Source organism: Salmo salar, chromosome ssa20, assembly GCF_905237065.1.
Source record: "Salmo salar chromosome ssa20, Ssal_v3.1, whole genome shotgun sequence".
Classification (NCBI taxonomy): Eukaryota; Metazoa; Chordata; class Actinopteri; order Salmoniformes; family Salmonidae; genus Salmo; species Salmo salar.
Window position 1 is genome coordinate 69,203,476 of NC_059461.1, and position 72,089 is coordinate 69,275,564.

At 44.6% G+C, this 72,089-nt stretch overlaps 1 protein-coding gene across 3 annotated transcripts; it reads right to left on the reverse strand.

Moving 5' to 3' along the window:
- Positions 1-11,162: 11,162 nt before the first annotated feature.
- Positions 11,163-58,852, reverse strand: LOC106581098 (protein C-ets-1). 3 transcript variants are annotated; one of them, XM_014162824.2, is made up of 10 exons: positions 58,731-58,852; positions 57,350-57,444; positions 53,859-54,015; positions 25,996-26,115; positions 25,116-25,316; positions 24,470-24,547; positions 23,433-23,678; positions 21,760-22,020; positions 14,983-15,101; positions 11,163-14,533 (listed from the first exon to the last, which is right to left on the reverse strand). In XM_014162824.2, exons 2-10 carry the CDS (start codon positions 57,416-57,418, stop codon positions 14,318-14,320), a joined length of 1,467 nt encoding a protein of 488 aa, XP_014018299.1. In that variant the 5' UTR covers positions 57,419-57,444; positions 58,731-58,852; the 3' UTR covers positions 11,163-14,317. The 3 variants fall into 3 exon arrangements, with proteins under 3 accessions (XP_014018299.1, XP_045559818.1, XP_014018300.1); XM_045703862.1 differs by having other exon boundaries at positions 53,847-54,015; XM_014162825.2 differs by lacking the exons at positions 53,859-54,015; positions 57,350-57,444; positions 58,731-58,852 and adding an exon at positions 42,938-43,399.
- Positions 58,853-72,089: the final 13,237 nt, after the last annotated feature.

The window sequence follows — 72,089 nt, forward strand, 5'->3', positions numbered from 1 at the left end:
TGTTTACACAACCAATGTACCACGTTGGTGTAGGTCAGGGTGGGTTTTCAAATTATATGAGATTTAGTAATGAGATGCAGATGTGTGTCTGTAAATTTATTTGTATGCAAGAGACTTTTGTTTACAGTTGCATTCATTTTTCTTGAAGCTTCTTACGGTCCAAAAATACTTGAGAATAGCGTTGGGTTGCAGGTCCCAGAGAGTGGTGTTGTTTTAGTTCAAACGCGGTGACAGCACAGCGCTCTGGGTTGTGGTGCGCTGCAGAGATGTCTTCTGGGGTGTTGTCATGCTGCGATGTGTGCCTGATAAAGGTGGTTTCCTGCCACTGCTCCACTTAGCTGGGAGAGATAGTGAAAAGTGCAATCACAGCTGAAAGCGAATGTCCAGTGTGTGTGTGCACCCACATGTGTATGTTAATTTTTGTTAACTAAGTCAGTTAAGAACAAATTCTTATTTACAGTGATGGCCTACCCCGCCCAAATCCGGACGACAATGGGCCAATTGTGCACCGCCCTATGGGACTCTCTAGCACGGCTGGTTGTGACACAGCCTGGAATCGAACCAGGGTCTGTCGTGACGCCTCTTGCACTGAGATGCAGTGTCTTAGACCGCTGCGCCACCTGGGAGACAGGCACCTGTGTGTGTGTGTGTGTGTGTGTGTGTGTGTGTGTGTGTGCATGCATGTATGTATGTGTGCTTGTGCGCGTGCGCGTGCGCGTGCGCGTGCGAGTGCGAGTGTGTGTGTGTGTGTCTGATCAGCGGAGCACATCCTCTGGCCATTGCAGGGAAGGAGTGGTGATTTGAATAGCCCCTATTGGCAGCTCTACAACACACTAATAGCTGCCAGGTTAATTTAACCCAAAAAACAGACCTTTTCTCTCTCCTCCCTTATCTACTTTGGGGGGGGGGGGTTCAAGCTAGAGTATCACTCTTTTGTTGCACATCTGTCCTTTGGCAGTGTTTTGCTAGTGCAGTGTCTAAGTTTGGAAAGTTGGTGTATTTGTAGTCTGCAGAGTATAGAATTGCATGTATTCATCAGCATGAACATTTCAGGAGGAGTTTGTTCTTGTCCATGCAAGCCGCTGTAACAAGAGAAAACTTCTCTCACTAGTCTGTATGCTGCAGTCAGTGACTGTCCTGTTGTAAATCAGTCTCCATGTCACCTAAAACTTCTCACACCCCTGCTGCAATGGTTGGCTCTCCCCTTCCCTGCCTCTCTCCTCTGCACTGGGGCTGGAGGCTGGAGCATGGGCCAAGTCCCCAACCACACATCTGCCTTTGGGCTGATCCGAGACTTCTTGCTGTGCTGCAGGGGGAGGATGTGAGAACGGTGGGCCCTGGCCATTCCCAGCCGACAGCCACGGCCCAGGAGATTGCCATAGAGCGAGTCCGCCTTGCCTCGCCTCGCTCAACCCTGTGATGTGGGAATGGGAATTGCCTGGGAGGGAGGGAGGGAGGTTGTTGTCCCACTGAGTGGACTGAGGCACCCAGCCCGGCCCGGACAGTTAAAGATAGTTAGCTCTGTGTGTGTTTCCTCTTCTGTTGTTTCGCCTTGCCTCATAGACCGAACAACAGTGCCACACAAGTGGTCGGGACTGGAGCCTCCATGGCCAAGTGGCTCCAGGGGTTATGACCTCTTTCTGACTTCATTTAGGAGCAGTGTGTAAACATGTTTGCATTGTTGCAGAAAATGGTCACTCCAGGGTTAATAATTAATGTTATTCCCCCTTGTGTTCCTCAGTTCTTTTTCTAGCTTACTACACGTTCTGCCCTTTGTCCTTTTTCAACTCGTTGCTGTAGTTTCTCTTTATTCAGCTATCACCTCTCTTGTTCTTACTACAAACAACTGTCAGAATTATTACAAGTATCGAAACCACTTACATTGTTTTATGACTCAGATCCAGCTACCTCAAGAGACTGTTAGTGTGTGTTATGTATTACACAACCACTATCATAACTGAAGAGACTACAGCGTGGTTTTGTGAGTAATCTCTAGTCTAGCCCCACCATGTTACACTGATAAGGAGCAGGAGTGTCTGCTCTGGCTCAGACCTGAGAACCAGACCCCCTCCTCCCCTCTTCCCCTCCCAACACATCTCTGCTAGACGCCACACCCCCAAAGAGAACACTGGGGGCAACCTAAGGGCCAAACTTAGACCAGCAACCTTCATCTGAGCTTAGTGAGGGGTTTCAACATCCCTGTTCAGTCTATAGTGCACGTCCATGCTATGAGAATCAAGGGGACTCCCTCCTTCGCCTACATCCTTTGTCATGAAGCTGTCATTCCTAGAAGCATACCAGTTCCTGCTGGAAAATAACCGCTTTTGGGCAGTCACACACACTCACAAACACACACACACAGACACACACACTCACAAACACATACACACACAGACACACACACAGACACATACACACACACAGACACACACACTCACAAACACATACACAAACACACAGACACACACACAGACACACAGACATAATACACAGATCCACACACATATACACAGACACACACTCACAAACACATACACACAGACACACACACACACACACACACACACACACACACACAACACATACACACACACACACAGACACACACACAGACACATACACACACACACACAGACACACACACTCACAAACACATACACACACACAGACACACACACACACACACACACACACACACACACACACACACACACACACACACACACACACACACACACACACACACACACACACACACACAGACACACATACAGACACAGACACACATACAGACACATACACACACACAGACACACACACTCACAAACACATACACACACAGACACACACACACAGACACACACACTCACAAACACACACACACACACACAGACACACACACAGACACATACACTCACACACAGACACACACACAGACACATACACACACACACAGACACACACACACACACACAGACACACACACAGGCACATACACACACACAGACACACACACATATACACAGACACACACACACACATATACACAGACACACATGCAGTCACACAAAGTTATGGGAAGTTCTTCCAACACTAACTCAATGTCCATATGTCACTGGGATCCTTGTGTGGGAAAGTGGGTGACCTGAGGTGAGTTTGTCTGCTATGCAGTGTGTGAAAAACTGCTTTCCTTCCTCCCCCTCACGTTCCCTCACTATTGATTGTATGTGTTACATTGTATTTTCTCTCTTGTCTTTTAAAGTTTCATTGACTCAGTGGGGTGGTACCCAGCTGGCACAGACAGACCCTAACTGTGGTTTACAGTAGGCCTTAGTCACTTGGAGGGCCATGTTTATATTGCTGCCTGAGTCTGGGCAACACATGCTTGGGAAGCAGGCCCAGGGAACTTTTTCTCACTCTTTTTTCCACTTTCTCTCTCTGGCTTTCATGAGATACACGCAATGTAGGCCTAAGGGCCTTGGGGGTGTATGGGAGGGGGTCTGGCAGGGGATGCTAGGTCATAGGAGGGAGTTTGGACAGTGTCATCTTGGACAGTGTCATCTTGGACAGTGTCATCTTGGACAGTATCATCTTGGACAGTGTCTTGTGATGTCACACTCTCTGAAACTGTGAGAGAAGGCTGATGTGTCTACTTAGTCATACAGAAAGATTGTGTGGAAAAATACTACTGGCAACATGGCGTAGTTGATTGCATGATTTCAGCTTCCATGGAGAGAAGCAGTGGTACTTACCAAACTATATTCTAGGTATTGTACACGGTGGGTGTGTGGAATGTTGCCATCCACTGAAAATAACCAGGGGAGATTATGATTTTGTAGTGTGATCGTGGACAAGGAAAAATATGCCACTGACTAACTTTAGAGCGACTTCAGGAATGACTTCAAAATACCTCTGTTTCCAAATATAGACAGTGTTACCCTTTGAACTACAGTGAAAAGAGAACATGTTTCTAGGTTCTTGCCAAACTGAAACTTTATCTAGCCATAATCACCTGTCTATCAACTCCTTCAGATGTTTCCATATTACATCAGTAAGGTTGTGACATTTTAAATACAGAAAACGAATAAATGAAAGCGTAAGGGTGACTATGATTTCTGACCTTTAGGACCTCTTGATAGTTCCCTTGAAGAACATTGTATTTCCATTAGCAACTGCAGCACCAAAGAGCATTGATGTGCAACTCCACCTGTGACCAACTTCTGCCAGTTGAGGGCTCATAGATATCCGTTGAGATGCCTACTCATGGGCAGAAAGCCACTCAAACCCCTCAAGTCCCATTGGCCTTCTCCCCTGGCGCCCTAGCTGCCCTGACCACTGGCAAAGCCACCGGCCAGCAGACCAATCAATTCAGGAATGTTTTTTTGTGTATGTTTTTGCTCGCCTAGTTTATGGCTGAAGGCAGACGGGAGATATTTTACTGTATTATTGCAATAAAATGAGTTCATTCATGTTGTGTGAGTTCATTCATGTTGTGTGAGTTCATTCATGTTGTGTATGTCTTTGTTCACACAAACTCTAAACACTCTTGTCCTTTCTCACAAAGCTTTAACCTCTAAGATGCCAAAAGTTGTCACAGATTACTTTACTCAATGTGGCCATTGGAAGAGATAGGGAGGGTTGAATTCCTCCTGAGGACAGTATCTGCTGTAACTCTCTAGTGTTTTCAGTCAAAGTAAGACTTTGTGAACATTTAGCATTTTTTTCTGTTAAACTGCTTACAGTTTAAAGTGTCACCCAGTTTGGACTGAAGTCTTTTAGCTTCAGATGAGGAACCATTTTTTTGGCAGCTGTAGAGGTGTATTATAAATTGACAACATAATTCATCAGCCTTAAAAATATAGAAAAATACTCAGGGCTCTATTAAATCCCTATTGCTGAAGCGATTGAGCCAACATATGCATCATTTACCGTGAATGCTGTTTTTGCCAATGAGGGAGCATTGCCTTTAAAATGTAATTGGACTTTAGCGCAGCATTTCCACGATATGGATTGAATAGGGCCCTTACTGTGAAGCGAGAAAAGAAGCAGGTCACCAATTCCCCATGAGTCACTAAGGAATGTGGGATAGCAGGTGCTGAATATCACTTTCGTTTATTTTTCCCCTCTTCTGCTTAGTTAGCACAGGCTGCAGTCACACACATTCATCCATGTTTGTTCTGTGTCCATGTTTTTATTTTTGGTTATTGCAGTGCTTGCATTCTGGCATCCTGGTCAGCCACCTCTGAGAGGCTGGTGGACGGTGAGAGTAGGCTGGTGAGAAACCACCGTAACCAGAGACCATAGACCAAACACGACCTGGCTGTCTACTGCCTCCCAGCTCTGCTCTCTGCCAAGCGAAGGAGACCCCAATTCCCTCAGTCAGAGGTAACCTAAGGGACACTCAACTCTTCTACTTTCACAAGTGCCTGTGCAGCAAATACAGGAAAGAAGACGGTCAATTAAAATACTCGTAATGTTTTATTTGCATTCAGTTCAGGTTGGATCAATGCGATTGACCAGAAAATGTCTTAGGCAAAAGATACAACCTAAAAACCCGGTCTGTAGTTTTACCCTAGCTCCCTCTTGACAGAGATAGTAGATTTAATGCCAGTCCAGGCTAGGCCCGAGATTACCCAGGAAGAGCAGTCAGCACTACTGGGCACTAAATCACAACAGCTTCAGCAGGAGCTTCAGCAGGAGCAGGCCAGAGAGCCAATGAAGTTAAGGGTCAAAGGTCAATGGGAAGGAAGCTCAAGCGCAGTCTGCATCTACTTCTGAGGTTACTCTCTGGCACTCACTAGAAAACAATGACATGTGTTTGTGCCTTAGAGCTAATATGTTTGTTGTACCCTTTATCAGTGGCTGTTCAGCAAATGATGGTAGTGTGTGGTTCACTTCTGGCATCAGAGCTACAGTGTTCGTTGTCCTTGATTTATTGATGTTTACGACATCCATTGTGTTTGCACTGCACAGTACAGGTTGAACAGTACATGTTAGTGGGAGTTGGAAAAATCCTTAACCTTTCTCTCACTAACATTTCTCTCCAAAAACTTGTTTCCCATGTTTAGCCTTGAAGCCACAGAGTGGTTATCTGGCAGAAATAATACAGTAAGACAGCCCCCTTAGCGTGTGTGTTTTTGTTCGCCTACAGTGATTCGCCATGCTTATTTCTGAATATGTATGGAAAGTACCTGCTATGATAAGCAGGGTTTTCACTGTTTATTGATTTGATCTGCATGGTTGAAAGTCATGCAAGAAGAGCTACAACTGACTACACATTAGGCTGAAATAGTTTCATTAAGGTGGAGGAGCTGGGGGTTGAAAGTAAAGGGGGAAAGACAAGCTACATATGAAGAGAAAAGAAAGCGAGTAGAAGCCAAGGGGCTTTGGTGAAGAGGGTTGACCCTATCCCTGATTTCTCGGGGGGGTGCGTGTGTGTTTGCATGTTCACTTTAGCTCATTTAAGATATTCACATCTGATCCACTCTCTCTTTAACTACCCACAACTCTCACATCCACAATGGAAAACAGCTTAACTCTCAAGCCAGTTATATTTCTAACCAAGGACATTAGAGAATAATATTGTTTTGATTTATTGTAATAATGACTTTATAACATTTAATGAAATCAACTTAATTTGAGGACAGACTCAATGTCCCTCAGACAAAGCTTAACCCTTCCCTTATTTGTTGAAGGTTGTTTGAAAGGTTTCATACTCCTTATGAATGTAATGCAAGGAGATGTTACAAGCGAGAAGTAAATAGAAAGGGAGGGGGAATGGAGGTTCCTTAGCGGAGAAAGAGAGGACTATGGGCCTTTGAGGGGTGGGCGGCAGTGGCAGGAGTTGGGGGGTGGCCTGCATGGGACTGGTATGTGTGCGTGAAAGCCAGACGGGGAGGGGGGGACGGGGACGGGGGAGAAGAGGGCCTGCTCGCTGACTGTGATTGGAAACAGATGTTGGCGAGAGCCAGGGCAGAAAATAATTTTTGGGGGAAAATTCTCAGGCCTTCTCTTTCTGGGCCCTGGCTCCAGAAGCCAATCACAGCACGGCACATGCTGGTCTGAGGGGCGTTCAAAACCGACTGATTGGCCAAGGACTCTAACGTGGGTGCGCTGAGCAGATGTCCTGGGAAAGTTGCTGAATCCCAGCCGACCCGCAGTAAAAGAGAAGAGAAAAAAATGTGGTCCTACAACTGGACAGTGACCAAAACCTGTTGTAATCCAGCTGCACACACACAAACACGCGAGTACTCTGACACACACACACACAATCCACTTGTACAAAGAGAGGAACACATGCATGGAATCACATTCTTATTTCCAACTGAAACGCTTCCTATAGACCTCTAAATATAGACCTATAAATATCAAATTCAGTGTCCCTATTCAAGTTAAGTAATACATTGGCCTCTTAAGAACCAAAATTGAAAATTACCTTTATTCAGGAAAATAAATTATGGCGTATTGGCCCTTTGTTATTGTCGTCTGGAGTAGACATTTTCTAATGAATGCAGGAGAGTGGCTCAACACCTTCACGACCACCCCTTCACCCCACCAACCCTCCTTACTCTCCCCTTAACCGGGAAAGACCACTCCACTCCTCAGACACACATCTCCTTCACCTCCTCACAAAGAAGCCCCCCCTCATTGTGGCCCTGTATCTGACAGGTGCTGTAGTGCATGGGTTTTAAATCAATCACCATTACTAATGGAAAGTCCACATTACCATGTGAAGCCAGTCCATTTCCTGCCCAGAATGCCAGGTCCCTGGTACCAAGGCCCTCATGAATGCAGGGTGGGTGGCCTACCAGCCCCAAGACTGGCTCTCATTTCAGAAGGGATACCAGGAGGACGAGGGGTGCCTCTGGGAGTCAATGGCATATTAACTGGGGATGCGACAACAGCAATAAAAATGCAAATTGAAGCCCAAGCTGAGGATGCCCCAGCCGTGACCTTCATAAACCTGTATAATACAGTCCTCCACCTGCAGTGACATGTGGGTCAACCCATCTCCTCCACCACAATACACACAGCTGAATGAGAAAGAAAATAAAAAAGCAGGAGATTGACTAGCTCCTTTTCCCTGAGTGGGAAGTCAGAGTAAATAAAATGTATTTTTTGTGTGTCAATGAAGTTTGTTAATTACATGTACGTTGCATAAACGTCAAACTGCTTTATGGGTGCTTACTCAGTCTCTGACCACTGTGGTGATTGTGTAAATCCTCCATCTCTGAGTGATGTTCGGTAACAGCAGGACCCATGAGAAGAGTCAGACCGTTGGAAAATATGCTATCTCTTGTAACAGGCATGGGCTAATGTGTTTATGTGTTCCCCAGACACCACTCCTACCCTGGGTCCATACAGACCCAACCAAGGAGACTCTACGATGAAGAACTATTTTATTTTATTTTTACATTTAAAAAAAATTTACCTTTATTTAACTAGGCAAGTCAGTTAAGAACAAATTCTTATTTTCAATGACGGCCTAGGAACAGTGGGTTAACTACCTTGTTCAGGGGCAGAACGACAGATTTTTACCTTGTCAGGTCGGGGTTTCAATCTTGCAACCTTCTGGTTACTAGTCCAACGCTCTAACCACTAGGCTACCAGCCGCACAGTAAGACCAGAATCGAACCAACTCTGTTGTGTTACCACCAATGGGGGGCCGAGGGGAATGTTGGTCATATTCCATGCCTTCTCTGCATAATGGAAGCAATGAGCTGTATCTGTCTGCGTCACACTCTCCCTCTCTCCCTACAGAGGAGCTGTGATTAAGTACTGAAAGAGGCAGAGATCAGGGAGGCATCGTGGGTCCTACCACCATCCTATACACATTTCTTAACCAACTATGCAATAGGCCTGCACACCATACTTTCTAAGTTCGGCTAGGTGTTTTTCCTGTTTAGGTCAGGTGGTTATGGGAATCTCATGACCACCCTGCCAGTCAAACCTCCTATCCTCCTCCTACTCTATTCTTCCCCTTCATCTCAGTCTTTTCAGGTTAACCATGTCATCTTTAACTGTGTTGAGCAACACATTTCACCAGCCTATATAGCGCAGCTATCTATCTGAACCTTAGTGTGTACCATCCTCCTCCTCTTCCTCTTCCTTCTCCTCCTTTTCATCCTCCTCCTCTTCATCCTCCTCCTCTTCCTCCTCCTCTTCCTCCTCTTTCTCCTCTTTCTCCTCCTCATCCTTTCTCACTCATGGGAAGACTAGGCGTAGGAGACAGATGAAGCTTCGCAAGCGGGGCCATTAGATAAATATTTGGGTTGAAGTCTGACAAATGCGTCTCTCTCCGTTTCTGGAGTGAAATAAGCTGTGAGCGACATGGGGTCTCAGACAGGGAGGCAGACATCTCCGTCTCGGTGACACCGCCAGGCGCTACGGTTTGATTTTCTGTTCCGCTGTTCGGTTCTCTCTCTTTTCTCTTTACACCAGTGATTATAGCAGTCTGTGAGTTGAGTGAGATACAAAAAAGAACCATGTGAAATCCCCACCTCGTCTGAATGTCTCTCTCTTTGGTTGTGAAACCAGCAGGTGTGAATGGTATCATAATGTGTTGGGTTATGTTCCAGGTTCTTTGGCAAAATGGGCTCCCAGAGCTTCCAGTGAAGTGTTTAAAGACTATGTTGCCTGGTTATAGTGTCTGGTCTGGATCACAGGCCCAGGGGTGTGGAATGCTGAATGTTAGAAGAACAACCTGCCTAACTTAAGCCACCCTCTGCTAAATACATATTAATCCTGTCCAGGGGGAAATTAGCCAGCAATACAGCATGTATGTGTGTGTATGTGTGTGTATGTGAGTGTATGCGTGCATGCGAATGTGTGTCAGTATCTACATCCTGTCTGCTATATTTATAGAAAGTTGCAGGTACGGAAAGTTTTAGTCATGTTGCATCCAAGTCCCAGTAAAGATAATACACTTTATTTTGTTAAGGAGTCTGAGACTATAGTTTTAATACTTCCTACAAATGTTCTATCAATGTCTCATTCAATGTTCTCCTGTTCTAACCTAAACGTATTCACTACAGCTTATTTGAACCAAGAACGAACATATTGCACGCTATGATGTACTAGACAATCGTTCTAAATATGGTATGGATTTCAAGGACTAGCCTCTGTCCTGATGTGACATCTCAAACCAAGCCAATATACAGTATCATCCCAGTAAAGGAATATAAAATATTTCATCTTTATGCCAATAATTTATCAAGTTTAGTTTGCTACAGACCATTGTGGGATAAAGACACCAGTCTGTATTGGTACTGGTCCTTTGCCTTTTGCCCTATGTGCTGTTCTAGAGGAGCCAGACAGCTGTGCTGTGCTGTGTTGGCCAGGGCAGTGGCTGGGGAGAGGTCACTGCATCTATGTTTTTTTTTATCTATAGTGGAATTACTAGGACCCTAGGGCTACAAACACATGAATGGGCCCAGCGTGCCTGTTTCTGCTTTGACGTCACCCATCGCCGTGGAAGTGACACTCTTGTAAGCCAGGTACACACCAGCGACATCCCAGCATGCCTTTCAGAGGGGACCTGGATCTGCCACCAGGCCCAAACTGGGTTCTGAGACCGAGACCAATACATACTCTTGATCTGCACATTGTAGATGTATTTGGGTAGCCCAATTCAGATTTTTTTTCTACTAATTGGTCTTTTGACCAATCAGATCAGCTCTGAAAAAGATTTGATGTGAAAATATCAGATTTTACTGGTCAAAAGACCAATTAGTGGAAAAAATATCAGAATTGGGCTGCCTTACACAGTCTCAGTGTTATCATGATTGAGTGAGGTACTGACTTGCTCAGGCAGGTTTTGGATGTGAGTTATTCGTATGCAATGTGTGAGGTGAATAGGCCTAGATGTGCTCATCCAGTACATGCGCAGGTGGTTATTAACATGAGTACGCAGAAATCTTTTGAGGATAATGTGTAGGTACTTCTATTATGTTTACAAAAAGATAGATTAACTGACTAACCTTTCTTTTGGCATGTAGTCAAGGCCAGGAAGCCAAGTAAGACTGCAATCTGCTAATCTGCTTTCTTTAATAGATATTTAACTTGTTTCCAATGTACTGTAAGTATCAGTATAGATGTAATGTTTCAAAAGCCTTTTTTGCTCTGGTAATATTAGAAGAAATAACCACACAATACACACAAAGTATGAAATATTTGTTCACATATATTTTTTTATAACGTAACATTTTTTAAGTACATTAAGAAATAGAAGCAACAGTTTATAAAACTTCCCAGCAGAAATCAATGATGGGCCAGCATCAGCCTTTTTCTTTAACAGACAGGTCTATTCTCTATATCGAAAGAAAAACGCTACATTTTTTTTCCTGTGCTACCTTTATTTCCCATGAAAGCACCAGCTGTCTGCGTCTTTTTCTTTTATAAAATATAAATTACTGAAAAATATTCAAATGTTTGTGAACTAAATACATAAAAAATTATCTCATTAACAAAAATACAGAAACACTATAAAATATACAAAAAACAACACCATCCATAACAAAAAAGGTTTCCTAATGGATCAGTCTGAGATATGCTAATATCGCAAGGTATCTGTGTATTTATGTATTTAGTCCATTTAGAAAGATCTGTGCAATACTTGTGTCTACAACTTAACTTATATGACATTTACTGAAACAAACTTGACTTAGAAGTCCAAACAGACACAGTATATGTCCATTTAAACAAAGATATTATATTCTGATCTACTCAAAATGGTGACTGGCTAGGAGCTGGAAGGCATCGTCAACAACGAGTTAAGCATATATTTAAATATATGAACAGTTGCCCTAACGTAAAACATTTTTTGGAGGAAAAAAATCTGAACAGTAATAATCAAACAGTGATGTGAATCCTGGAAATGAGGTGTGCATAATGAACCACAGAGATTGGGTGGATTGATTTGTTCAAGAGAATTCAACTTTCTCTACACAAGATCACGTGTGTGTGTGTGTGTGTGTGTGTGTGTGTGTGTGTGTGTGTGTGTGTGTGTGTGTGTGTGTGTGTGTCTGTGTGTGTGTGTGTGTGTGGTCTGTGTGTGTGTGTGCGTGTGTGTTTGTGCTGACTGACACTAGAAAAACCAACCCTGTGGTCAGTTGCCCAACTAAAAAGTAACTAATATGGACAGAAATCCCTTTCCTATAATCTCAAGAGGGAACTACAGTCAGTCCAGCCAAATATCTTCACTGAGTCCTAACACTGGGTGCTTTCCAACAAATCAAAAGATCAAAGCAGAAACAACACTTTGAATGTGAGGGAATAACAGTCCCTGTCCTTCAAGATGGTGGACATACCCAAAGCGCTATCGATCGCCCAGACCTCACATGGGTTTGGTTATTATTCCTGCTTTGTCTCTTGCTTATTTGTTTAATCTGGGTCTTAATAAAGCATTATGAAATACAATCTGTACAAATAAACATTTCAAAACCTATTTTCATCAGAATGGGTAACATTCAGCCACTGTAAACAATAACATTTGTATTTTAAGATGATATTTCTTGACTTTGGCTTTTCCCATAAGACCTGCGTATAGTCATGTTCCCACTGATGACATTACTCAAAACCCAACCAGCACAACTACTGTGGCTCTTGAGCAAGCTGCACAAGTACATATAGTATTCAGGGCATGTCATTTCATTGATCCTTTCCATATACTGAATTGGGTGTCCTTACGTCTTAGAAATAGAAAAGCATGTACACATCATGGTAAGAAAATAGCATATAATGCCACATCTCTCCCAGTAGTCCTTTAGCCCAACTGTTTATGGTAGTCCTGTTTCCTGTCGATCTCTACCTCCTCATTGGTGAAATGGAGCATCTATACAAACACTTCAGTTAACAAAAGACTCCAAGCTGTACAACACCACAAGCATTCATCTCATCCTCATGCCATAATGATGATAATTCTCTTTCAGCCACTACTGATTAACTTCACAACTCCACGGTTCCCTCCCAAAACTACCCAGTCCTCCTCTCGTCTCTCTTTTTCAAACAGTCATCCAAAGTTTACACTCCTTGCTTTGAGCTCTTCTCTTTTCACCCTACTACCATCATGCACCTTGATATACCTTACCTAGCTATGGCAGCTTCCCTTCATTCAGAGAACACCACGTAACACACACAAATACAGTACACTCTACATTCCTAAGCTTTCTCTTTTGACTACAAAAACCATCCCTCGTACATGGCTCGCAATTCAATTTGTCAACAACAGGTCCCTCCCTCTCTGCTCTCTTCTAAAGCAATGCTAAAATGGGGGTTTGGAAAACCACTCAATGTACAGATTGTGATGGGCACGTTTGACTCCTTCATGTCCAAATACTTTCAAAACTCACCACAGAAAGGGTGTCTAAGGATTTTTATTACTGGTGGTAAGACAGTATATTTTTTATAGTGAAGCGGCAAATGTGCGGAGCTGAAAGCGTCAGTTTTAAAGCAACGGTTACTTTCAGGTGTCAATCAACCATTCTTGGTATGAGTAAGTAACTCTCCATCCAACCTATGAAAATGAGTAAAAAGGCCAGTGTCTAGTGTCGTCTGATAGTCATATCAGCATATTTCAGTTATTGGGCTTTCACAGAGAGGAGACAGGACTAACTTAACATTAAATGGTGCAACGTTTGGTTTCATAATACCTTCATAAAAAAAATATTTAAAAAAAATGGGGGAACCCTGGTCGGACTGAGACTAAACAGTACACCAGGAGTTGAATCTCAACGATAATACTGACACAAACATTATGCTTTTGAAACAATAGTAACAAAAACAACACTTTTTTGGTCCAAGCTGAGAACTCTACCCATGCCTATTGTGTGGAGTGGCAGAGAAACACTGACCTATTTCCACTACTTTACATTTTATATTTGGCAACAGATTTCATAGCAGGAACTCTCAATTCATGTCCTTCCCTATAATGGAAGCACATGCCAAACTGTCTCTTGCCAAACTGTCTCTTGGCCCCCTTCCTCAATGTCAGTTTCTTGTGCTACTTAGGCTAAATGGCCACTCTATTCTAACTGATAGCTTTCCATGTGCCTTGAGCTACTAAGTAATACCAGTATATACATATAGCTACCATACACACTATCTCAAATGTAACATATTATCAATTTTCACGTTTGGCATGTGCTTCCTTTTTGAACATCATCTGACAACAGCTCAAAATGATACAGACCACAGTTTAGGTTTGGTCCCAAAATGGGCGCCCTCTTTTACCGGACGGCATCAATCTCTGAAACCTTGTCCCCTCGACTCCTTTACTCTCCTATTCTTCTACTTTTTCTGTTCTCTCCTCCCTCTGTTTTCACTCGTCCACATCAGGCTTGACGTCCAGCATGGCGTGGAGCTCCTCGGGGGTGTATCCCAGCAGGCTTTTTAAGTCACAGACAAAGCGGTAGACATAGCGCTTCCCTGATGTCTTGTGGATGATGTTCTTGTCATAGTAGTAGCGCAGGCCTCGGCTCAGCTTTTCGTAGTTCATCTTGGGTTTGTTTTTCCTCTTCCCCCACCTCCGAGCCACCTGAGTCACAGAGGGAAAAGGCACCCTGTTACACCATGTATCAACCTTGAGACAGAGCTCTGCACTAATCTCACATTACAATATTATCGTGCACATGTCTTCTCTTGACATGGAACAATATTTAATGTAGCTAAATGTACCTGATACCGCTAAGGTTTCTTTGAGTCTAAGTAAGGCAAATACCACTGTTGTTGGCGTCACATTAAAAAGACATCAAGCTCAATATCCAGGCTGCATCACATCCAGCCGTGATTGGGAATCCCGTAGGGCAGCGCACAATTGGCCCAGCGTCGTCCAGGTTTGGCCGGGGTAGGCCGTCATTGTAAATACGATTTTTTTCTTAACTAACTTGCCTAGTTAAATAAAGTTTCAATAAAAAAATGTTTAAAAATCTGTCTAACTGTTTAGGGCCCCCATGCCATGTGAGGTCAGTGGTGGTGACCTCTCACCTCGTCAGGGTCGGACAGCTTGAACTCCCAGCCGTCTCCTGTCCAGCTGATGAAGGACTGACAGGACTTGTCCGTCAGAAGCTCCAGCAGAAACTGCCACAGCTGGATGGGGCCGCTGCCTGCAGAGCAGAACCAGGAGAAGGGAGAGAGAGGAGAACAAGGTAAGAACACTGAGAGAGAGGAGCCTTGTTTTCAGTATAATACAGATGAGTATTACTGAACATGACATCATCAGCCACATGTAAACACAGCATATCTTTGACTGACTGTTCTCCTCATGCTTCTCATTAACTACTTGTCTTGGGGTCATTCATCTCCTACTATAGAAATACAAATATTGCACTCAGAATCAGACATGTACAAGACACAATAGTGGAGAGAAAACAGTGTTTTCACAGACAAGGGTCCCATTCATCATGAATCCCTTTGTCTACACTTTGCCCTCTGCAGTATGTGGAGCTGGGCTTCACAGCGTGTTTTTGTCTGTCTGTATGAATTTCATGGCAATGAAATCACAGTGTTTAAAATAAGAGGGGGTCTTCATATGAGGCCTTGGCTGTGTGTGTGCGTGTGCGTGTGCGTGTGTGTGTGTGTACAGTGCCTTGCGAAAGTATTCACCCCCTTGGCATTTTTCCTATTTTGTTGCCTTACAACCTGGAATTAAAATAGATTTTTGTGGTGTTTGTATAATTTGATTTACACAACATGCCTACCACTGTGAAGATGCAAAATATTTTGTTTTGTGAAAAAACAAGAAATAAGACTATAAAACAGAAAACTTGACTGTGCATAACTATTCACCCCCCCAAAGTCAATACTTTGTAGAGCCACCTTTTGCAGCAATTACAGCTGCAAGTCTTTTGGGATATGTCTCTATAAGCTTGGCACATCTAGCCACTGGGATTTTTGCCTATTCTTCAAGGCAAAACGGATCCAGTTGGATGGGTTCCTGCTGGTGTACAGCAATCTTTAAGTCATACCACAGATTCTCAATTAGATTGAGGTCTGGGCTTTGACTAGGCCATTCCAAGACATTTAAATGTTTCCCCTTAAACCACTCGAGTGTTGCTTTAGAAGTATGCTTAGGGTCATTGTCCTGCTGGAAGGTGAACCTCCGTCCCAGTCTCAAATCTCTGGAAGACTGAAACAGGTTTCCCTCAAGAATTTCCCTGTATTTAGCGCCATCCATCATTACTTAAATTCTGACCAGTTTCCCAGTCCCTGCTGATGAAAAATATCCCCACAGCATGATGCTGCCACCACCATGCTTCACTGTGGAGATGGTGTTCTCGGGGTGATGAGAGGTGTTGGGTTTGTTCCAGACATAGCGTTTCCTTGATGGCCAAAAAGCTCAATTTTAGTCTCATCTGACCAGAGTACCTTCTTCCATATGTTTGTGGAGTCTCCCATATGCCTTTTGGCGAACGCAAAACGTGTTTGCTTATTTCTTTCTTTAAGCAATGGCTTTTTTCTGGCCACTCTTCCGTAAAAGCCCAGCTCTGTGGAGTGTACGGCTTAAAGTTGTCCTATGGACAGATACTCCAATCTCCACTGTGGAGCTTTGCAGTTCCTTCAGGGTTATCTTTGGTCTCTTTGTTGCCTCTCTGATTAATGCCCTCTTTGCCTGGTCTGTGAGTTTTGGTGGGCGGCCCTCTCTTGGCAGGTTTGTTGTGGTGCCATATTCTTTGAAACATTTTTATAATGGATTTAATGGTGCTCTGTGGGATGTTCAAAGTTTTGGATATTTTATTACAACCCAACCCTGATATGTACTTCTCCACAACTTTGTCCCTGACCTGTTTGGAGAGCTCCTTGGTCTTTATGTTGTCGCTTGCTTGGTGGTGCCCCTTGCTTAGTGGTGTTGCAGACTCTGGGGCCTTTCAGAACAGGTGTATGTATATATAGTGAGATCATATGACAGATCATGTGACACTTAGATTTCACACAGGTGGACTTTATTTAACTAACTATGTGACTTCTGAAGGTAATTGGTTGCACCAGATCTTATTTAGGGGCTTCATAGCAAAGGGGGTGAATACATATGCCCCACCACTTTTCCGTGTTTAAAAAAATTATAATTAAACAAGTAATTTTTTTCATTTCACTTCACCAATTTGGACTATTTTGTGTATGTCCATTACATGAAATCCAAATAAAAATCAATTTATATTACAGGTTGTAATACAATAAAATAGGAAAAACGCCAAGAGGGGTGAATACTTTGCAAGGCATTGTATGTGTGTATGTAGTTTAGTGTAAACTCCCAGAGATCAGCCATTAGGAACATTACATTTCATCTAATTTGTAAGCAAATGTTGCTTGATTTTCTGTTATGTTCAGGTCTGTCCTAATAATGCAATATACCGTAAAAGCAATTAAATGCATTTACCTACAATTTCATTGACATTTTTTACATATATTTGCAAATTAAACAAATGGACCAAATGTGACGACCAGAACTTACAATCGTGTTGAAAAGAAAAATAAATAGTAGCAGGAGAGAAAAACAAAGTGTACTCTTTGATCTTGTGGTTTTCTGTACAGACAAAAAAAATCACACCTGGCTATGCAGCGCCTACTTAGCAAAGCTGTAGCAGAGCGGAGCTGTTACCTCCCAGACATGCTTCATAAAATCACCCTCATACGACACACACCAAAGCTTTCAGAGAAATGGAAGTGTGGGTTGAACACCTGAAAGCAAAATAAGTTGTTTTCAATCCAAGGCTTCTACTCGCTTCCCTCAGTTATGAACATGAATGCAAAGACGCAATACCCACATTTCAGAAAATAATAACCAGCTATTTTCAACTGACTACTGTACAGTAGCTCTCCTCCTGATGAAGGCACATTCAAAAAAGCCTGCTACTGTAACCGTGGGCCCACATAAGGGTGATACAACAGTGCCCCTTTCCAGCCCCCTCAAGCTCTCTCACACGAGAATGTTTGGCGACCCTAAAATGTTTTTCCAAAAATATGTTAAAAGCCCCCATGCACAATGGGCCTCATTGAAAAAGCGTATTCAGTGGAGAAAGGGTGGGGGTGCTTGCATTCATAGTACTGTTTAGGATCTGCCTTTAGGCTTTACAGATGAGACTGTAGCCTATGCAGGGTGGACAGAGAGACGGAAAGAGAGGGAGAGAGAGAGACAGAGAGAGAGAGAGAGAGAGAGAGAGAGAAGGAGGCTGTAGTTGGCCCCAAGGCACAGTGACTGACTGCCTGCTGCATCCCCAGAGGTGACAGAAGTGTGATTGGAGACGAGAAACACAGTCAACCTCAGAGAGAGTTGACGACTGACTGAGCCTCACTTATCTCACACCTTCTTTATCACACCAGCTCATCACTGTGTGTGACTGGGAACCGTGTGTGTGCCTGTCAGTGCACAGCTACTGGGAATTGAAGCCAAAACACACGTTTTCATCAAAAGCTATTTGAGATATTACATAAATGTTTTTCTCTTTTCTGGGAAGATTCTCTCTGTTTTTCACATAGTAATAAAATGCATTTGTTGTTTGGGAGCCAAATGGTGTTGATCTTTCTCTTGGCTGCAGGACAGCATACAGAGTAATAACAGTTAATAACAATGGTTGTTGCCAGCTAGACACTTAATTTCTGAAGCATATTGAAGTATTTTTACCACTTATGTTCATTTTATTCTCTTTAGTTCTGCATGACTCTAAAAGCTCTGAGAAAGTATTCTGACTAAAATGAAAATATTGGAACATGGATTAGCCTCTGAACATGAGTCTATGGTAGTTTTATAACTAACGCTACATCATTAAACACATACAGTAGGGAAGTGAATTACTTTGCAGAAATGCATGAATGATGACATGCAGAAAATAGCCTAAATATGTAGGATCTTAATTTGAGCCAATTTGCTACAGCAGGAAAATAATCCTGCAGCAACAGGAAATGTTAATTATTATGTGGATTATAATTAATTGACATTTTTGTAGGGGTTAATCAATTTTTCGCAAGGGAAAATCAAGTCTGAAATGTCAAATTGGCAATTACAAACTTCAAAATACTTTTTAAACCATTGCAGGAAAGTTCCCCTGCAACAGGTTGGATCAAATTAAGATTCTACATCTGTACCACTAGCAGGCATTATATTACGAATGCATACTGTAGCCATGTAAAAGCCTTCAATTAGGGCATGCCAATTTTTTATATCTGTCTTTCATTTTATCATTTTCATTTTATGTCTAATGTACATCTCTGTAGGTATGCAATTATGATCCAAAGATGAATGCATGAATGAAGAAATTGACATAATTGATTAGTACAGACAACTTTGCAGATTACAAATTACCATGAGATGCCAATTGTAGGCAATGAGTAATGCAATCTGAAGAATACATTGTCAGTGACGAACACTGTGTGTTCTGGTATTTCCCCTCTCCTCTACTAGCAACCTTGTCACTGCAATTTAACACAGAGGAGAGAAAGTCCCCAAAGACTAGATAGAGAATAGGAGACATTGTAACTAGTGTGTCAAGTGCATTAAAGCTATTGAGAGACAATTTCCCCTTAAATTGCTTCTCAGTCTCCATAGATGTATAGAGTGCATTTTGAAAGTATTCAGTCCCTTTGACTTTTTCCACATTTTGTTACGTTACAGCCTTATTCAAAAATATTTTTTTCCTCACAATCTACACACAATACCTCATAATGACAAAGCTAAATCAAGTTCTTAGATTTTTTGGAAATGTTACATTTACATAAGTATTCAGACCTTTTACTCAGTACGTTGTTGAAGCACCTTTGGCAGCGATTACAGCCTCGAGTTGCCTTGGGTATAACGCTACAAGCTTGTTACACCTGTATATGGTCTGTCCCAATCTTCTCTGAAGATCCTGGGGAGTGTCGATGCACAGCTATTTTCAGGTCTCTCCAGAGATGTTCGATCGGGTTCAAGTCCAGGCTCTGGCTGGGCCACTCACAGTCATTCAGAGACTTGTCCCGAAGCCACTCCTGCGTTGTCTTGGCTGTGTGCTTAAGGTCGTTGTTCTGTTGGAAGGTGAACCTTCGCACCAGTCTGAGGTCTTGAGCGCTCTGGAGCAGGTTTTCATCAAGGATCTCTCTGTACTTTGCTCCGTTCATCTTTCTCTCGATCCTGACTAGTCTCCCAGTCCCTGCCGCTGAAAAACATCCCCACAGCATGATGCTGCCACCACAATGATTCACTGTAGGGATGGTGCCAAGTTTACTCCAGACGTGACGCTTGGCATTCAGGCAAAATAGTTCAATCATGGTTTCATCAGACCAGAGAATCTTGTTTCTCATGCTCTGAGAGTTTTTAGGTGCCTTTTGGCAAACTCTAATGTGCGTTTTACTGAGGAGTGGCTTCCATCTGGCTACTACCATAAAGGCCTGATTGGTGGAATGCTGCAGAGATGGTTGTCCTTTTGGAAGGTTCTCCCATCTACACAGAGGAACTCTGGAGTTCTATCAGAGTGACCATCGGGTTTTTGGTCACCTCCCTGACCAAGGCCCTTCTCCCCCGATTGCTCAGTTTGCCTGGGTGGCCAGCTCTAGGAAGAATCTCGGTGGTTCCAAACTTCTTCCATTTAAGAATGATGGAGGTCACTGTGTTCTTGGGGACCTTCAATGCTGCAGAAATGTTGTGGTACCCTTCCCCAGATCTGTGCCTCAACAAAATCCTGTCTCGGAGCTCTACGGACAATTTCTTCGACCTCATGGCTTGGTTTTTGCTCTGACATGCACTGTCAACAAATCATGTCCAATCAATTGAATTTACCACAGGTAGACTCCAATCAAGTTGCAGAAGCATCTCAAGGATGATCAATGGAAACAGGATGCACCTGAGTCTCATAGCAAAGGGTCTGAATACTTATGTAAATACGTATTCATTTATTTTTGCAAAAAGATTCAAAAAACCTGTTTTCACTTTGCTGTAACGTAACAAAATTTGGAAAAAATCAAGGGGGTCTGAATACTTTCCGAATGCACCGTATATACTTGTGCTCTATGTTGAAACATGGAGAATTCAACTCTCTTACGGAAAAAACACATGAATTTGTGTGTGAAATCATGTGATTTTCCACAATCATGTCGTTTTTCTGTAATGGCTATAGGTCCCAAAATGTAAAATGGTGAACTTTTTCACTACATTTTTACAAAACAAACTGAAAACCTTGCCATAAAAAGAATACGAAAATAGAATGTGCCAGACCTTGGATCTTTTTTAAACTTCTAAGATGTGTTTCTTTGTGTTTGAATAGAAGATAGAGTAGCTTTTTCATCAGGCACTGTAGGTAGAAAGGGGCCTTAACAGATGAACAGATATATCTACTCTAGTTTTAAGTGCAGGTATTGTTTTGTGTTTGCACCCAGGTTGCCAAGACGACCTGGAAAATAGGTTGAGATGCGGCCGCAGATAAAACGGTGCAGATGAGAAAGTCAGAGGTGCAAGACGAGGCGAGATGGAGAGAAGAGGCTGAGAGCAAATGTCTTGGTTTCCTGTGAGTGCATGACTCTGGAGCTGCAGTGCCCCAGGCTGTTATAGAGGTGTGTATATAAACGCTCTCAGCCAGAAGCTGTGCTGCCAGTTACAGAGACCCAATTACACTGAGGCACACCTACAGTATGTACATCTGCTGCAACTGCCTGGCAAACATGTAACATATGGCTCCATTGGGTGGCATAAAAACGCCTGTAAGAAGTAAGAAGGATGAACGTTTGGCCATATTTATTGTAGTTGATCGCACATTTTCCAAACTGTAACCTGTATTTTCTTCATTCATTTCGACTAACCTGTGTATCCTGCCAGTGCTGCGGCGGGGATGACAGGTTTGTCCTTGCTGAGGTCTGAGCGCTCCCTGACGTAGTCCTTGAAGGTTCCCTTGGGCTTGTGTCCGTGTAGGGTGCTGGGGTAGTCCTCGGAGTCGAAGCTGTCGTACGATGGGACGCGCTGCAGACTGCTGAAGGAGGACTGGCTGCTCCAGGACTGGGTCAGACGGTCACAACTTTCAAAGCTCTCGTTGCTCTCAAACGAGTCCTGGCCTCCCAGCTTACCTGAGAGACAGAGAGGGGGAGAGCAGAATCTGTTCATTTTATTGCCTCATAGTGTGAGAGGGAATGAAAAAAGAATTATCTGAAAGTAAATAGTTTAGAGCAGTGACATTACGATTTGACAGAGGACAATATTTATGGCAGGAATACACATTAGACACTGGCAGTAAATTACACTCTCACTGAGCTTCTTTGTTCTGTATAACGTAATGTATGGTCCTGGTCCCTTCATTTCACACTCAGTTTAGCATGTGTAACTGCTATTTGGTTTTGTCTAATTGGAAGAAGATCAATGCAAATTGCCTTGCTATTTCTGGCCTCGGCAAAGATAAAAGGAGCATTTCAACTGAGCGCTATTAAAGAATGAAAGATAATCCAGTGCCTCGACTGATACTGAAATCTTCAATTGCACAAATTGAAGCCACATGTGGTTTTCAGTGGTGCCACAAATACTTTTCCACATTTAGAAAGCACAATGCGCTGGGATTTATTAGGTACAAGGCCTGGACATACCTTGCAGGCGAATGCCTAGTCAGTCCACTGGACGGGCCTGTGTACTGTAAACTCCCTGACACCCCTTATTAATTTGTTAAACCGGGGGATTTGAGAAGAAAATCCTCGCTTTATTGGTATCAATGTAAACCACGCTGTTAATTCTTCTCCAAACTATCAGTAGGAAAGCAAACAGTGGTGCATGTGGCAGGTAAACAGAACGATTCATGAGAAAGAAAAACCACGCTCTGACACTCTCTGTCACTCTCTGGCATTCTCTGTCACTCTCTGTCACTCTCTGTCACTCTCTGTCCTTGCTGAGAACCACCTCAAGGTTCAGATGTAAAAAACAGAGATGAGAAATTTGAGAGAAAAAAATGTGGTTGTTCTTGAAGGTTACCTCGCTTGGGCTGTTTTACATGAAAGCTATAGGGACAGACAGCGCTAACGCACCGTGTGGCTTTGTTCTCTTCTCACTCTGACATAAACAATTGACTTATTATCTCCTCGAGGCGGGTTTGCTTGAACCACAAGCCAGCCTTAGGGCCTCCTTTCTTCTATCGTGGTACATCCAGTGATGTGGCAGGGCAAGATTGGAGGGCGTCAGCGAAATCACACGCACACAGTGATGTTCACAAACCCAACCCAATTAGCTAGACCTCAAGACTCACACAAGGAGTTACAGTCAACACCGTGGAATGACTTATCATAGATTCATACTGTATGGACTGAATCAGAGTCTCAGTCTTATGCACAACTAAGACATGGACTAAAGGCCTACTCACGTAATGGCCCCAAGTTACCCAAGTTAACTTGTTCCTCTTTGAGATAGGGCACCTAATACACAGCAGCTGTAACAGCCACACTTCACAAAATCTTGATTTCCAACCATTTCCTTCACTATCTTGTTTGTGACCCCTCACCTCTGCTGATGCGGCCCACACACATGTTGTCGGGGGAGACCACCTCCTGCTTGACTGAGAAGTAGTCCCCCTGCAGTGTGTTGAGGGGCATGTCCCTGAGGATGACGTTTGGGTATTCGCTCTCGTACTTGAGTGACAGCAGGTCCTCGGAGCTGATTGGGTGAAGGGTCTGGTAAGACTCTGTGATGAAGCCCGGCTCTGAGTATTCAGAGGGAGGAACGCACTGGGCATGCTCAATGCCATAGCCTGGAGAAACACAGGAGGAGGAGGAGGAGAGGGAGGGAGGGAGGGAGGGAGGGAGGGAGGGAGGGAGGGAGGGAGGGAGGGAGGGAGGGAGGGAGGGAGGGAGGGAGGGAGGGAGGGAGGGAGGGAGGGAGGGAGGGAGGGAGGCGGGAAGAGAGTGAGAGATAGAGACAGAGGGAGGTGGAGAGAGAAGGAGGGGCGGGAGAGAGTGAGAGAGAGAGAGAGAGAGAGAGAGAGAGAAAGAGAGGGGGGAAGAGAGTGAGCGATAGAGAGAGAGAGGGAGGTGGAGAGAGAGAAGGAGGGGGCGGGAGAGAGTGAGAGAGAGAGAGAGAGAGAGAGAGAGAGAGAGGGGGAAGAGAGTGAGCAATAGAGAGAGAGGGAGGTGGAGAGAGAGAAGGAGGGGGCGGGAGAGAGTGAGTGAGAGAGAGAGAGAGAGAGAGAGAGAGAGAGAGAGAGAGAGAGAGGGGGAAGAGAGTGAGCGATAGAGAGAGAGAGGGAGGTGGAGAGAGAGAAGGAGGGGGCGGGAGAGAGCGAGAGAGAGACAGCGAGACAGAGAGAGAGAGAGAGAGAGAGAGAGAGAGAGAGAGAGAGAGAGAGGGAGAGAGAGAGAGAGAAATGGAGAGCTCAGTTGTGTAACTGCAACAACAAAAAATTACTGGACCTACTGTGCTGAGTCATATTCCCATTCTTTATGTATAGACATTGATTGACATAACATATTACATATTAACAAGCCATTAGTGCATTAGAGCCAGACTACGTACATAGGATTTAGTCTCTTCAGTGATACTTACTGACGAAGTAGTCTGAGGTATAGTGGGATTCCTGGAAGGTGGAGGTCAGGCCGTTGACAGGGAAATGCTTTGTGTCTTCTTCATGAAAAATAGATATCAACAGTCACTGACCCTGTCATTGATTTAATGTATCCTTTAACAGTCGTAAACACACTGCATTCAGTATGGTTGGGCCTGGCTGATTAAATATTAATGACCAGGAGGAAACGGAGGTCTTCCTCTTCATCTCAGATTACCATGTAAATGCTAACAGCGCTAACACTTGAAACCGTTTTGCACAAAGAGACTACAGCGGCAATGCTGTGCTTCAACACACACTACAGCTAATGTGATAGGTACAGTAGGCATTTCTGAGGCTTATGATTGATACCAGGGTTGGGCTCAATTTTGAATTGAAGGCAGTCATTTCAGGAAGTAAACAAAAATTGTAATTCAATATTCTGAAAAGGGCATTTATTTTCAATGACTTCTCAATGAACTGAAAACTAGAAGCTATTTATATCAATATTTTGGACATTTCTGAATTTGTTATTAATATCCCTACCTGAATTGACTGCCTTCAATTCTAATTGAGCCCAACCCCGATTGGTATGTTGTACAGAGCATTATGTGTACTGTAGTACATCATGCTACAGCCTGGGCCTACCTTTCTGAAGCATCTCTAGATGTTCCCAGAGGATGTCGCCCACATAGTCAGGTGCTAGATCCAGGAAGCGTTCCTTCCCCAGGGCACACATACTGGCCCCGTTCATACAGAACTTGTGGAAGTCCACGCTCTTCAGGCTGAACTCGTTCACCGTCCACGTCAGCCACTCTCCCACGTGGCTCTCTGTCCACTGCCTGGGGTCTGAGAGGGACATGGGGGGAGAGGGAGGGACATGTCACTGAAGGGCTACCTGAGGTCACAGTCATACACATGGTGACAAGAAACCTCCACTCCACTCTGTTTTAATCTACCATCTCGTGAATTATAATAGAGGTGAGGTATTATCAGGCCACAGAGCCATTTCTGTAGCGCATTCATTTTCATTAGCAGTTTCAGTGGGTCATATTTTAGACGTGCTGCTGCTGCTGTTAGAGGTAAGAGGTGAGGTGGTACAGATAAGTGGTGATACTAACAATAGACTGACAGTGAAACCCCAGCTATTTGCAGACTGGCTGGGAGGGCTGGACTGGGGAAACCAAACATAGACATGCTGCATCCTATAATATCAAAATGGTAAACTCTGTGGTATGCCTCAATCGAAGAACAATCATGAATAATTTATCTCTGTCTCTCTACCCCGGCTTTCTCTAAATCCTACAGTCTGTCTGACAACCAATACACTCAATCTGTCATTTTGTATATAATGTCACCACTTAGCTATCTTTAGTCATACTGAGAGGAGGGGTTTAGATTTTGAGTGTGTGTAGGGAAATATGTCACAGTGGGTAATCAAAAAATATGCATGTAAAGTGAGACATAGGAAGGGAAAGAGAGAGAGAGACACAGAAAGAGAAAGTAAGCCCTTGTTTAAGTGCTTTACCTTTGGGAATGGCCAGTCGTTGCTGTTCCTTTGTGAAGCCGCTGAACGTGTCCTTCAGAGCCTGAGACATCATCTCTTTACTCCCTGGAGTGAGCAGGGGCACGTCTCCACACTCCAGATCTGTCAGTCACACAGGAGAGAGAGACTAGCAGTCAGACTCAGCGCACAGAACACAGGGCCACACACACACACACACACACACACACACACACACACACACACACACACACACACACACACACACACACACACACACACACACACACACACACACACACACAGCCACCGTGATGAAGCACTTGGCTGAACAATTACATCCTGTCCAGACAGACAGTGTATCGACTTGGGAGAGAATCAATTATACTATGGCAGCTGCCGCTAACGCTTTGGTCACATACGCGTGCACACCAACAACACATGCTCCAGCTTCCGCTGTCCGTGTTGTCCAAGTTCCTCAAAGCAAAGAGTTGTTTGTTTGGCAATATAATACATGAATGCCTCACATATGGACAAGGTAGAAGCCATTCTCACTGGGGACCCAGTGGGTAGGACTCACAGAGTGGGGATGATACCTATCACTGTGACCTCTTATGCCCCCTTCCCCCCAGAGGTCAGGGACGAGGTGATGATGTCACCCTAAGCCCTGCCAGGCTGGAGGGGGTGGGGGTAAGGGGTCGAGGGGGGTGGGTGGAGGGTGAGTGTCTCTGTGGTCCCGGACACACAGGCCCACTGTTCTCCCCTCACAGCCAGTGGGCACCCAGCATGAGAGAGAGTACTCTTTGATGGCGTTAAACAGTGCCTGATGACTCGCATTGATCTAATTAGACTCTACCAGGCTACAGAGGGGTGGAGGGAGGCGGAGAGGGAAAGCCCCCAGGGCAGGAGCGCTAGACTAGAGTGCTAAAATTTTACTTGGATCAAGACAGCAACAGACAAAACTAAGACATGGAAAGAGAGAGAGCGAGACAAACACAGACAGACAGACAGACAATGACTGTGACAGTCTTCTGTGAATGAATATATAAATCGCCACATTTCATAACAAAGAAAGGCATAAATGATTACCACGGCTGTATGTCACTCTGTCTCTATCACCTCTCGCCGTGTGAGGTAAACTACCAGATCACAAGCAGGCCCGGAGGGAGGCTGGAGACGTTTTGTCACCCCTCTGCTGTCTCTCAACACCATAAATGTTCTGGCATCTCTGCCCTGGTTTGATCTGCCAGCCCAGCGAAGGGGAGGCCGTGGCGATGTGCAGTTCATGCGTGTTTTCACTGCTCATCAACGTTCCCGACTTCGTCTGGAATGCACAACAGCTGTCGTTCCTCTGTGGAACTGTAACTCAACGCTGCCTGTCTGGAACCCAAGGCTCTCTCTCTCTCTCTCTGTCTAACCGCTGGAAGCTGACAGGCCAAATTATGCAGAGTGCCCAAATGGAAGCGAACCATAACACTGCCGGTATGTGATTCGATTAGGCCTCCATGCTCCCTCTCTCTCCATTTGGAAGTCCTGATTATACTACATATTACAGTAACCACTCTATTGGCTTGGTTATGCATTTCTACCGTATCATGCTATTTTAGTATCATATTACAAAAGACTGAAGAGACTATTGTCAGACAAGGCCCATTCTGAAATTAAAATAAAATGAGACCTGACTGTATAGCGTCCACCATGTCCCTGACTGCACGGTCGTCTTGACCATCTCCACCGAGACGGCTGGTTGTTGAGTAACTACGTAGGGTTAGATAGCGCTAGTGGAGAGCGATCGCTGGCTGAGATGAGATGGAGCTTGCTCAGAGTCAGACTGTGCCTGGGCTTTGATATCAAAGACAAAGACTGAGAGAATGTTGAAGTTTATTTTACATGGATAGAGTGGAGTTTGTCTGCACTTTGGAACCAGCTCGCGCTGCCCTCTCGCCATCCCCACGCTGGGCTTCGCAGGCCTAAAGCTGTCTTAAAACCAGGGCCCCATCAAAGATACAGAGCTCCCTCTGGGTGAGCAGGTGGGGGTTCATATTGTACAGACGCCCACCAGCTGAAACAGGCAGTTTTAAACCCCAGATAAGACTCATATTGGTTATAACTTAACCATTGTGAGTGTGTCTGAACTGCACAACATTCATGTTTTAACTTCAACATGATATTTCCTGGTGCATGAAACTCCTATAGACTGAACTGAATTTGATTCTGTCTTACACATTACAAATGATTACATTTCATACAGTATACTGTGAATGGTACTCACTCCCTCTCTAAACGACCCATGCAGTTCTCTGTAAGATAGCTAATGTACTGTACATCTAATAACTGGGGAGGCTGGCTTGGGTATGGTGTCTCTGCTAAATTATGAGGCCCTGATATGGTTTCAATGCCTGGGAGTCTGATTAGGGCAGGTTGGGCAGGGTCAGTATCACTGAGACTTAAGCATCTGCGAGCCACCTTCACACACAGAGTGGTAGTCTATCTTAGGATAAGACCCATCCATTTAGTGGACTGACAGTGTGATTGGGTTTAATATGTATTGTGATTATGACAGGAGAAGGGTAAGATTGGTGATCTATGACACCCACAACTTAGATTACAGTGGAGAGAGGGAGGACCGTGCCTGCATGTGGCTTATGGTAAATAGTCTTATTGCCTACCAATTAGGAAAAAATATGGATCATTCAATTATTTATTAGAAATGGTATGCAAAATGGGACTATATTATCATTGACAGACAGTGGGAGAGAGATGTCCTGTAGATTTACTGTAAAATATATTGATAGTCACTGGTTGGTGTGCAGAGCTCCACAATGATATCTGTCCCCAGAGACGCCCACTGAATAAATGCTGTGCGTGCCGGAAAAGCATCCCTCTTCCCCCACTCCTAACCTTCCCTGCAGACAAAGGTTCCAGTCCACACCTCTGGCGCTCAGGTCTATTAGCAGCAAGGAACAGGAGGAGGGAGACACACGTGAACCGAATTATTAGCCTTCTTCGCCTATGCGCCGGAGAGAGGATGTGAAATCTTGCGGCCGGGGCCATGGCCCTAAGGAACCGTGGTGGGGATGGTGCGGGGCATAGCAAGTCAGGGTGGGGTAGGGTGGGTGAGGTGAGTGGAGTGGAGGGAGAGTGGAAGGATGAGTCATTGAGCTGTAATGTGAGTCGATCACAGGACTGACTGGGGGGAGATGAATGAATGAAAAGGGAGGCCTCAGAGTGCTCCCTCTGTCTGACATCAGAGTGGGAATGGTGCCATCTCCCTGCCTCTGGCTGAGACTGCTGTGTTCATTCATAAACCCCCTGCTATGATGCTGCCTCTGCTTCAGATGATGCAACGACATGCATGGAGCAGGAAACTTCTACCGACACAATGGGAGAAAGAAGCACTGTGCTATCATGTGGCTATAAATAGTCCTAGACTGAGTGTGTATGAATGTGTGTGTGTCCATTTAGGTCTGTCATTGTGTGTGAGAGAGAAAGAGAGTTGGTGTGCGATCAAAGAAGGGAGGACGTCTACGGGGCTATTCAGTGGACTGCCAGATATTTCAGCAGTGAAATGCTTTTAAAGCCATAAAGGTCTGATTTATTTCAGTCTAATGTGAGATTAACATCTTTGGCTGACAATACACCTGTCTTTCTCCTTCTCTCTCTCTACAGCGCTTTGTGGGTGGTACGGCTATATTTATGCGACTGAGTCCACTTCCTGAGGCTAAGGTGTCACTTCCCAGAGAGAGCTAGAGAGAGGTGAGAGGTGGGTTGAGCGGGTTGGGCCTTTCAGGGCCAACCCAGGTTAACCCCTTTACCGAAAATATCCCTCTGAGGCTTTATGGTTTATTAGGCAGCGGTGGTGGGTACCACCAGGGGGTCCTACCAACTCAGGGACCCCCTGTCCAGAGGTGACGCTGCTATCTGAGAGAGGCTTTGATGGAGATTTGTATCAGTCCCAGTCTGGGAGCACGGGGTCATAAACCCCGCTGAGTTAAAGAGAGAGCATTCAGCCCTGCAGAGTAGAGCAGCAGGGGAAATAAGTGGTGGGGAAGGGGGGGGGGGGTCAGAGGGCACTCTAAGTCCTGAGAGGTCCGCTTGTTCTGTCACTATTTGGATATCCATGTGAGGGCCAGGGCCAGAGACAGGAATAGAAGTGGCCGCTTGCCACTCGCTAGAGGAGGCTGCCGGGCCGGTAGAGTAGTGGTGTTACAGCAGGACCGACAGTGGGCCAGGGCCAGATGAGGGCCAGCCCAGGCGCTGCTCTGAGGTCACAGGCTGGGGCTATCCCCCCATCCATCTAGCCGTCCATTGCATCCTGTTGAAACAGAGTTGCTATTCTTAGGGCTCCACCACTGTCTGCTGTGCGTCCTCTCCCTTCACAAGCCTGTGGTGCTCAGCCTCCAGACCAGACCTGTAACTACTACTACTGTCGACCAGACTTGTTACTACAACTACTGTTGACCAGACTTGTAACTACAACTACTGTTCACCAGACCCATAACTACTACGTCTGTTGACCAGACCTGTAACTACTACTACTGTCGACCAGACTTGTTACTACAACTACTGTTGACCAGACTTGTAACTACAACTACTGTTCACCAGACCCATAACTACTACGTCTGTTGACCAGACCTGTAACTACTACTACTGTTGACCAGACTTGTAACTACTACTACTGTTGACAGACCTGTAACTACTAATACTGTTGACCAGACCTGTAACTATTACTACTGTTGACCAGACTTGTAACTACTACTACTGTTGACCAGACCCGTAACTACTACTATAACTACTACTACTGTTGACTAGACTTGAAACTACTACTACTGTTGACCAGTCCTGTAACTACTACTACTGTTGACCAGACCTGTTACTACCACTACTGTTGACCAGACTTGTACTACTACTACTGTTGACCAGACCTGTAACTACTACTACTGTTGACCAGACCTGTAACTACTACTACTGTTGACCAGACTTGTAACTACTACTACTGTTGACCAGACCTGTAACTACTACTACTGTTGACCAGACCTGTAACTACTACTACTGTTGACCAGACTTGTAACTACTACTACTGTTGACCAGACCTGTAAATACTACTGCTGTTGACCAGATTTGTAACTACTACTACTGTTGACCAGACTTGTAACTACTACTACTGTTGACCAGACCCGTAAATACTACTACTGTTGACCAGACTTGTAAATACTACTACTGTTGACAAGACCTGTAACTACTACTACTGTTGACCAGACCTGTAAATACTACTATAACTACTACTACTGTTGACCAGACCTGTAAATACTACTGCTGTTGACCAGACTTGGTACTACTACTACTGTTGACCAGACCGTGACTGCTACCACTGTTGACCAGACCTGTAACTACTACTACTGTTGACCAGACCCGTGACTGCTACCACTGTTGACCAGACCTGTAACTACTACTGTTGACCAGACCCGTAACTACTACTAGTGTTGACCAGACTCGTAACTACTACTATAACTGTTGACCAGACTTGCAACTACTACTACTGTTGACAAGACCTGTAACTACTACAACTGTTGACCAGACCTGTATCTACTACTACTGTTGACAAGACCTGTAACTACTACTACTGTTGACCAGACCCGTAACTACTACTACTGTTGACCAGACTCGTAACTACTATAACTGTTGACCAGACTTGTAAATACTACTATTGTTGACAAGACCTGTAAATACTACTGCTGTTGACCAGACTTGTAACTACTACTACTGTGGACCAGATTTGTTACTACTACTACCGTTGACCAGACCCGTAACCACTACTACTGTTGACCAGATTTGTAACTACTACTACCATTGACCAGAATATTAACAACTAGTACAGTTGACAAGACCCATAACTACTACTACTGTTGACCAGACCTGTAACTACTACTACTGTTGACCAGACTTGTAACTACTACTACCCTTGACCAGACCATTAACTACTACTACTGTTGACCAAACCAGTTACTACTACTACTGTTGACGAGAGAAGGAACTACTACTACTGTTAACCAGACCTTTAACTACTACTACTGTTGACCAGACCCGTAACTACTACTACTGTTGACCAGATGTGTAAATACTACTACTGTTGACCAGACCTGTAAATACTACTACTGTTGACCAGAAGCGTAACTACTACTACTGTTGACCAAACCAGTTACTAATACTACTGTTGACGAGACAAGTAACTACTACTACTGTTATCCAGACCTGTAACTACTACTACTGTTGACCAGACCTGTAACTACTACTACTGTTGACCAGACCCGTAACTACTACTACTGTTGACCAGCCCTGTAAATACTACTACTGTTGACCAGAAGCGTAACTACTACTACTGTTGACCAAACCAGTTACTAATACTACTGTTGACGAGACAAGTAACTACTACTACTGTTACCCGGACCTGTAACTACTACTACTGTTGACCAGACAAGTAAATACTACTACTGTTGACCAGACCCGTAACTACTACTACAGTTGACCAGACCTGTAACTACTACTACTGTTGACCAGACCCGTAACTACTACAACTGTTGACCAGACTTGCAACTACTACTACTGTTGACAAGACTTGCAACTACTACGACTGTTGACCAGACTTGTAACTACTACTACTGTTTACCAGACCTGTAACTACTACCACTACTGTTGACCAGACCAGTAAATACTACTACTGTTGACCAGACCTGTAACTACTACTACTGTTGACCAGACCTGTAACTACTACTACTGTTGACCAGACCTGTAACTACTACCACTACTGTTGACCAGACCTGTAACCACTACTACTTTTAACCAGACTTGTAACTACTACTACTGTTGACCAGACCTGTAAATACTACTGCTGTTGACCAGACTTGGTACTACTACTACTGTTGACCAGACCCATGACTGCTACCACTGTTGACCAGACCTGTAACTACTACTACTGTTGACAAGACCTGTAACTACTACTACTTTTGACCAGACCCGTAACTACTACTACTGTTGACCAGACTCGTAACTACTATAACTGTTGACCAGACTTGTAAATAATACTACTGTTGACAAGACCTGGAAATACTACTACTGTTGACCATAATTGTAACTACTACTACTGTTGACCAGACCCGTAACCACTACTACTGTTGACGAGATTTGTAACTACTACTACCGTTGACCAGACCATTAACTACTACTACTGTTGACCAGATTTGTAACTACTACTACCGTTGACCAGACCATTAACTATTACTACTGTTGACCAGATTTGTAACTACTACTACCGTTGACCAGACCATTAACTACTACTACTGTTGACCAGACCCATAAGCACTACTACTGTTGACCACCAGACCTGTTATTACTACTACTGTTGACCAGACCTGTAACTACTACTACTGTTTACCAGACCTGTAACTACTACTACTGTTGACCAGACCCGTAACTACTACTACTGTTGACCAGGCCTGTTACAACTACTACTGTTGACCAGACCCATAACTACTACTACTGCTGATGACCAGACTTGTAACTACTACCACTGTTGGCCAGACCCGTAACTACTTCTACTTTTGACCAGACCTGTAACTACTACTACTGTTGACCAGACCCATAACTACAACTATAGCTACTACTGCTGTTGACCAGACTTGTAACTACTACTACTGTTGACCAGACCCATAACTACAACTATAGCTACTACTACTGTTGACCAGACTTGTAACTACTACTACTGTTGACCAGTGCTGTAACTACTGATACTGTTGACCAGACCAGTAACTACTACTACTGTTGACTAGACCCATAACTACAACTATAGCTACTACTACTGTTGACCAGACTTGTAACTACTACTACTGTTGAAACAAACCCGTAATTACTAGCTGACAATCTGGACCCCTACAAATCAGCCGGGCTAGACTATCTGGACCCTCTCTTTCAAAAATTATCTGCCGAAATTGTTGCAACCCCTATTACTAGCCTGTTCAACCTCTCTTTCGTATCGTCTGAGATTCCCAAAGATTGGAAAGCTGCCACGGTCATCCCCCTCTTCAAAGGGGGAGACACTCTAGACCCAAACTGCTACAGACCTATATCTATCCTACTCTGCCTTTCTAAGGTCTTCGAAGGCAAAGTTAACAAACAGATTACGGACCACTTCGAATCCCACCGTACCTTCTCCGCTATGCAATCTGGTTTCAGAGCTGGTCATGGGTGCACCTCAGCCACGCTCAAGGTCCTAAACGATATCATAACCGCCATCAATAAGAGACATTACTATGCAGCCATATTCATCGACCTGGCTAAGGCTTTCGACTCTGTCAATCACAACATACTTATTGGCAGACTCAACAGCCTTGGTTTCTCAAATGATTGCCTCGCATGGTTGACCAACTACTTCTCTGATAGAGTTCAGTGTGTCAAATCGGAAGGCCTGTTGTCCGAACATCTGGCAGTCTCTATGGGGGTGCAACAGGGTTCAATTCTCGGGCCGACTCTCTTCTCTGTATACATCAATGATGTCGCTCTTGCTGCTGGTGATTCTTTGAATGTCCTCTACGCTGACAACACCATTCTGTAAACTTCTGGCTCTTCTTTGGACACTGTTAACTAACCTCCAGATGAGCTTCAATGCCATGTGCCATGTGTAACTCTGTGTTCTTGTATGTGTCGAACTGCTTTGCTTGGCCAGGTCGCAGTTGCAAATGAGAACTTGTTCTCAACTAGCCTACCTGGTTAAATAAAGGTGAAATAAAATAAAAAAATACTACTAATGTTGACCAGACCTGTGACTACTACTACCGTTGACCAGACCCATAACTACTACTACTGTTGACCAGACCTGTAACTACTACTACTGTTGACCAGACCCATAACTACAACTATAACTACTACTATAACTACTACTACTGTTGACCAGACCCGTAACTACTACTACTGTTGATCAGAACTGTAAATACTACTATAACTACTACTACTGTTGACCAGACCTGTAACTACTACTACTGTTGACCAGACCTGTAAATACTACTATAACTATTACTACTGTTGACCAGACCTGTAACTACTACTACTGTTGACCAGACCTGAAACTACTACTACTGTTGACCAGACCTGTAAATACTACTATAAATACTACTACTGTTGACCAGACCCGTAACTACTACTACTGTTGACCAGACCTGTAAATACTACTATAACTACTACTACTGTTGACCAGACCTGTAACTACTACTACTGTTGACCAGACCTGTAACTACTACTACCATTGACCAGACCTGTAACTACTACTACTGTTGACCAGACCTGTAACTACTACTACTGTTGACCAGACCTGTAACTATTACTACTGTTGACCAGACTTGTAACTACTATTACTGTTGACCAGACCCGTAACTACTACAACTGTTGACCAGACCTGTAAATACTACTATAACTACTACTACTGTTGACCAGACCTGTAACTACTACTACTGATGACCAGACCTGTAACTACTACTACTGTTGACCAGACCTATAGCTACTACTACTGTTGACCAGACCTGTAACTACTACTACTGTTGACCAGACCTGTAACTACTACTACTGTTGACCAGACCTGTATCTACTACTACTGTTGACCAGACCCGTAGCTACTACTACTGTTGACCAGACCTGTAACTACTACTACTGTTGACCAGACCTGTAACTACTCTTCAGTCTGTCTGTCTCTCTTTACAACAAAACACATAGCTCTCAAGGAACACCACTCTGATGCTAACAGAGACTAATGCCCCATAGCTGCTCTTCTCTCTTTCTCTCTCGTCTCTATCTTTGAAATGACATTAGTTTCTGATGTGTAGTAAGTGCATTAACTCCATATTGTTTACCAGTCTTAGTTCTTGCGTGATAACATTAGCTGCCTTTTTCAATTGATCGCTGTCTATGCCTGGTGGAGTGTATTTCTCTTGAAAGCCGGTGGAAATTCCCTGCTTTCTGCAGAAGGGATAAAACTGAGACAAAGCTCTTACTAATGGCTCATGGTCACCATCTATGCTGCTCACGATCATACACTCAATGCTTCAATCATAGAGAAAGAGCAGATGGTTTTATGCGTCTTCAAAATAGAAGTGACGACTGGGTTACAAAATGTCTCACTCTGCAAAACTACATACACAGATTGTGCAATGCCCCAACTCTCTATGAAAAACACCTACAACACATTTCAGCATTTCACAACCCTCCAATCCACCCAAGGCAAGGAACAAGGGATAAAAGCAGGAGAAGTCTGTTCTATGTTGTTTGTGAGTTAACCAGGGCTCTGGTTAGCTGTTAGAGTACATGCTAGAGAGCAGAGCAGGTGGTGTGAGATTAGCGGCATGTAGCAGCTTTCCCTGGCCCCAGCCCTGCTGTAAACACACAGGGGATGCTCTGAGGGAACTGTTTAGGCGTTAAAGCAAACACACAAAATATCTGACAAACAGTTTACCTGCTCGCTTGCATTCTTCTAACAAACCCACCGTGCCTGGCCCCTTTTCAGTCTAAACTGCAACATTCCGTGAGTACAGTTTCCTGACACCATTCTGAAATATGGCGGGAAGCGATACCGACTGAAAGTAGGGGGAATCTGTCATATTAATGGAATATTCATTCATTCAACAGTTCTCTTTGTGACATTCTACGCACACAAACACTATGAGCCATGGATACAATTCTACATCACACAGCTTAATGCACTCTGCACATTCTAAAGCATGGGCGACAGATGGATAGTGGATAAATAAATTCCCTGCAGACCACATTGTTTTCATGTTGCGTACCATACATTCCTCTGGTGTTTTACAATCACTAATGTGTTTCTCACAGCTTTCTTGTGTGCCTTTAGTGTGACCGAAAATGGCTGTGGCCCCCTTAGAAAATGGTTGGAGGTCAAATAGTTGAATTACTCTCTATTTTGGATGGAACAGTGTTGTTTTCGAGTTGAAATTAGTGTTTGTACAACATATCAAACGTCTGGTTACTTTTTTTTACCTCTATCTCAATATAGGTGGTTTTTGATGCAATGCAACACTTCAGAGAGATATAGCTGTGTGTGCTGATCAAATGATGTGTAAGAGATAACAGCAACTCATGGAAAATATGCACGCAAGCGTACAAACCCTTACACTCACTCACACACTCATCCAAATGCAGGTATAGGCAAAACATTGAGTAGATGTGACTCACACTGTCAAAGAATGACTGGACTTAACATTGTGTTCCTCTTGACGTGAGTAAACATGACGCAAGAAATTAGTCTTTCTAAAAGAATGTTGTCATTTACTCACTATTTGTAATTTATTCCTCAGAGGTTCCCATAAAAACACACTGGAGTCTGAGGTCTGAGTGTTGAGGGAGGAGCACGTAGAGAGACCTCTTAATGTGGTTTTATGAGAAACTGCCAGTGGACTGTGTCCCAGCAGCTCTTTAGTGGTGGAAGTGAACGGTGTCAAAGACAAGTTCTCATTAGGATGGGCCCTTGGGACTCCTCCAGATGCCCACAGTAACTGTTATTAGCAACACTCAGTCTGGAGATTGCCAGGCCAGACCTCTCACTACATCCAAAATATGCAGATATGAAGAAAGAGAGAGAAGGAGCCAGGTCGCAGTTGTAAATGAGAACTTGTTCTCAACTGGCCTACCTGGTTAAATAAAGGTGAAATAAATAAATAAAAATGCTAAGGCATCCAGCTGTTACAAACACCCAACTCCCAACCAACCAACCACAGCCTGAGCCCCAACCCCAACCTCTCTTCCTTGGGGTGCCAGAGCAGAGCACATGTGCCTCCGATTTGACTGTGCCTGCATCACTGAGGCCTCTCACTCGACGTGAGAGCGCCACAGAGTCTCACCTACATCATACAGCTCTCCTCCCTCGCCACAGCTTTCCTTATTGTTCTCTGCTAAGGAGAGCAGACCTGCTTGTCAATACCCCTCTGATGTAGTAGGGTTGACATACATTAAAGTGCAGTCTGTGGCTCATGGGACGTTCACTACTAGCCTGATTACAAAAGCAGCCCACATGCTGACTCCAAAAACAGGTGGTCTGCAGAAAACCGAAAATGCATACAAAAGGGAATTAGGAAAATCTGCGCCACTGGCCGTAAGCAAAAGACTGGGCCGTCCTCGGAGGACACCAGATTGATGTCTATACCAGACAAAGCATAGTTTACTCTGGGCAAACAACCTCCCGATGAGGAACTGTAAAACAGCAGTATGGGACAGAAATACATGTAGTGCTTCACACAGGGAATGGTGGGACGTGTGGGAGGTGGTTGGCCACACCTCCAGACATAGCTATGGTTTGGTGAGGCAGCGTGGAGCCCACCAGTTAGCTCTCCCAGTCAGCACAGTAATGTAGAGTAATGGGGAGAGGAAGGGCCTGCGGCGGCAGGAGGCAGCCGGTGGCACGCGGTGGTGTGGCGGGTGCTGTGACTCAGGGATTAGCAGAGACTGACAGATGGCTGGGATGAGACAGACCGACGCCACATCAAGGCCTGAGGTGATGTTAGACTGAGAGATGCTCATGTGGCCCACAGAGGGGATGGAAAAGAGGAAGGAGAGGGGGAGAGGAGGAATGAGAGGGGGGAGGCTGTAAAAAACCTTCAAGCTTGTTACTTCTTCTTTCCTAACTCGTGGACATGCTGTTTCTTTGTTTTGGTTGGCGTCTCGAGAAGGCTTATTGGTGAAGGCTACACTCCAAGAGATGAATCTACTCTGTTTTTGACAAGGTCTAAAGAAATCATCTTTCAAGAAGTTCACATACCGTTATAGGACTTCAAAAAGATTTAGAGTACAAGCAAATACATTTTTCAACCCGATTCCACACATGCCTATGCTTTCAGCACATCTTACAGTATGTGCCACACCTTCAAATGCCTTTCTTGCGCTCTCTCTCCACATATGCTTACTATTTAGCACACTGATGTATCACAAGGTAGCACGCCTACTTTTATATGACTAAGTTCTGAAAGGCTAAATTAATGCGTGTAGTCACAAGAGAGACATCCCGATATTGCCCACGCACGATAACATTTCACAGATTAACAGGGCAGGACTACGGTCAGACAGATGAATGAATGAATGAAGGAGGAGAAGGAGGAGGGAGGAGATACCCATTTAATGATATTATAGGGTGACATCATAGCCCATTCACAGCAGAGACACTGGGTCATTGTGGCCAGTAGTAAAGTATTCCTCTTCATAGACAACCATTCTACCAACAGCCCAGCCTTTGAAACATCTGCCCCACATGAGATGAGTCTGAGGCCCATTCAGGAGACTGGGCATTCAGTGCCCACTGGGCACAACAGCAGCCTGGCATCATGGAGACATTGTTTAGCTAAAAACTGTCTAATTACTATGGGCAAAGCACCAAATACAAGACACCAAAAAGTGCTTTGGATCGAACATCCTGGTTGGCCATTGCTTGATTCGGCAAAGTGAAATGGACTTCAGCATACCTGTTTGTTCTGTTGGGTCCAGCAGCGCCAACCCACATCAGAGGAGGCTGAATCGCCCCACCGCTATTTGCACAGCTGCCAAACGGCCAGGCGGGCTCAAACACGGGCACATTTTGCATTTTACACAGCACTACTGAAGGAGTGCTGACACTGTCAAACCAGCCCTCAGCTGACACATGCTTATTTAAGCCACCCTGCCCAGAAGGAAAACACTCCTCACCATGCCAACAGGCACCAAAATGGGGAGGGACAGTCGGGCGTCAGCCTCTGGCACCTGGCCCGTTGTGGACCCTGGCTGGCTGTATGTGACATGGGTATGTGGTGGCATAGGGGGCCCTGAGTGTAGCCGCCCGGCCCGGTAGTGCAGCATGCCAGTTAAGACAAGCAGCCGCGTCTTAACCGGATAAAAGGGAGACTCGCACCCAGCAGGCCTGCCTGCCACACACATTCCTCTCAGTCAATGAACCCTGACCTGCAGACCTGAAGAACAGAGAGAGAGGGATCCTAGACCATGCAGGGAGGACTCAGTCAGTACAGGAAAGCACATGTCCTTATACACGATACAGAGTGGTAGGAATAGTGTAAGTACAGTACTGTAAAGAAGCCATGAGCTACATTCTTTTGAAATCAGAAAAAGGGGCCCTGTTATTTTGCAATCCAACACCCTCCATCTTCAGAAGGAATCGGACTTATCTTAGCATTCGCAGCTCCACTCCTTAGCTTTATCGTTTTGTTATGGCTACTTGATAAACTGAGTAATCAGCTACTGCACCATGCTCTACATTGGACTGGGCTTACAGTCAAATTGAATTCAATATAGCAGCACTTTATTGCCAAGTATTCACTTGCTTGTAGAAATCTTTCACTTGTATTTCCCAATATATCATTGACGCTACTCATTTCAAATTCCCCAAAAATCTGACTTCTGTGTGGGAATGAAGGATCTACTACGTCAGTACTTATACAGTAACACTCAGGAACCTGCTTTTTGGTATATAAACAGCTTTGTTTGGGATCACCCCTAACCTCCACAGTCTGTAGGCACTTAAAATAAATGATCTCAGTGGGATATAGTGAAAAAAGCTTCAGTAAACTGACACTCACTTCACCTTCACAAAGATAGAAAAATAAACAAGACAATGAGATGTATCCTATTGTCTTGCTGTGTGTGTGTGTGTGTGTGTGTGTGTGTGTGTGTGTGTGTGTGTGTGTGTGTGTGTGTGTGTGTGTGTGTGTGTGTGTGTGTGTGTGTGTGTGTGTGTGTGTGTGTGTGTGTGTGTGTGTGTGTGTGTGCGCACATAGATAGAGAATAACAAAATCCTCTGCCTAGGTATCATCACTCTATAGCTCACTTAACCCTTTCCACCATTCACAAAGATCCTGTCATGTTCTGTCATGCCTACTCAGTATAACTCAGCCATGGGGGAACATCGCAATTTCCTCTTTTGATCAGAAGGAGTAGGAAGGGTTCACTTCATCAGTGGGCCACTGGTCTACTGTCCTATTTACAATGAGAGAAGCTAGCTACACGGAAACGGAGAAGGAGTAGATGTAATGTGTATGTCTGATGTAGAGAGTCTTGGCAGCTACAGCCTGACCCCAGTACACACGGTCGGCAGAGGAAGCTAGCATTGCGAAATGGCTTTGCAAGATAGCGGTATGTTTTGGCAACCCCACTGCAGCTATCAGCAACTTTCTGATATGAGTGCGTTACCATGAGTGTGTGTGTGTGTGTGTGTGTGTGTGTGTGTGTGTGTGTGTGTGTGTGTGTGTGTGTGTGTGTGTGTGTGTGTGTGTGTGTGTGTGTGTGTGTGTGTGTGTGTGTGTGTGTGTGTGTGTGTGTGTGTGTGTACGTGTGTGTGTGTACGTGCGCACGCGAGGTGCTTCACCTCAAGGAGTCATTACACTTTCTTCCTATTTTTCTGCATAACGGGTTACGGAGAAGTGTATGTATCATGTTTCCATGACGTCTCAAGCCTTTGCCACCTTAACAGCTGGCACACTTCTGAAGCCATAAACGTAGAGATTTGAATATTAGCCTAATGTTAGCTATTAAAGCCCAGTCAGCCCTCTCAATGAAGGAAGAAAGAGTGAAATCAACCTGACTCTGAATGTAAAAGAACAGAGTCACTTTGAAGGGAATTAAACCACTGAATTCTAAATACAGACTCAAACACTGTGTTATGTGGGCTTGCACTCCATGACCCAGCCCAGTGCAACCATGACCTGGCCTTACGGGCAACAGGCAGGATATCCAGCCTTCAGGCCTGCACACTCATCAACCCCGTCTGCCTCTGGTTCTCTCTTGAGACTCTGGCTAAACCACTCAGCACGAGGAGGAGAGGAGAGGAGAGGAGAGGGGGAAAGGAGAGGGGTAGTACTGATGACTGGGCACCAGTGGTGGTTTCCCATGCAGACAGCAGCATGCCTGATATGACACGCCCTCCCTGGACTGGGGCTACTCTGGGTGGCCAGGGAGGGAGATGGGACTATGATAGTAGGTGCCCGGCAAGGCAAGATCTACTCAGCATGAAAGAGAAGGCTGACTCTCTAGAGAGGGAACTCATTTGAAAAGGAAAAAAAATACACCAAAGGCACATACTAAAGGCACAAGGCTACTGTACAGCTCCATAAATAATGTGTTCAAATTAACAAACCTTTTATGACTGAGTAGAAGTGTCAACTGTCAAATTAACATCATTTTTTAAACACACAGGAACTTTTCAAACACTAGTAGGCACAATGTCATACTGCTTGCTTTAGTCTCATGTTCTTTGCCATAGTTGAACTAAGTGTTCATATAGGTTAAATAGTTAAATCATGACTCCTCATAAATTAACTCTTCAAATCAAATCAAATTTTGTTGGTCACATACGCCTGTTTTTTTTAATGTATTAAATCATGCCTCCTCATAAATTAACTCTTCATCCATGAAATATGATTGTCAGTCTAATGCAGGGTTCAGCAGCTGCAGCTTTAGCTTACAGTCTAGCCGTGTGACACCGGTATGTTGAGAACATGAGACTGACGATTAAGAAATACAATTATGTAAACGGGGATTCCATTTAGACTAAATTGCATAAGAGTAATAATGTATTTCCCCTTGTCCCTTATTTTATCCAGAACAACTGTCTGGATCCACAAACATTTATCCAAAAAAATGTGTCTTATTCGTTTACACAATAAACAAATTAATGTTTTGCATGCACAACAATTGTGAAGACGCGATAGGACACGGACATATCCCGTTAGGCTAAATGATGGCTTTATCATAGGGAAATACTTATTACCTCCACTGATACATGTTGCACTACATAGGATGGCATTTGCCTTACAAAAGTTGACCCGTGTTTTAAATGCAAGCCGCTATTCGCCACACAACATGAAACATACGGAGAGATCATAGGCAACTGTAATTACAATGTTATATGTCAAAATACAAAAGTTGCTTTACTCACCGTCCATTCTTTCAGACTTTATGATGGTTAATGTCGGTTTCATATCGACAGCTGCCGTCATGATCATCAGATCAATTTGTTCGATAACGGGATGATAAATTTTGTCTCTCTCTCTCTAACACAATAATTCCGTGATAATTTATTAAAAATTGCTTTCTTCCCTTGCCGTCCAATAAAGTTTTGATTTACTCAAAAACAATATTGCGTTTTTCCTGTCCTCCCGCTTCAATTTATCTCCACCAAAATGTATCCAGTAGGCTACAAACTTCTCTTTCAATCGCTCTCTGTCCGCTACACTCTCTCTCTCTCTCTCTCTCTCTCTCTCTCTCTCTCTCTCTGTGTCGCTCTCTGTCGCTCTCTCTCTCTCTCTCTCTCTCTCTCTCTCACACTCACTCATTCCCTCCCTCTATCTATCTCCGTCAGGGCGTTTCTGTCGCTCTGACTGAGCAGTACGAAAGAGGTTGTGTTGTTCCCTCCGTGGAGCCTAAATGTACCACCGGCATCTGAAGGGGTGGCGTTTCTACCGCCAGTGGTCAAACTCGTTTTGCATGGCCCGGTTCCCCGGGTAAGCAGAGTTCTCATTTTACACCATTCCATTGGCCTTTAAGTGAAATCCCCAACATACCGGAGCATCGGGCCATGCAAACGAACTCCACCAGTGATTCACAATTCAATTACATTCTTGCCTGCTGTCTTTCTATGAGAATCAATCATCCGCATGTTCCCGCAAATTAGTCCAATTCGGAGGCTGATAGTAGGCTATTTTGGACAGCTGATTAGTTAGGCTATTTCTTGTATTAAGAGATTAATTTTGTTTACAGATTTTACACACACAACAATAGGCCCACAGAAGTTCATCCATGTTCTATAACCCTAATGTCAAAGACTCCCCCATAAGGCAACTTTACTGAAACATAAGAAGGTCTTCAATTACAATGTTGAACAAATTACATAATTATCCAGATAGAGATATTATCCAGATACCTAATACAGTGAGTCAATAACCCTATACAATTCCCATTGTTTCTGAAACGTCTCACTGTCACCCTAAGGCACAAGTTAAAAGAAAGGTGAGGGAGGGTTACTTAGCGTCTGATAGACAAGTATACAGACCAGTATAGTGCCTTCAGAAAGTATGCAGACCCCTTGACTTTTTCCACATTTTGTTACGTTACATCCTTATTCTAAAATTGATTAAATAAATAAAAATCCTCAGCAATCTACACACAATACGCCGTAATGACAAAGCGAAAACAGGTTTTTCAAAATGTTTGCAAATGTATAAAAAGTAAAAACAGGAATACCTTATTTACATAAGTATTCAGACCCTTTGCTATGAGACTCGAAATTGAGCTCACATGCATCCTGTTTCCATTGATCATCCTTGAGATGTTTCTCCAACTTCATTGGGGTCCACCTGTGGTAAATTCAATTGATTGGATATGATTTGGAAAGGCACACACTTGTCTATGTAAGTTCCCACCGTTGACAGTGCATGTCAGAGCAAAAACCAAGCCATGAGGTCAAACACATTGTCTGTTGAGCTCCAAGACAGGATTGTGTTGAGGCACAGATCTGGGGAAGGGTTTTGAAGATCCCCAAGAACAGAGTGGCCTCCATCATTCTTAAATGGAAGAAGTTTGGAACCACCAAGACTGTCCCTAGAGCTAGCTGCCCGGCCAAACTGAGCAATCAGGGGAGAAGGGCCTTGGACAGGGATTTGACCAAGAACCCGATGGTCATTCTGACAGAGCTCTAGAGTTCCTCTGTGGAGATGGGAGAACTTTCCAGAAGGAAAACCATCTCTGCAACACTCCACCAATAAGGCCTTTATGGTAGAGTGGCCAGATGGAAGCCACTCCTCAGTAAAAGGTACATGACAGCCTGCTTGCAGTTTGCCAAAAGGCACCTAAAGACTCTCAGACCATGAGAAACAAGATTCTCTGGTCTGACTAACCCAAAATGTAACTCTTTGGCTGGAATGCCAAGCGACACATCTGGAGTAAACCTGGCACCATCCCTACGGTGAAGCATGGTGTTGCCAGAACCCTGCTGTGGGGATGTTTTTCAGCAGCAGGGACTGGGAGACTAGTCAGGATCGAGGAAAGATGAACGGAGCAAAGTACAGAGAGACCCTTGATGAAAACCTGCTCCAGAGCGCTCAGGACCTCAGACTGGGGCGAAGGTTCACCTTCCAACAGGACAACAACCCTTAGCACACAGTCAAGACAACGCAGGAGTGGCTTCGGGACAAGTCTCTGAATGTCCTTGAGTGGCCCAGCCAGAGCGTGGACTTGAACCCGATCGGATATCTCTGGAGAGACCTGAAAATAGCTGTGCAGCAAAGCTCTCCATCCAACCTGACAAAGCTTGAGAGAATCTGCAGAGACGAATGGGTTAAACTCCCTAAGTACTGTACAGGTGTGCCAAGCTTTTACCGTCATACCCAAGAAGACTCGATGCTGTAATCGCTGCCAAAGGTGCTTCAACAAAGTACTGAGTAAAGGGTCTGAATACTTGTGTAAATGTGATATTTCAGTTTTTTTCTTTAATATAAATGAGCAAACATTTCTAAAAACCTGTTTTTGCTTTGTCATTATGGGGTATTGTGTGTAGATTGATGAGGGAAAAAAACGATTGAATCAATTTTAAAATAAGGCTGTAACTTAACAAAATGTGGAAAAATTCAAGGGGTCTGAATACTTTCTGAAGGCACTGTACCAAGCATTTCAGGCTAAGGTGACCATCTGTGTCCAACTCCAAGGGTCCAAGCGTCCTCATAAACACCTCAGAGTATTTCCTATTCACCTTGTACTGATCAATAAAAACCTAGCCTGTCTTTTTACAGAACTGCCTCTTAGGCTTTTGAAAAGGGATGACGTCTTGGAAGAATGCACAGGATTTGATGCTGCTGAAACTTGAAACATATCCAAAATCAATCAGTGGCAGTGGCGACCCGTCATTCAGGGCAGGTGGGGCAGAGCCTATTTTGCCCTCCCCCCGCCACAAAATATATATATTATTTAAAAAATGTTGTCCCTGTTTTGCATGTTATTTTGGCACTAATATGCGTCACATATCAGTTTGCAAACAATATAAAAATGTTTTATCATTGAGTTAATAAAGCATCCATACAAACAGGTGTTTCAGCCTAGCTCAGTGCTTCCTGTGGTGATTGGGCAGCCAGCAGAACATATGGAGCATAGGGGTTGGTAATATTCTGTAGTTGCACCTGTGATTGGCTTAGTGTTCTATCACTCATTGGGACACTACACCACCGCAAAATCTATGGGGAGAGCTTGAAAATGTAAGCCCCTTGGGTGCTGCTATGGCAGGGTTACATTAGAAGTGCCCATCCAAGAAGGCTCATGGTCATTGGCCACATATAAAATTATGTCAAATCACGTTTTATCTACCGTAGCTTTGATTGGACTGATTATGTCAACATCATACTTTCAAAATCTTAGCTAGCAAGCTAACACTGGCAATTTTTTTTTAATCCTTGTCATATGAAGAGAAATTATACATAAAACGTATTGGTGCTCATCGGCTATTGGACATAAACATTACACAAGTTTGAAATTGCAACAATGAGTGGTTTGGAAGGAATCAATGGCTAACTGCAAGCATTGCAAAGAAATCACTAGCCTGCTATTCAGTGGAGTGGGTGCGTGGTCCAAGTCTGGGTTTAGGGGTCTTTTTCCCAAGCTTGAAAGGATAAACATTCAACATTGGCCAAGTTGTCAATCCAGCATGACTTATGCTGCGTTCAAAACAACTGGAAACTTGGAACCGGGAACTCTCATACTTCAGTGAGTTCAAGACAACTGGGAACTCTGAAAAAAAAGAGCATCCAACTCAGAATTCTAAGTCGGGATTCTCGGGCCTCTTTCTAGCGCTTCGACCTGAAGATCACTGACGTCATGATTCAACCTTGTTTTTTTTCCGAGTTCCCAGTTGTCTTGAAAACCCCATAAATCCAGAGAATGCCAGACTTTCATTATGAAGTTTGATGACAAAATAAGCCTACGAAGGGCCGCCGCACCACCTTCCTGTTCAAGTGAGCACAGCACAACAAGGCTGAATGAACAGTTTCACTGCCAGACAAGGCTCTGCTAATATCCAGGTGTAGCAGTGGTAAGGTGTTGGGACTGCTGTTGGGACTCTGCTGTTGGGACAGCTTTATGTAGGCCCCAACAGTTTGTGGGCACCGTTTGTCACCGTTATAGTGCAATTCATGTATTGTTTAGTGTTGTGTTGTGTAGTGGATTTCCTGGCATGTATAAAAACATTATTTGGGGGGAGTTTGCCCCACCAAGATATAAATGCTAAAATCGCCACTGCTCAGTGGACACAAAGAATTCAAAATAAATGGATCTATTGGCTCTTTATCGACACAAATCAAATTGGGGCCCCTGTCATCATGGCCATCACAGCTAATTTGATTTGTAAGGGTTACTGTTTTATCTATAAGCTACTTTTTATGTGTTAGTCAGTTTTTTAGGCTACTCCGATGAGGGACAAGCAGCGTGTTATTTCAGAAATTGAATCAAGATTTAGTTCTGCCTCTTGTAGGAAAATGACTGAATATATGAGCAAGAGTGAAAGAGTGCTGGTGCTCCACTTGGAACAAAGACAACCATATGGAAATTACCTGCCATGGCAACAGATTGTCATTGCAATTGTCACATGCAGGTTTCTTTGCTTCTTTAGTGGAACCTAGCGATGTTGACAACAGTAAGATGGTCTGTCCAAGACAATATTACTGGTAGAAGTAGACAGCTAAAGTACAATCATTTCATTGTTTTACAGCTGTGTAATTAATTCCTCAAACAAACAATACAGTGACATTGGATTTAGCAAGTGTATCAGCATCCAATCTACACAGGTCTGCATACACAAAATAACATGGTTAGCTAGATAAGTCAATATGGTCCATCCTAATATGCAGGGCAACATGATTATGCATGTACGTAGCTACAGTATACCTCCAAATGGGATTGGGAGGTAGGGGAGCCAGGGGTATTGATCATGTATGGATTTTTAAATAGAAATCTTTCACCGTCTCCATTAGCGAACCTGGATAATGTTTCACTTGACAGATCAGCCGTAGTGGAAATGCCAGGCAGAGATGTCGTGTGGCCTCTGCGGTCTCACTGCTCCTCACAAGGGGCCATCAAGAGGGTGGGAGGGGTACCTTTCAATTCATTTCAGTCAGTCAGTCAGTCACTCTCCTCTCTCTCCCTCTCACTGCCCCTCTTTGTTTTGGCTTAATGAGCTCCTTGTATCTACTCTTAAAAGGACAGCCCAGATCCTTTGTGCCTGAGGACAACCATTAAGACTAATAGCGTTGCTGACTAATATCTGGACTGGAGCTAGCAGAGTGGCCTTTTCAATGGGGGTGCGTTATGTCCCCTCTCGCTCCCTTATATGTATCATCCATGTGTTAATGGTGAACATTTAAAGTGGGTATTAATCTATCTATGTACTTAATATATTAGCTTGAAACTTACTAAGTTCTGCAAATAGGTCAAGTTGAATATAAACTTCTGTTTAATGATTTGAGAGCTCCACAGACACATATAAGTGCAGGTAGACTGATGTACCCATTTTGTACTTGGTTGATACACTCTAGTTTTCATTCAGTATTATCTTTCTGACCTGCTAAACTCATTTCCATGAGCGTTACAACAGAGTGAATAAGAGCTGGGTCTCCCTTTACTAAAACACTTCAAAGACAGAATCTGAGAGGAAATATTAAAATAAATAAAACACTATCATTACAAAAGCCAGGTACAGATGTAGGATCTTAATTTCCAGGAGTGAAATTCAGGAAATGTACAACTTGTAGTGCATTTGAGGTTTAAAAAGGCTTCTGAAGTTTGAAATTTACGAAAAATGTATCAACCCCAACAAAAATGTCCATTAATTGTAATCCACATAATCATTCACATTTCCTGTTGCTGCAGGATTATTTTCCTCCTGTAGCAAACGGCCTCCAATGAAGATCCTACATTTGTAAGAACTAGGGCTATTGTTATTTACCCAAACATGCAGTTTCCTGGATACTACCACGCCAGGTAGCCTAGTGATTAGAGTGTTGGGCCAGTCATTGAAAGGTTGCTGGATTGAATCCAAGGTAAAAATCTGTTGTTCTGCCCTTGAGCAAGGCAGTTAACCCACTGTTCCCTGGGTGCTGTGGATATTGATTGAGGCAGCCCCCAGCACCTCTCTGATTCAGAGGGGTTGGGTTAAATGCAGAAGACATATTTCAGTTGTACCACTGACTAGGTTTCCCTTTCCCAAATACGTTAGTCACTGGTCATTGTACTGTAATGTATACATTGTACAGTTACAGGAAGAATGGATATGGGAATGAAAACATCTGTACATGTCATTGTACGTGTAAGTGACAGCCCTCCCATGAGACTGAGCAGCACCACCATCATCTCCCACTGATCAGGCAACATGTGCACTTGGGTTTCAATGTCTAGCTTCTTTACCTGGCAAATGCTGTTGCCATGGTTTTGACAGTTAGGGGTTCATGCAATAGCATTGCAGTTTAGCAGCTATAGCTAAAGCAAAGCTGCTCCTCAGGCACATCTGTTATGGCTGCCTGCTTCTCCTTAATCCAGACATATAACTGGTGCACCTGCTGCTGCCAGGGGTTAATTGACAGCTAGCTAGCTGAAAGGACCTACTGCTGCTGCCAGGGGTTAACTGACAGTTAGCTAGCTGAAAGGCCCTGCTGCTGCTACCAGGGGTTAACTGACACACACACACACACACACACACACACACACACACACACACACACACACACACACACACACACACACACACACACACACACACACACACACACACACACACACACAGCACACCACACATACACTCACACACACTAACGAGACAGTGGGATCCTTGTGGGCCCTGGTCTCTTAGCCGTCTGGGGATGCCATAAGCTGGATGCAGTTCTGCTGAGATCATAGGCCTCGAGTAGGGACAGGACCACAGACTGTGTGCGTGTGTGCGTGTGTACGTGTGCGTGTGGGCCTGTGTGTGTGTGTGTGTGTGTGTGTGTGTGTGTGTGTGTGTGTGTGTGTGTGTGTGTGTGTGTGTGTGTGTGTGTGTGTGTGTGTGTGTGTGTGTGTGTGTGTGTGTGTGTGTGTGTGTGTGTGTGAGAGAATGTGCGCGACTGTGTGTGTGTTTGAGTGAGTATGCTGGGGGTGGTTCTGGGCCTCCCTCAGCTCTTTCTGAACAATTGCCTTCGCTAAAAAGGACGTCTCTTCCTCCATTAGCGCCACCACGTGCCCCCCATCACTCCATTGTGCAAATAATTCAATTACCCCCCCCTCCCCCGGAGTCTCTGAGCCTCTCAGGTCTCCCTCCTTCTTTCCATCCCTCCATCCTTCTCTTTCACAGAAAGAGAGAGAGCTCACTGATGAAGCTCCACCACCCCCCGCAGCTAAAGGAAAACCCCTCGTATCCCCAGTTAGACTACAGCCTGTTAATTAGAAGCTGGTCTGCATTACAATATAGTGTTAACATCACTAGATGGATTCATTGGTTGACTATTAAAGCTCACACTATACCAAATGTGATATGATTATGATACCATTATGATAATAACAATATACTCATTACCCGTTATCTACACTGACACATTGTTCAGTCCTGACACACTCATAAGGGTATAATGACAGTAGGTATTACTAAGCCACATAATAGCAGTTTTACAATAGAGGTCTTTTCTTGGATCATACCCACATGTTCCACCTTTCCGATGAGCTGGCATTAGTGGCATCACCTCTTCCCATGATGGTACTGTATGTCCTTGAAGACTGAATGTTCTGTATATGTGGTCACTCGTTAGTCACCGTAGAGGAACTGACCCCACTTACCCTTACCAGAACTGGTCTATGCAGCTATGTACAGAGGCTCTCTAGGGAACAATTTTTACATATGCCTAATGGCTGTGCCATTCCCGACCCAATGCCAGCTTATCAGCTATCACTACAAACAAAGCCAATGTCACTACTACAACCACTCACAAAAACATAGCCTAGCGAAGTGGGGCTGCGCTGCGACCCTCTGCTTCAGAGTTGTCTCTCTTTTTTCCCCTCATTTTGTTTTATTGTTGGGGGAAGTGTGCTTCGGCCTGATTAGCATCGCTGTTTCCTCCTTTCCCATAACCTCCAGACCCCCGCAGGCTGCTTGTTTACTCTTAGAAAAAATAAATAGGCCTGCGCCCGTGAGGACGTGCCCCTCATCAGAGGCGAAGACGCCCACCCCCCTGTCCCCAATCTCTCCCCCCTCCCCTCCTTTACTCCTTTACTCTCCTCCTCCCTCCCTCCCTCCAACCCAACCCCCCAGCCCTGGCCCTGTGACCATCCCCCCTCCCTACTATCCAGCTGTTAAATCACGTAAAATAAAACCCAGACCAATGGTCCCTGGGTTCCATGTCACAGCTGTGTTCTAAATGGGAGTGGATGTTTGAATGTACAGTGAGATCCTGAGTGCCTGGGAGTGGATGTGTGTGGAAGTGGGCTTTTTACTGAATGGGAGGATACAGTAATACAATACATGCCAGAGAACTGGTGTGAATTTAATGAATGACTATGTGGGGTGTGAGCGACTACCGGAAGTAAAGTGTGTGTGTATGTGTGTTTCTGGGTTTCAGTGAGACTGTGCAGCACACACATCATGAATCTCTAAGTGGGTGTTTATGATCAGACCCAGCGGTGTGAGAGTGTCTAGGTTTCTGTGAGTGGAGAAGAGAGGAGTGGAGAAGAGAAGAGTGGAGCAGAGAGGACTGGAAAGGAGATGAGTGGAAAAGAGAGGAAAGTGAGAGGGGGGTTATTGTAAACAGTGCCATGGTATGGCGGACGTCTGGAAGCTCTGTGTGACAGTGGGCTCAGGGCCAAACATGCAAAGGCCCTTTAACATACAACATCCCTTCACCACATCAGCTCTCAGGTCTCTCTCACAGTTACTGTAGCAACAAGCTATAAATCCAAGTGATGTAAACTAAAAGGGTGTTACAGTACTGTGTTAGGAGCTCAGTCTTTCAAACTTTAAGTTGTGGTCCTCTATAAAAAGTAGAGAACATTTTCATTACCGGCCCCAGTACTCAGTGCACCTGTGCTGATATTATAGCTGTCATTTCTATGAAAGAGAACCAGGGCAGTTTCTATTGGCCGTATACATAGTGAAACACAAAGAGGTTCTTCACAAGTTGTATACTGTATTGGACATTCTAGGTGGATACTGACACACAGGCAGTCATTTTCCATAATGTTAGTGTGACTCAACAGCAGTTGAGGTGGTATCTGTGTTTAATTGCATTGGTTCCACGAAAGGAAACATGTAATAGCTGGCAAAATATTCAATAGCAGAAATATGTTGCCAATTAATTGTGCGCAGTGACTTGGGCTGTAAAATATGAAAGGGAAGCACACGCAAATGTGTTCAAAGCTAAGCAAGGTGTAAGAGTGGTCTCAGGCCAAACTTACACACACGGTAAAGCATGGCTTCAGGAAAGGAAGAGCACGTTTGCTGGTGGCACAGACAGCCAAAGAAGACTTCTTCACTTCTATCCTTACTATATAGTTGGTTTTCTCAACAGGTTATTGAGATGACCTCGAACGACTGTGGTTAAGAAACATATAGGTCAGATCAACGGTTTTAGGAAGTGGAGTATGTCAAGGGTTACTGGTTAGGAGGTTTCAGCTCCATACACTGTGAGGCTACACTTCAATGACAGCAACAACATGTATTTGACACTCTGTGGGGTCACCAAATTACTCTAATTGCATCTACAGGTGGTTGCATTGCGCGGACGAATGAACGGCAGTGGTTTGCTTGATCACCATCATGAGGGAGAGGGGATCAACTGGAGGTCGTTTTTTTCCATGTGATAATGTTTATGTCAACGGTTTAGCGCTGGAACCACTGGAGGCTCCAAAGGAGTGTGTCTCCAGCAACAAACATCAGCAAATCCCATCAGATCCAGCCCCGACCTTATCCCCCGGGGGGAACCAGAGGCTTGGGAAAAAGACGGCTGTCCTTTTGTCCTCCTTTCCCCTGTGCCCCTGCATCCAGCCTGGGAGGAGACGGAAGAAAGCTGGTGCCTGGCCTAAGCACCACCCCCCAATCCCCCATGGCGTGTGTCCCAGTCCCCTGAATAAATCACTCTTAAGAAAGAGGGAGGCCAGAGTCAAACAGAGGCAATGCACTGGGAGGAATGTTCCAGTTTAAAATAAACGGCAGAAAAAAACAGAGTGCAGGCAGAAAAATGCGGGGCATGTGGAGGTCCCCAGAGGAGGAGAGGAGGAGGCATCTGGTAAAGGCATCGGCCCTGGGGTCAACGTCACCATGGTCCCCAGGGAGGAGGAGACCCACAGGGGGCCCCGGGGCTGCTCAGCCGGCCGCTCTGTATGCAGCACTCTGGAGCAAGACGGACTGCCTGGACTGGTGTGTGTGTGTGTGTGTGTGTGTGTGTGTGTGTGTGTGTGTGTGTGTGTGTGTGTGTGTGTGTGTGTGTGTGTGTGTGTGTGTGTGTGTGTGTGTGTGTGTGTGTGTGTGTGTGTATCCATGTAAGATGTGGGGATGAGGTGTGTGTGTGCCTGTATGTGTGTCACAGTTCATTTGCCACACCTCTCCACTCAAAGTAATTTGTTTGCAGTGAACACTTAATCTACAATGAACAATCTCTTTCACCCCCAATCTCAGTTCCATTTTACCCCAATCTAGTTTCCGTTTATATGAGGCAATCCATGTGTTCCTTTGAGAAATTTAAAAGGCAGATTTCACTTTGCTTGCTTAATTCACTGTATTAAGTACAGTGACCTGAACGAACAGGCAAACAACTGTGTTCTGTAGGATTTGTTCTTAGTCAGAGGCTTACTTTGGCTCCTACCTGTGGGTACGAGGTCATGTCCATTGGGGACCTCCTGCAGGGTGATGTCCTGGGGGTAAAGGGTTCTGGATGGGGGGTAGTGCTGCTGCTGCTGGGGGTGAACCACCATGCCAGGGAGCTGGGTCAGTGGTCCCATAGCCACTCCTCCACTCTGCCTCTGTAAAGGCAACACAAAACAGGGGGTTAACTAACTGAGCCTGGAAATGGTCTAGGGCTGGGCAATATGGCCCAAAATATTATATCACAATATGTTTCTTATTTTTGACAGCATGGTGGTATTTTATGTTTCTGAATAATGTTTTAAATGTTTTATGAGTAGTACATGACCTTAGGATGGCAACAAATTAATTCTAAGTAGTTTTAATGGGCTTTCTCCATTATGATAGTTTTATACTCAACCAAACTAGGACAAACCTGACAATGAAGTAGTCCAATTTGTAGAACTTTTCATTTATTTAACAATGTATTAAATTACCTTTATACCGTAATTTCCGGACTATTAAGCGCACCTGAATATAAGCCGCACCCACTGAATTTTAAAAAAAGTATTATTTTGAACATAAATAAGCCGCACTTGTCTATAAGCCGCAGGTGCCTACCGGTACATTGAAACAAATTAACTTTACACAGGCTTTAACGAAACACGGCTTGTAACAAAAATAAATAGGCTTTAACGAAACACTGCTTGTAACAAAAATAAATAGGCTTTAACGAAACACGGCTTGTAACAAAAAAAAAATAATTAACAGTAAGCTTTAGTTGTCTTTTTGCACTGAGTCAATTCCTCACGCTGCTGTTTCCAACGTCTTATCATCTACTCATTAAGACCAAGCTCCCGTGCAGCAGCTCTATTTCCTTTTCCAACAGCCAGATCAATCGTCTTCAACTTGAAAGCTGCATCATATGCATTTCTCCGTGTCTTTGCCATGATGAGGTTGACAAAATGACTACCGTAATCAGAATGATGGGAAGTTTGAGAGCGCTCGATTTAATCTAAACTGTAAACAAAAAAGTTGTTTGACCTTAACCCGTTTGGCAATTTCATTGGTCTAATGAAAGCTTCGTGCCGCCAAAAAACTGAGCATGTCACAGATTGTGTTTTTTTGGAGAAAAAAAATTTGAAAGCGGGAAAAATCCATATATTAGCCGCATCATTGTTTAAGCCGCGAGGTTCAAAGCTGGGAAAAAAGTTGCGGCTTATAGTCCGGAATTTACGGTATTTAGTACTTTTAAAAATCCATACCGGTATGTGGATCCATACCTTAAAAGATGATATATCACCCAACCCTAACCTGGTTCCTACTGCACAGCAACAGCAAGGCACAGATGCAGTATATCTTAACCTCACATTTTGTTTACTTTCAAACTGTGTTTGCTTACTGTACATGTGAGTAAAAGGTTTACTGAGTTACTGTAAGAACATCAATGAGCTCGATTGTAAGGGGGAAGAGACCAAGCTAGAGTTTAAAAAAAATACTATTTTGGAGTGGAGATGGTTTTGTTTTATGCTTTCAGTACAGATAAAACAAAGGCTAAATTTGATTCAATAGGTTTATCTTTGTTTCAATCTGTTGTCCCCTCAGATTGGACTGAGGGGAAGTCCAAAGTGAATGAGTAGTTGGGAGGAGGACCATATAGGAAAACTGTACGTATGTGGATACAAGAAATAGCAGGAGAGTAGATAACGGGTCAGGACTATTCTGAGAACATTTTCCATTGACTCAAAATCGCACTAAGCAAGCACATGGAACATGATGCAGTTCTGATGCACTACTTCAAGAAATGGGTGATCATACTCTGGTGACCCTCTGAAAGTGATATCTGATGCATACCTGACAGGGATGTGATCACCAGTAGCAAGAAGCATAGGAGCCTCTACAGTAGCAGTTTCCATCTATCAGCTCTATCAGCTCACCATAGGGACAATAGTGGTGGATCCTGTAACCTCGCCACTTAACTGACTACCGGCTGGTCGGTCTTCACAACAGGCATGGCTAGGAGTAGAGACCTCAGATCAGGGTACCTGAATGACTGCCCATCTGATAAGGACTCTTGTTAAAGCGATGCCGGGTTTATCAGTAGGCTGTCAGCTTTACAGCCAGCTACTAGTGAGAGGGGACTGTGGAGTCTAATCTAGTGAAGTCTCTAGGGGGTACGTGGGCCGATGACGGCACTATCAGTCCAGTCTGGCAGGGAGAGGGGAGTGATAGCCAGGGGAAGAGGGCAGTCGTATCGGCACTGTTAAGCACAGGAGGTTGGTAGCACCTTAATTGGGGAGGACGGGCTCATGGTAATGGCTGGAGCGGAATAAGTGGAATGGTATCAAATACATCAACCACCAAAGTGATATTGGAGGACCAGCAAAAGTAGGTTGCCATGAGTCCTCCATCCCTTGTGTGGATGAACCTTTGAGGCCACACATCTGATATGTGAAAGTATGAGAGTCAGGGGCAATTCAACTACAGCCTCTTCCACAGTCTCATTTTACAGGACATGGTCACAAAACATGGAAACCTTGGCCATTTCTTTCACATAAACAACATCTTTGCATCCAGAATAACATGGAAAATCACAAAGGCAGAGGGCGGGGAAATCAGAGGACCTTTCTCTACTAATACATGTAAAATCATAGGAAAAGCTGTGGCAGCCTAGGTTCACCTTTTGACCACGTCAGCCTCGGGTACAGTAATCTAAATTTCAAAGGCATGCAGAACCACCTGAGCCAATTAGGGGCGAGGGAGCTTTATCCCTCTATGTTTTGTACCAGAGCCAGGTTGGGTTGATATTTGCATGTGACCTCGTCCTCTTTGTCTAACAGGGCTGCATTCTGCATACAAATGGGAACATTTCTGCCAGCGCTTCCCGGCCTTCACCTTTCAGAGCTCACCTGACAGGAATCCCAATGTCCCTGATTCCTGTGATCTGACAGGCTGTATTCATATGGTCCTTTCATTTGGATGGTGTTAAAAAGACTGTGTTTACAAATAGCCTAAATAACCTGCTCTATGGCACATCAAGAAGGTATTACATGGTAAAGTGTTTTTCTGTGAGGGTGCTCTGCATGACTCCAAATAGACTCAGTGATGGTTGGGCCCCCACGTCAAAGTATTTACTGCCGATATGGTTAGGAGGTAATAATTGTTTTGCAGAGCAGAGTTGATTGAAACTATTGGTTTCAGACCTTGGTCTTCGTTGTCCATCTCTTATTCCAATGCAGCCTCCCAAGACAATGTCTACCTTACATTCACCTCTGGTCCATAGTGGTCTACAATGAAGAACTGATAGCAGCATTTTTTTAACAACAAATAAAGTGCTGATTTTTTATAGTAAACTTAACAACGCTCCAGTGTTGCAGTAGGTTGATGGAATCCAGAGGTGCATTGCTAACACACACTTGCATACTCCTCCTACACCGTGGCATGTGGTTGGTAGCTAGCTAGCCCGTCCACAGGCTGTAACAGGAGTGTGATTTATGGTGGTCGGAGTCTTACCATCGCGCCCAGATGGTCACAGGGGTGAAGGGTCGAGTAGGAGGAAACTGGATCCATGTAGTAACTCATCCTGGGGTCTGGATGGAGCAGCAGGCCTGTGGAAGGGATCAGCATACAAACAACCGAGGCGGAGCCCCTATCAATCACACACTGTTTACACTGTGTGACTACAATAAGCTGTCACCACAGTTCTACATAGAGTGGCACCACCCCAAACTGCCCTGTGTAACATCTAATGCAGACATCCAAAACAACATTGTGATAATTCTTCCTTTTTGCAATGTTGACTTTAAATTACATAATCACTTGATGCAAATGGGTTTAGAAATAGAGGATCTTTAATGAATAACAACTTGATCATTTCCTCCTCTTTGCATGGGAAAAAACAAACAAAAAAAAACAATTTGCATGGACAACAATGCAATAACAGATACTAAATTCTAGCCTACAACATCCCAGTCAAGATTATAATGAATTCAGTTGCTAGTGTGTCTCCATATTTGGACATTTATATGAGGCAGCTTTTTCAATATTCAGGGCTGAACATGTTAAGTCACACTATCTCCAGCGGTGATAGATAATTCTTGGCCTGATTTCCCCCCCCCTTTTCCCCCCCCCCCCCCCCTTCTTACCTCCTCCTCCTCCTCTGTCCCTCCCTCCCACTCTCCTTCCTTCCCTCCCACTCACTTTGGGCATCTCATTATCATGTGTTTACTAGTAGAAACATCAACAGACGGGGAACAGGAACCCAGCTGAGAGGAGAGCTGACAAGACAACGTGGGTGGGGACCAGTAGCCTCGAATGTATGCCTTATATAGCACACATCACAAATACTTTATCATTGTCAAGTGATAACTGTTGTAATTGACTACAATAGAAAAATATGTATCATAAATATATGCAGCCAAAGTCACAAAATTACATTAGGACACCAATAGTTTGCATTCAATGCAAGATTTATTGTGAGGTAAAACATTTTATATAAACATATTTTCCAAATGACTGGGTCAATGGCCAATGGCACAGCAGAGAATCCAAACAGAGACGCACGTGATATGCTATTGCATATCAATGCAGATATACCACAAATATTATTAAGCTGTAATTAACATTTTTTTCAACTATTAACTATTCAACTATTTTGATGTACGTTTGATCAAATAAACGCGGTCTTCTCCGTTTAATTCAAAATGCACCAGATTGCACGGTTCATTCACGCTTCAACAGCATTCCTCACGGGAAACGCGACTGCACTTCAAAGCGAGCTTTACAACCCGACACATCACACTCCTGTTGTTTCTCCTATTTATATGTAAACAACATTATTATCTACCAACATATATCTACTGGATTTGTAAAATTGGTAAGAGTATAAACTTACGGTGTTGTGAGTGAAACTTTCTGCAGGTTTGTTGAGTGGTACGCTCTGTAGGCTAGTTGGCTGTGACAGTTCAGCGGTAGACAGACTCAATGCACTGATGCTGTACCTGGGCTTATAGTGAGTCCAAGGAGGAAGGAATATGCACTTGCCGGATTTAAGTCCCACCCTCGAATCATACCGAGACCCACTCAAATTCCCTTCGGGGTTTTCAACACAATCGCTGAGTAACCGAACTGTTGTTATCCAAATAGAAAAACGTGTTATTGTTTACTGACACATCTGGGTTTTCACCATCAGTCCTATGCAGGTTTGATAATCATATAGACTTTTTTCAGTGTCATCTTGAATTCTTACTATCAAGCCAATGATATGGTCATCTCATCTCGTTTTTCAGGTGTAGTTGGAACTTGGTGACAATGAATAGGCTTCCTGGGTGGCCTGGAAAAAGTCCCCAATTATGTGCACACAGGCCACACAGTATCACATCAGTGAAGTGTCAGGAAAGGGTGAGACCTAGGGAGTGGTCAGTCAGTTGTTAGGACATACAGGCCAAGAGCCCTTTCTATCCTGCCTGGTGTCAGAAGGCATGTGCTCATCAACAGTGTGCCACCACCAAGGTGTCTCAAACAGCACATGTAGCTGCGGCTCATTGCTGCCTCCGGGTCTATAAAGGATACCCTTGAGAGGTATCTGGTGCCTGAATATTTGTCATCTATTTGCCCCTCCACAGCTCTCTAGTGGCTGGTGCCTCATCGCCATTCAGCCCCATCCCAGGCCATGCGTGTGTGACGCTGATTAGAGCCCTGACGGAAACCTCAGCCAGTCATCTACGAAATGAGAAGAGGTGATTCCACACGCCGGGAAGTCTACAAGCCCTCTGTATCTGATAGGGTGCTGTGATACACAGGAAACAACATGATATGTATCTATTCATTTGGTTATTAACTGCACTATAAGTATTCTTCTATCTGTAAAAAAGCATTCTACTGGAAAACATGATGGTGAAATGCGAAAAGCAGGGATTTATCAGCTCAACACTTGCGACTCATCTGAAACACCTTGTGACTCTGTGATGTTCTCCTGACCCTGGTAGAACATTTGTTTGAATGATAAAGTGCCAAGCCCCTGGCAGAGGCTGCCTCTTTAAAGTACATCTTGTTCAAGTCCAAGGTGAAAGGCGTGAACGAGTGCTGTAGACGAGGAGCCCAGTGGCAAGCTGGGCTGGGGCGCGTGGCCTGCGCTTTCTCAGCATCCCGTTTGAAGCCCTGACGTGGGCCCCTCGCCCCCGGGCCCCCCTGTTCTCCCTTGGCCCCCTCAGGGCACAGATGGGCAACACGTCGGGGGCAAAAGGGGAGGGGATGAGTTATTGCCATGCGAAAAGAGGAGATCGGGCTCGCCCCTCTGATTAACTAAATTGAATAAAGGGGCAGGAATGCGATCCAGATCTATTCTAATGCCCCCTCAATGCTGTTTCAATTATCGGCATTGGGAGTTCAAAGGGGAGGCCCCAATACACTTCTGCTCCACATGAAGCAGCTCTCATCACTTAACCTCATGCCATTGTTCTGCCACCTTTTTACGCTCAGTCACTCTCTCTCTCACTCTTTCCTTCTCTCTCTGGCTCAACTGCAGTCATGCTTTACATTAAACAGATAGTGAACACCATGCCATCACCACCAGTAAGCCCCATAATTCAAAGAGTAGGAACTTTTTTATTGCCTACTGTACCTTTCACCAATGTCATGGTGTTACTTGACGTTCATTTTTTCCTTCCTGTTTTTTGTCTTAGTGAAACTACAGTTATATGTACTCTGCTTATTTATTTCACTATGTTTTACTTTGAGATGGCTATTTGCTTTTTTGCTTCATGGTTAGCTATGTCTTCTTCTGCATGAAGCCCAAGTCTACCCAACTGTTAGTCACTAGGCCATCAGACAGACTCTTCTGGGTATTAAAGGAATAGTTCACCCAAAGTTTGGCAGACATTTTCATACCGCAAATGTGGTTTGAAGTCAAACTGAACCCATTTTCAAACCATCTGTTGTCTATAGGCATCAGGAGAGTTCTGCAGGTCTCAGTCCTCAGTGAACTGGCACAGGATTGGCATGGTAAAGTTGGAACACTATTGAAGTATAAAAACATCTAACAAACTAAGATTTTGGGTGAACTATTGTGTTTAAACTGAAGTTAAAAGTAAGAGCAGTACTCTCCAGATGAGCCAGTAGAACATGAGTAAATCATTAAGAATATCGTTATGGCAAATAGAAATCAAACCTGGATGGTGTTCAAAGATAGATGGGTGTCACGCCCTGATCTGTTTCACCTGTTCTTGTGGTTGTCTCCATCTCCTCCAGGTGTCGCTTATTTTCCCCAGTGTATTTATCCCAGTGTTTCCTGTCTTTCTGTGCCAGTTCATCTTGTCTTTTTTAAAGTCAACCAGTGTGTTTTCCCATGCTCCTGTTTTCTATTCCCTTTTTCTAGTCTTCCCGGTTTTGACCCTTGCCTGTTTTTTCTGGACTTCGTACCCGCCTGCCTGACCCTTCTGCCTGACCTGACATCGAACCTGTCTGCCACTCTTTACCTATTGTACTCAGAATCTGGTTTTGACCTTTTGCCTGTCCACGACCATTCTCTTGCCTACTTTTTTTGGATTATAAATAAACTATAAAGACTCTAACCATCTGCCTCCTGTGTCTGCATCTGGGTCTCGTCTTGTGCCCTTATAGTACGAACTGGCCATGACAGACGCAGCAGACTTAGACCAGCTCCGCCACGCTGTCTCCCTGCAGGGAGCCACTTTTGGGAGACATGAGGAGCTGTTACAGGACCTTCTAGAAGGCCTCTGTTCCTTGACGGAACGCCATGACCAAGGGTTTAAGGAGATTATAGAGCAAATCAGGGAGTTAACTCAGAGGCTGCCTCCTACCTCTGAGAAACCCCAATCACCCAGTAATTTATCCCTATTAGTGGTGAGCTTGTACAGCCTACCCCGGCTCCCCAAGAACCCCGCTTACCTCCTCTGGAGCGATATTCTGGGGACCCTGGCGGGGGTTTTCTTTCTCAGTGCTCTCTTATTTTTGAGCTACAACCATCTTCGTTTCCTTCAGACCAATCTAAGATAGCGTATGTTATTACGCTAATGTCGGGAAGCTCGCTTTCCTGGGCTATGGCAGTTTGGGAGCAATAATCCGCCGTTTGTCATCTGTAGGATTTCATGGCAGAAGGGAGGAAGGCATTTGATTCTCCGGTATCCCGGAGAGAGGCGGCCAGTAAACTTCTTGAATTACTTCAAAACTCCCGTAGTGTAGCAGACTACACGGTTGATTTTTGCACGTTGGCCGCCGAGAGTGCCTGGAAATCGGAGTCTCTTTTCGATACTTTTCTTCACGGATTATCTGAGGTGGTAAAAGATGAGCTAGCTGCTCGGGAACTACCGGTGGACCTCGACTCCCTCATCGCCCTCACCATTAGAATTGATGGAAGCCTAAGGGAACGCAGGAGTGAGAGGAGGTCTGGTCTCGGGCACACTCGTTCATCTGCAGTGGCTCGCTCACCTCCAAGGGATCCCGGAAGTCCCCGAGGATGGTTTTTCCAAGAGGATCCGATGCCACCTGAGCTCCCTCGAGAATCATTGACGAGTGGTGAGTCAGCTACACCAGAACCTATGCAACTGGGAAGAGCTAGATTATTGCCTAGGGAACGTTCAAATTGGCTAAGCTCCAACAGTTGTCTGTATTGTGGCGCTGCGGGGCATTTCATTGCTACCTGTCCAGTGAGGAGACATAGATTATTAGTAGGTACAAGTACTCTGGTGAGTCAGACTGGGAATTTCAATTGCCCGTACCCCTTTTGCTGTTATTCTGCTGTGGGGAGACCAGTCAAAGTATTTTCGGGTGCTCATTGACTCTGGGGCTGATGAGAGTTTCATGGACAATACCCTGGTATCTGAACTAGGTATTCCCACTCAACCCCTTTCCGTTCCCAAGGATGCCAGAGCACTGGACGGCCGTTCCATTGGCAGAGTCATGTACAGCACAGTTCCCATGACTCTGCGGATATCTGGTAATCACAGTGAGTCAATACAGCTGCTTCTCATTGAGTCTCCTCACATCCCTGTGGCTTTGGGATTTTCTTGGGTCCAGAAGCACAATCCCAATATTGACTAGACCACAGGTTCAACCCTGGGTTGGAGCCCGTTCTGTCACTCAAACTGCCTGAAGGCAGCGCAGACTTCCCATAAACGTCTGCCTGCTGGGTTAAGTTCGGCCTCGGATCTCTCTGCCGTTCTTACAGAGTATCATGACCTCCGGGAGGTTTTCAGTAAGGCTCGTGCTACCTCCCTTCCTCCACATCATCCTTACGATTGTGCGATTGCCCTCCTCCCAGGCACCACACCGCCTGAGGCTGGATTTATTCCCTGTCTGGCCCTGAGACCAAGGCTATGGAGGAGTGCATTGATAACTCTCTGGCGGCTGGAAGCATTCGCCCTTCGGCCTCTCCTGCTGGCACAGGGTTCTTCTTTGTGGGAAAGAAGTACAAGACCCTGCGTCCATGTATTGATTACCTGGGTCTCAATGACATCAAGGTCAAGAACCGGTACCCGCTACCATTCCTCTCATCGGCATTCAAACCTCTCCAGGGGGCAACCATCTTTTCTAAACTGGATCTCCAGAATGCCTACCACCTTGTTCGGATACGCGAAGTAGACGAGTGGAAGACTGCTTTCAATAAGGCAAATGGACACTATGAGTACCTGGTCATGCGGTTTGGATTCAATAATGCTCCTGCTGTCTTCCAGGCTCTGGTTAATGATGTGCTCCGGGACATGTTGATTAAGTTTGTTTTTGTGTACCTCGATGACATCCTGGTTTTCTCCTGTTCTGCCCAGGAACACGTTCTCCATGTGCGACAAGTTCTTCAGCGTCTTCTGGAGAACCAGTTGTTTGTTAAAGCGGAGAAGTGCGAGTTCCACTGCTCCACAATCACTTTTCTGGGATACGTCATCTCTGAAAGGAATGTTCAGATGGATCCGGAAAAAGTGAGAGCGGTGGTGGATTGGCCCCAACCCATGTCCAGGGTGCAGCTACAGCGGTTTCTGGGGTTTGCTCATTTTTACCGCCGTTTCATTCGGGGCTACAGCAACCTGGCGACTCCCTTCTCTGCACTCAACTCTCCCAAGGTACCGTTCACATGGTCCCCAGCCACAAACAATGCTTTTGTGGATTTGAAGCAGCGATTCACCACTGCCCCATCCTCATCCATCCGGATCCGACCCATCAGTTTGTGGTGGAGGTTGACGCTTCTGACGTGGGAGTAGCGGCCGTTCTTTCCCAGTAAAGATGGCCCTGGAGAAGTGGAGGCATTGGCTGGAAGGGGTGGAACATCCATTTTTGGTTTGGACCGACCACAAGAATTAGGAATATCTCCGCACAGTCGAGCGCCTTAACTCTAGGCAGGCCCGGTGGGCTCTGTTATTCATTAGGTTTAATTTCACCATGCCCTACCGCCCAGGGTCCAAAAATGTGAAGCCGGACACCCTTTCCCGCCTGTACAGTTCCGCTGCCACACCTTTGGAATCAGAGACCATTCTCCCTGCCTCATGTTTGGCGGCTGCAGTTGTCTGGGGTATTGAGGCTCTGGTTCGCAAAGCACAATGTACCCAGCCAGACCCTGGGGGAGGCCCGATAATCGGATGTTCATTCCTGATTCGGTCCGGTCCCAAGTCCTGGAATGGGCTCATTCCTCCAGGCTTACCTGTCATCCCATTGCTCGTCGTACCCAGGCTTTCCTCCGACAGCGCTTCTGGTGGCTCACCATGGCTCCTGATGTCTCGGCCTTCACCGCTGCATGCATGGTGTATGCCCAAAGCAAGACTCCACGGCAAGCTCCGTCTGTCTCCTTCAGCCACTTCCTGTTCCTCATAGCCCCTGGTCCCATATTTCCCTGGATTTTGTCACTGGGCTTTCTCCATGAGATGGCAACACCACCATCCTGACGGTAGTTGACAGGTTCTCCAAGGCCACCCATTTCATCCCTCTTCCTAAATTACCTTCCGCCAAGGAGACGGCCCATCTCGTGGTGCAGCACGTCTTCCAAATCCATGGACTCCCGGTCAACATTGTCTCGGATCGGGGTCCTCCGTTTTCGTCCTGATTCTGAAAGGCATTCTGCACCCTTATCGGGTCATCGGTCAGCCTGTCCACGGGGTTTCATCCCCAGTCCAACGGCCAGTCGGAGCGAGCTAATCAAGATATGGAGTCTGCCCTCCGGTGTCTTGTTTCCAATAACCCCACCACCTGGAGTCGGCAACTGATCTGGGTAGAATATGCCAGGAACACTCTCCCCTACTCGGCTACTGGACTATCCCCCTTCGAATGCTCCATGGGATATCAGCCCCTGCTCTTCCCAGAGCAAGAAGCGGAGGTCAACATACCTTCAGCCTAGATGTTCATCCGTTGCTGTTGGCGTACCTGGAAAAGAGCTGGCGGCTCTTCTCAAGACAACCTCCAGGTATCATCGACAAGCAGACCACCACCGGACTCCGGTTCCACTCGGGACCTACCCCTCCGTAAACTTTTCCCGTTTCATTGGTCCTTTCCCCATTTCTGGAGTCATTACTCCCACTGCTGTCCATCTGCTGTTGCCCCGTACCCTCTGCGTTCACCCTACTTTTCATGTGTCCAGGATTAAGCCCTTGTCTCAGAGTCCTCTGTCTTCTGTTTCTAGGCCCATCCCTCTCCCCAGGTCATCGATGGCCAGCTGACGTATACGGTGAGACACCTCCTGAGGGTTCGACCATGGGGCAGGGGTTTACAGTTATGGTCCGGAGGAGAGGTGCTGGGTTCCTGCTAAAGACATCCTGGACCCGGCCCTCATCGCCTATTTTCACAGCCGACACCCCAGTCAGCCAGGTATGCCCCCAAGGTAGGACGCCAGGTGGAGTCCCTAGAGGGGATTACTGTCACGCCCTGATCTGTTTCCAGGCCCTAATACCTTTTTTGCACTATTGGTTAGAGCCTATAAGTAAGTATTTCACTCTAAGGTCTACACCTGTTTTATTCGCTGCACGTGACAAATAAACTTTGATTTGTTTCACCTGTTCTTGTGATTGTCTCCACCTCCTCCAGGCGTCGCTTATTTTCCCCAGTGTATTTATCCCAGTGTTTCCTGTCTTTTTGTGCCAGTTCATCTTGTATGTTTTCAAGTCAACCAGCGTGTTTCCCCGTGCTCCTGTTTTCTATTCCCTTTTTCTAGTCTTCCCGGTTTTGACCCTTGCCTGTTTTTTCTGGACTTCGTACCCGCCTGCCTGACACTTCTGCCTGCTCTGACATCGAGCCTGTCTGCCACTCTTTACCTCTTGGACTCAGAATCAGGTTTTGACCTTTTGCCTGTCCACGACCATTCTCTTGCCTACTCCTTTTGGATTATAAATAAACTATAAAGACTCTAACCATCTGCCTCCTGTGTCTGCATCTGGGTCTCGCCTTGTGCCCTTATAATGGGAGGGGTTGAGTGGTGCTGAATGGTGGGACTAAAAAATACTGTGTCCGTAAAATGTATATAGGTTCAGAACTTTTCTGAAACAGCACAGTTAAAAATATATGGCAAATAGAAATCAAAACTGGATGGTCTTCAGAGATAGATGGAAGGGGTTGAGGGTAGCTGGATGGGATTAAAAACAAACAAAAGATAACTATTGTAAAATACACTTGTCCGCAAAATGTAAATAGAATGTATAACCTGGAAGTAGAATCCTATGTGTTGTTGTCCATTAACTTACTCCAATTAGGGTGGTAGGGTTAGGGGAATATAATAAAGGAAAATCTATGTATAAAAAATTAAATATATATATATAAAACCAGTCAAAAGTTTGGACACACCTACTCATTCAAGGGTTTTTCTTTATTTTTACTCTTTTCTACATTGCAGAATAATAGTGAAGACATCAAAACTATGAAATAACACATATGGAATCATGTGGTAACCAAAAAAGTGTTAAACAAATCAAAATACATTTTAGAATCTTCAAAGTAGCCACCCTTTGCCTTAATGACAGCTTTGCACACTCTTGGAATTCTCTCAACCAGCTTCACCTGAAATGCTATTCCAACAGTCTTGAAGGAGTTTCCACATATGCTGAGCACTTGTTGGCTGCTATTCCTTCACTCTGCGGTCCAACTCATCCCAATTCATCTCAATTGGCTTGAGGTCGAGTGATTGTGGAGGCCAGGTCAGCTCTCCTTCTTGGTCAAATAGCCCTTACACTGCCTGGAGGTGTTTTGGGTCATTGTCCTGTTGAAAAACAAATGATTGTCCCACTAAGCGCAAACCAGAGGGGATGGTGTATTGCTGCAGAATGCTGAGGCAGCCATGCTAGTTAAGTGTGCCTTGAATTCAAAATAAATCACAGATAGTGTCACCAGCAAACTAGCCCCACACCATCACACCTCCTCCTTCGTGCTTCACGGTGGGAACCACACATGCAGAGATCATCCGTTCACCTGCTCTGCGTCTCACAAAGACATGGCGGTTGAAACCAAAAATCTCACATTTGGACTCATCAGACCAAAGGACAGATATCCACCGCTCTAATGTCCATTGCTTGTGTTTCTTAGCCCAAGCAAGTGTCTTCTTCTTATTGGTGTCCTTTAGTAGTGGTTTCTTTGCAGCAATTCGACCATGAAGGCCTGATTCACGCAGTTTCCTCTGAACAGATGAGGTTGAGATGTGTCTGTTACTTGAACTCTGTTAAGCATGTATTTGGGCTGCAATTTCTGAAGCTGGTAACTCTAATGAACTTATTCTCTGCAGCAGAGCTAACTCTATGTCTTCCTTTCCTGTGGCGGTCATCATGAGAGCCAGTTTCATCATAGAGCTTGATGGTTGAAGAAACTTTAAAACTGCACTTGAAGAAACTTTAAAAGTTCTTGACATTTTCCGGATTGACTGGCACACCTGCTATTTGAAATGCATTTCAGGTGATTTCCACATGAAGCTGATTGAGATAATGCTAAGAGTGTGCAAAGCTGTCACCAAGGCTAAGGGTGGCTACGTTGAAGAATCTCAAATATAAAATGTATTTCGATTTGTTAAACACTTTTTTGGTTACTACCTGATTCTATATGTGTTATTTCATAATGTTGATGTCTTCACTATTATTCTACAATGTAGAAAATAGTAAAAAATTAAGAAAAACCCTTGAATGAGTAGGTGTGTCCAAGCTTTTGAATGGTACAGTATATATATTTACAAAACAGATATATGGGGGATTGGAAATAATGCAGACAATTACATTGATGGAAACTACAATCTATCTGCAATATTAAAGCTGATCCACCCTCTAAAAAATGTGAATGAAAAATAAGAATATAATTTAGAAGATCTCTCAGTCCTGTGTGTTGTACTTATGTCGCCTCATTGACAGTATGCCTTTGTCATCCTATTCCCAATATTGTTTTAATCAACACCCTCCCCCTCTCCCCAATGGTGTGCTGTGGTATGTTGAGTGGGTGTAGACCAAGAAGCCTTTGTTTCATTTTGTCATTTTTTGATAATTTAGAGATAGAGCTGACAGGTGATATTAATGATATTTTATTAGCAGTGTTCTGATTGCTGTCGGTAAACCTGCCTTGGCTGCGTTTGTCTCTTTCAGGGGAGAGAATGACAATGGGGAGTTCTCTTCCCACTCCCCTCACACAGGAGATGGCCATTTTCTTTGAAATGACGCCCGAATCCTTTCCCTACCGAAGAAACTGCCCCGCAGATGTTGCTAGGCCGACTACAAAGAAGGAGCTCTTTATGAGGAGAACGTCTATTTTGGTCCCTGTGTGTTTCTGTTTCCGAGATGTGGTGCTTTGAGAGGCAGAGGCCTAATCTTTCTGCTCAAAACTTGTTTTATTCCTTGCCGAGATATTTTTAGATTAAAGACCCAATTCAAATGACTAAAGTGAGGATGTAATATTTTATGACAGTATCAATGTGCAATCACTATGGTAGAGTTTTAGGTCGTTGAAAAAGCTGAGATACTATATTGGCATTGGTAAAAAGAAAGAAACACTGGAGTACTAAACTCAATGAATACTCAAGTCATGGAAAGGCTCTCTGTATTGGTTTGAGTGGGTTTATACAGAAGTGGCAGTGGTTAGGTAGGTTAGGTCACACTCTGACCCAAAGAATTGTGACTTTGTTGCAGTCTGACTATGAAGCAGAGGTCTTGGGAGATATATTATCTTTAATTAAGGCACCAATCCCTTTGGCAAGTTGTCTAAACAGGCCTAAATAGGGCTACTAAATCAGACTAACATCCTCAGTATTTGATGGTTTGGGAGCGTGCACTCGCCCCAGATGGTTCATGTTTCTGTACCCAGGACAGGGATCTTCTGTTTAAGCGTTGCCTTGACAGACCCGGTTCCACAGAATCACATGCTGAGTCCCCGTCCCCCCCCCGTCCCCGTCAGGGACTGTGTTTAGTTCAATCTGAAGAGCATTGTTCCCTGCATCTGACCTGGGATCAGAGGATAGTGGTTGAGTGTTGCTCAGCTCAGCAGACAAGTTGTTGTCTTGAAATATGACACTGACACTGTCACAGTACTATTAAAACAAATGCTTCCCACTTCACCTCTTGAGTGAAGGACCAGAAAGTAAAAGTTAAACCTTTTAGAAGAGCAATTCACATGTATGGACTTGACTTGCCATTTTTGGAGATGGTGGCACGTGTACAGAGTTTGATTTTGACCCAATAGAATGTTTGTTCTCAGAATTTTTATTCAAGATCATCAAATGTACCAAGTGACTGCAAGTTGCAACACAGGGATTAAAATCATCCCCTCCTTATGTCTCTTTTCAAATACAACAGTGTTATGAAACATTTCAGTGAGTTAACTAACTGCAATAAACGTAGTTCTAGCTCAAGAAGCAGAAAAGAAAGATGAGAGAAGGGGGAGACAGACGGGAGACGGAGTAAAGAGGAGGGAGAACAAGATGCTCAGTCCAGCGTGCCCTTGATAAGCTGCTGGCAGAGCTCCAAAACAAACACCCACGCAGCCCCCCTCCGCTCCTCTGTTCAGCCCCAGCCTGGGCCCCAGTCCCAGCGCCAGCACTAGCTATTCTTCTTCATTAGCCGCCCAGAACTGCTTGCCATGTAGTTAGAAGAGGGGTTTTCTGAATGCTTGTGAAACACACTCTCATTAGAGACGTGCAAGAAAGCTGGTGAAGAGAGAAGAGGGCTGGAGAGGAGGATGAGAGAGAGGGGTCAGCTGGAGATGCTTGCTTGGTTTGAAAAAAGAGGGAGATGACAGTGTAAAACAGCCTCCCTTGTGACTCTCTCTTCGGTGTGTTTTGGACAATCAGTAACTCCATCCTAGTCCAGTTGTGTTAGCACTTATAGCAACATAAGTGGCACAAGCAGATCTGTCAGCCTCACTCAGCTCATCTACGCTGTGATCTGTGAAGGTGCAGCGAGGCTTATCAACGGCAGGGCGATGAGAGGGAAGACGTTGCTGCTTGTCAGTGAGTGATTTTCACCAGGGTCTGGGTAGTGTCCAGTCCAGAGCCTGTGCTGTCTTCCTGTCTGCCCAGGGAAATACATCACTCCTGCCACCCCTCACTCATACTCTCCCTTATTCTTACCAGGCCTTGGTTTCATTAACATATCTGAATGGATGTGAACTTTGCTCTACAACGCCCCACAATACTGCAGGTACTCCAGCTGCAACAGCAGAGTTCAAGACAAGACACACTTTCCCAACAATGGAGGCCTGCTAATGCTCATCCTGAGAAAAGCAGAAGCCCCTAACTCCTGGTTCCCTCTTCCCTTCCCTCCTCTCCCTCCACTCCCTCCTTCCCCTCCATCAGGCCAGGCTTAGAGAAGTGTTTACAGAGCCAGAGCCTGTAATTAATGACAGGATAGTTCATTTGAGTCCTGGTTTTGTTCTGTGGAGGTAGATAGATACAGCCAGGGGGTTAGATTACAACTACATAAATAATGCCCCCCCCCCCATCCCATCTCCTCTCCATCTCACCCCTTCTCACTCACACTCAGTCTTATCCCATCACAACTGTCCTCCGGAGTAGTGTTTCTCACAAGCTTTCCTCCTGACTATCCTACTTGGCTCCCCTTCCCATGCCCACTAACCCCCCCCACACACACACACACACACACACACACACAATTTCCACCCCGTCCCCTTACCGTGCAGCGCCGGGGGTATTTTTATCCCAGAGTTTATGCTTTAAGGATGTATAGTCCATCCTTTGCCGTGAATCTCTCTGTGAGGAAAGGGGCTGCTCTCTGTCTTCCCCCCTTCTTCTTTCCGTCCTTCCCTGCCTCCCCTCACATTCTCTCTCCTTTCACCCCTCTCTTTGATTAGCCCCCCCCCCCCACACTCTGTCTCTCTCTCTCAATTTGATTCAAAGGGGCCTTTTTGGCCTTTTTGTTTACATTACCAAAGCAAGTTAAATAAACAATAAACAAAAGTGAGAAGAAACACAAAACATCAACCAAATGTTTTTTTTATGTACAGTATTGCACTCATAAAGGTTTCAAAAGGATAAAGACATTTCAAATGTTATATTATCATCTACAGTATGTACAGTGTTTTTAACAATGTGCAAATAGTTGTAGTATGAATAATAAAGGAAGATAAGTAAACAGATAAATATGAGAGTTTATCAATGTTAGATTTGTTTTCTTTGTGGGTCTGTGTGATCTGTGGGAAATATGTGTCTCTAATATGGTCATACCTTTGGCAGGAGGTAAAAAAGTGCAGCTCAGTTTCCACCTAATTTTGTGGGCAGTGGGCACTTAGTCTTTCTTCTTTCGAGAGCTACGTCTGCCTATGGTGGCCTCTCTCAATAGCAAGGCTATGCTCACTGAGTCTGTACATAGTCGTGGATTTTCTTAAGTTTGGTTCAGTCACAGTGGTCAGGTATTCTGCTACTTTCTATTCTCTGTTTGGGGCCAGATAGCATTCTAGTCTGCTCAGTTTTTTGGTTTATTCTTTCCAGTGTGTCAAATAGTTATCTTTTTATTTTCTCAACTGAAATGTGTCTTCTGCTTTTAAAGCTTGCTCGCAAATGGGTCTTCCAAATGGACAATGACCCAAAGCATACTTCCAAAGTTGTGTCAAAAAAATGGCTTAAGGACAACAAAACCAAGGTATTGGAGTGGCCATCACAAAGCCCTGACCTCAATCCTATAGAAAATTTGTGGGCAGAACTGAAAAAACGTGTGCGATCAAGGAGGCCTACAAACCTGACTCAGTTACACCAGCTCTGTCAGGAGGAATGGGCCAAAATTCACTCAACTTATTGTGGGAAGCTTGTGGAAGGCTACCCGAAACGTTTGACCCAAGTTAAACA

Excerpts from the sequence above, each read along its gene's own strand:
- LOC106581098 (XM_045703862.1), bottom strand. The coding sequence starts at position 57,418 with ATGAGTTACTACATGGATCCAGTTTCCTCCTACTCGACCCTTCACCCC. Across the intron at positions 22,021-23,432 it reads TGTGGGCCGCATCAGCAGAG|GTAAGCTGGGAGGCCAGGAC; the intron begins GTGAGGGGTCAC and ends TCTGTCTCTCAG. Across the intron at positions 14,534-14,982 it reads AGCTGTCCGACCCTGACGAG|GTGGCTCGGAGGTGGGGGAA; the intron begins GTGAGAGGTCAC and ends TCTGTGACTCAG.